General features: G+C 34.4%; 2 protein-coding genes and 1 long non-coding RNA gene across 5 annotated transcripts; 2 read left to right on the top strand and 1 right to left on the bottom strand.

Annotated features, from left to right (window-relative positions):
- Positions 1 to 15,642: 15,642 nt before the first annotated feature.
- Positions 15,643 to 20,207, top strand: LOC107894026 (uncharacterized). 3 transcript variants are annotated; one of them, XR_005907469.1, is made up of 6 exons: positions 15,643 to 15,934; positions 16,359 to 16,457; positions 16,567 to 16,704; positions 17,318 to 17,438; positions 17,511 to 17,657; positions 19,563 to 20,207. It is a non-coding gene; the product is annotated as an uncharacterized lncRNA (long non-coding RNA). The 3 variants fall into 3 exon arrangements; XR_005907468.1 differs by having other exon boundaries at positions 19,351 to 20,207; XR_005907470.1 differs by having other exon boundaries at positions 16,564 to 16,704.
- Positions 20,208 to 25,533: 5,326 nt separating this feature from the next.
- On the top strand, positions 25,534 to 34,081 carry LOC121212274 (uncharacterized). The gene is made up of 4 exons (XM_041084720.1): positions 25,534 to 25,798; positions 25,879 to 26,079; positions 26,148 to 26,234; positions 33,998 to 34,081. The coding sequence occupies exons 1-4, from the start codon at positions 25,724 to 25,726 to the stop codon at positions 34,079 to 34,081; spliced, it is 447 nt and encodes a 148-aa protein (XP_040940654.1). The 5' UTR covers positions 25,534 to 25,723.
- Positions 34,082 to 51,366: 17,285 nt separating this feature from the next.
- Positions 51,367 to 54,795, bottom strand: LOC107894642 (uncharacterized). Its single transcript, XM_016819897.1, has 7 exons — positions 54,678 to 54,795; positions 54,133 to 54,282; positions 53,382 to 53,482; positions 53,142 to 53,276; positions 52,720 to 52,781; positions 52,461 to 52,641; positions 51,367 to 51,903 (listed from the first exon to the last, which is right to left on the bottom strand). The coding sequence occupies exons 1-7, from the start codon at positions 54,793 to 54,795 to the stop codon at positions 51,367 to 51,369; spliced, it is 1,284 nt and encodes a 427-aa protein (XP_016675386.1).
- Between the last annotated feature and the right edge of the window lie 7,422 nt (positions 54,796 to 62,217).

The raw sequence follows: 62,217 nt of genomic DNA, 5'->3' as shown, positions 1-62,217 counted from the left end.
AATCTTCAGCCTGTTCCCTTCCTACCTCAGAGAGATAAGGCTAGTGGCTAAAATCTGCTCCCCTGCTACCTCGGGAAGATAAGATTTTCCATCTTCGATCTGCCCCACTGCTATCTCGAGGAGACAAAATCTATAATCTTTAGTCTGCTTCCTTGCTACCTCAGGAAGATAAGACTACAATCTTCGGCCTGCTCCCTTGCTACCTCAGGAAGATAAGGCTAGTGGCTTAAATTTGCTCCCCTACTACCTCGGGAAGATAAGATTCGCATCTTTGATCTGCTACACTACTATCTCAGGGAGATGAGATCTACAATCTTCAGCCTTCTCCCTTGCTACCTCAGGAAGATAAGCCTAGTGGCTTAAATCTGCTCCTCTGTTACCTCGAGAAGATAAGATTCATTGTCTTTGATCTGTTCCACTGCTATCTCAGAGAGACAAGAAATGTGAATATTCAGCCTGCTCCCTTGCTACCCTAAGAAGATAAGGCTAGTGGCTTAAATCTGCTCCCTTGCTACCTCGGAAAGATAAGATTCGCCGTCTTTGATCTGCTCCACTGCTATCTCAGGAACTTGTCTTATAGAATTGGTTTTATGTGCTTATGCTTATGAAAATGATTAGGATGCTATGGTCGGAATGAATCAAATGCTCCTAACTGAATGTGTTATGAATGATATATGCATGAATGCAAAATGTCATGAGAATGATCTTTTTTAATATTTAGGGCATCATTACTGGTTGCTCATCAGGGCTCTATCACTGACGTAGGACACTACCTTCTTGCTCAGCTGGTATTTTAACAAGAAACTTGAATAAACAATCATATTCTGCTCAAGATGTTTTGCCCCACTATAACTTCTGGGTCCCATTCTATTGTACCTCTAGGACATAAAGCTTGTACCATCTTCAAACCCTCTATTACCACTTAGGGTTGTAAGATCTAAATCTTCTTCCATCATTTTGGTTTATTACACCATTCCTCGGGTGTCATGAACAAATATGTATGCTTGATATTTATATGAATGCAGAATACCATTTTTATTTTCTCGAAAATAGTCTCCTTTTACACTTAGGTTGACATTGCTCCTTCTTCATTAGGATTATAACACCATGTAATTTGTTTTTTTTCAACCAATACCTTTGACATAAAATCCAATGAGATAATCTCAATTTGGGCTCAAATATTTCCAACCCTTAATCTTGGTGAGTTTTAAACAATAGTCCTATTTCAAGTTCTTGTATTATTTAGAAGCTTCCAAAGTAATATGCGAAACTCATTTTATGAAAGTATTATTAGTCCACTAATCATTATTTCAATGCAAAATGCTTGAAAAAGATCATAACAATGGACAAGAAGGAAATAAATGGAGAGCATGGCTCGAAATAAATAAGTTAATCAATGATAGCAAATGCAATTAAAAAAGGAAATTTATTGGAAGCGTATTTTGAAATGAATAAAGTAGTCAAAAATAGAAAATTCAAAATGGGTAGGATGAAAACTAAGTGCCCCAAATATCGCAGCCTGAGCTTCTCTGTACAAACTTCTTGAGGACCATTTTGAGCTCAATATGTGTTTAGGGCATCTGGAGTACTTTGTCGATGCCCCAAGATGTAGCATACTTCTTCATTGTCAATTCAGGCACAGCAAGACTACTACCCTACTTTGACCAAAATTTGAGCCACCCTTTTTGGGTTTTCAACTCAAATCTCCTTTGGTCTCAAGGCGCCCTTTGCGGGTTTTCGCCCTGGCCTCTCATTTTTCTTTCTTTATTTTTATTTTTATTATTTTTATTATTTTTTAAATTTTTTTGATTTTTTTTTATTTTTTTGATTTTTTTGATTTTTTGATCTTTTTTATCTCATATCATCCGTTTTCTGATGCATTACCACAATAGATGACTTTCGACCTTCTTTTTGAACTCAACTGATCATAACAAGATTGGATTTGGTTCTGACAAGACTCGGAGAAAACGAATCTCGACTTCAATGGGTAAAACCACTTCCACTCCTAAACCAATGAGAAAGGTGTTGCCCTCACGAAGGTCCTCACATAGGTCCTGGCCAATGTTTGATAAGCATAGAGGGTAAATGTAACTTCTTTATGTCAATCTTTACAAGTCTCGATTATCTTCCCATGATCCTGTTTTTGTTGTTTTTATTTTTCTTTCTCTCTTTTTACTTTTATTTTTTCTTTTTGGCTGCCTTTGTTGCACTGTGATATGGCGTTGATCTGCAAGTTTTTGACATTGTGCAGTTGTATATTGTTAGACATGATCCTTTCTGGCATTCTTTATCGACATCTTTTTTTTTTTATGACTGCTGACTTTGTAATATTGGCATATGAAGCGAGTTTCACCCTCCTAGTGAAGTAATCGACGACCATTAAGATGAATCGATGTATACTAGAAATTTTTGATGAGATTGGTCTGATAACATCCCCGCCCTACATTGAGAAAACCAGTGAAGAAATGAATGAGTCACATGAATCTTGTCTCCCTAAATACGGCATAACTGATGTAATCCCCTTCTATGATGGACCGGTAGTACCCAAACCTTATGATTAGCTTGGCTATTGTAAAACCATTAGCATGTGTCCTTCTGACATCCTCTTTTAAGATTGCAGCATACCCACATCTCAGTATCCCAGGCATGTCATGATATGATCATGCGAAAACATTTTTGAATTCTTGGAATGACTCAATAACGATTCGCTTTGTCTTTGTGGTGATACAGGCTCCGATCTTTGCCTATTGCTCACAATGTCCATTGACCTTTTGTAAGGTAGGATCTGTTTTCATCTTGTTCTACCATCTTTAAAAAATCAGAAGATAGGTTACAATCTCTATTATCTTCCAAGTCTTGAGATCCCTCAAGACACATATCTCGCTCAAAATGAGATTCTGAGTCAGTAGCAGTGTCGCTTATGTCATTGATATCTGAGGACCTGTTGTATGTACAAAGGCAGATTCCAAAGAATGAATGATTTTAAGGATGATTATTTGTATGATATGATTATGAATGAAAAATAAAGAATATTTGAAAGAAATTCCAAAGAATAAAAGAATCTATAAATATAAAGAATAAAAGAATATTTGCTCAAAAAGATGCATTTTATTGAAATAAAGATTTTAGACACAAGCCTATTTCACAAAAAGGATTCTTATTACCTCTAGGCTTAAAGCAACAAGCGTGTTTTGAATATTACTCTAAATTAGCTCTAAAAATATAGGGATCTCTTCCACAATCCCATTGTTCAAAACACTCCCAAGTATATAAGGGTTTGGAAACTTTTATTCCCCGATTCCCCCTTCGGATATGTCATTTAGATTCCCCAATATTCCTTCCAGGCTTTTGACTTGTTCAAGGCATCGCAACTATTTTTCCCCCACTCTCAAATATCGCATTTACTGCATTGTCAAAGCGATTAGGTTCTGAGGAATCGTCAAACTTCACAATCCCCATTTCAAAGAACCTTTCGACCAACTTTTTAAATATAGTGCAATTTTCGATTGAGTGTCCGTTATTCTCGTGTGGTACTCGCATTAAGCATTATCATTATACCATTTTGGGAATAGAGGTTGCACGGGTTCCGAGTAGAACAGAGACACCACATGCACATTAAAAAAATTCTGATACAACTCCTTATATGACATCGGGACGGGTGTAAACTGGAGCCTTTCTGTATTTGGCCCCAAGTTGGATTCTTTTCTTGAAGAGCCTTGATAGCTAGTGGTTACAGCCATCGGCTGGCCTACGTTGACCAATTTGGAAGGCATGCTCACGATGTTTACTTCATTTTCCTTGTTTCTCGAGATTGACCTTTTAGCACTTTCTCCTGCCTCTATCTTCGCACTTCTTACCACATTTTCAATCATCTCACTGGACATTACTATATCCGAAAAGCTCAGAGTAGCGCTTCCCAACATATGGTTAATGAATGGGGCTTTCAGAGTATTGATGAAAAGTATCGTGGTCTCATTTTTCAGGAGAGGTGGATGGACTTGTGTTGCTACCTCTCTCCATCTTTGAGCATATTGCCTGAAGCTCTCATTTTGCTTCTTTTCCATATTTTGAAAGGTAATTCTATCGGGTGCCATGTCTGTTACATGGCCATACTGCTTCATAAAAGCTTGTGCTAAGTCTTTCCATGAATTGATTTTAGCACTACTCAATTGATTGTACCATTTAGCTGCTGACCCGATCAAACTGTCTTGGAAGCAGTGGATTAATAGTTGGTCGTTATTAACATATCCTGTCATCCTTCGACAGAATATTGTGATGTGGGCTTTAGGACAACTAGTCCCATTGTACTTTTCAAACTCTAGAGTCTTAAATTTTGGCGGGACTACTAAATCGGGAACCAAACTCAGATCATTGGCGTCAATCCCAAAATAGTAGTCAACATTCTCCATTGCCTTAAAATTTTCCTCCAACCACTTATACCGATCCTCGAGTTGTCTTGACAATTTTTCTTTTTCCATTTCATCCAGATCAGGAACTACAGAAGTAGTTGGATTGCCCCCTAGATTGGGGCATGAGCCAATAGGGTAATCCACTGGTGCCGAGGTACCGGCCTGATATTGTTGGGATCTGATAGTAATAGGTACACCTTGCGGACATGTCTGAGCATTTGTCAGGGTGAAACCTGGACGATAGAGAGGATCCTCATTGCCTTCCCCAGCATTGACCCTAGGGCTTTTTCCTTTATCCATTCCCTCAGCCAACAATTGGGTCAACTGAGTCATCATGTTTCTTTGAGACTCTAGCATTTCGTCCATCATGTCTTGTTGGACCTTGCCAGCTGCTCTTGCATTTGCATTTGTAGCTTGTCTTGCATCTCTCTCTGAAGTTGTTCGAGTCTTTCCAACCTTTGATCCATATCTTTAATCTTTTTCCGTGTATCGTAAAGATGCTTAGTCGTTTGAATTTTGTCGGTTCCTAGGTTAATTGAAATAATTTTACCTAATTAGGGTCCTTTTGTGAAAGTTTGATGAAAATGATGCAATGCAATGCAGATGCAAGGGATGAATGCAAAGAAAGAGAGACGTTGATTCTAAATTCAATTCTATTAGAACAATTTTTCTAGAAAACAGATTTCTTTACATAAAACGGATTGCATATACGGCATTGCCCTCATTGTCTAGGTAAAAACACTGCTCTTTTATTCATATTTGGATGTCATGGTCGAGTCTTGCGAATTTTCCAAAAGATGTCCAAATTCTCCTTTTTGCTTGATCCAGGCTGCGACCCATTGCTCACTTATATCGTAATGCTCCTTAGCTCCTTTAAGAAAGTTGACGTGACGGCACTCGAACAATCCTTGTTGGCCTAAAATCTCAGACAAAGTTTTGTATTCCTCCGTGGACAACCAGCCTTCTTTCGTCATGTTTATTTAGACCATATTCAGACAACCATATTGTAATCCACTTTATCAAGAAATCTGTTTTCCCATGACAAGCTCTTCTATTTAGCAATCGAATATGAATCAACACCTTCTTTTTATGATGATGTAATGCAATGTAGTCATAGACAAAACAAAACACGTTAGTGGTTGAGAAAAAAACAATATAGAACACTTAACCGAGTGACGTAGGATTTGGCATGGCTTTACCTAGGATACGCTGTAACATCTCGAAATAGGGCCTAAATGGAATAGTGGTTGCAAAACCAAAAATATGAGATAGAAAAGCTTATTTCGATTAATTTTTATGATTTATCAAGTGATTAGATGCATGTGTTAGACTATTGATAAGAAATTTTATAGATTGCATGTTTAATTTGCCTGTTAGGGCTTATTTGCAGAAGTTGCTGTAACAGCCCGATTTAGGGCCTAAACGGAACGATGGTTTTAGAACCAAGAATTTGAAGTTGAAAAATTTATTCTGATTAAGTTTTAAGGTTTATTTATTGATTAAAATATTGTGTAAAAATATCGTTAAGAAATTTTACTGATAAAGTGCTTAATTGGACTTTTAGGACTAAATTGCAAAAGTTGCAAAATATGTGTTCTAATTCATAAGTACTTGATTGAAATGGGGTTTTAAAGAAAAGGTCCTTAAATTATAATTACATCATTATATTTCATTTGGACAAAAATGGGCATGAATAGGACAAAATTTTAAAGAAAGACCTTAAGGGCATTTTAGTCATTTGGTAATTAAAAGAAATAAAAAGGGAAAATAAAGCCAAAATTGACTCATCTTTTTCATGGAGGCAAAAATTAGCATGGGGGAAGCCATGGCTAGGGTTTTCAAGCTTCCAAGCTCAATAGTAAGTCCGTTCTAGCCCCGTTTTTCAAGTTCTTTACGTTTTTAGAATCCCGGTAACTTGATTAAGCTTATTCTAGCAATAATTTAAGCTAGGGTTCATATTTGGAAAAATACCCATAGGTTAAATGTGTTTATTTTGATATTTTATGGTAGAATATGAAGGCCGAAATTATGTTAAACAACTTTTGCTAAGCGATTTTAAGCAAAAATAAGTAAAATGGCTTAATCGGTAAAAGTTGTTATTGTTCATAACTATATGTTAGAGTGAGAATTTGATGTTGCCATAGAAGGGAAAAATGATCAGCGTGTCATAAAACATAATAATAAGGGATGAAGTTAATTCCCGAGCCTAGGGGAAAAAGTGTAAATATGCAAAAGTTTAGGGGCAAAATTGTAATTTTTCCAAAGTTTGAGTTAAGGACTGTTTTGAATAGTAATTAATTAAATAAGTAAAATATGATGTTTTAGATCCCGGAAAATGAGATTTGAACCTAGAATGGGAGAAAAATCGAAAATCGGGAAAGTTGGTAAAATAATCGTTTTAGGATCGAGGTAAGTTCATATATATAATAAGCATTAATTTATGCATGTTTCAATGTAAAATTGATATATTTACTATGATTGCCGAGGTGTTGAAAGTAAGTATAATTATGATTTTTAAATGTTCAATATTAATTCGACATAGAAATGAGAAAGTATGTAAATTTGTATGTAAATAATACATTATTTTTATTACCTTTTTATATTTCAACATATTTTATGTATTGTAGCTGATTTTTGAATCATAATTGACTATTGGAAGAATGGAATAAAGGATTAGAAAGTGAGATACTTCCCGTTTGAACCTTCGGAATCGAAAGATACAGATGGTATGTAGCTAGGTCACATGTGTAATACGGGATGTATACCATGTGTACAAGAGAGCTACGAGACATTATGAGTTAGCTAGGTCGCATGGGTGATACTATGTGTACACCATGTAGACAAGAGAGCTACGAGATAAATGTAGCTAGGTTGCATGTGTGGTTCCAGATGAAGTACACCATGTAAACAAGAGAGCTACGAGATAAAGTGGCTAGGTCTCATGGGTGGTACTAAGTGTTCACCATGTGTACAAGAGAGCCAAAATTATGTGTACAATCGAGCTAGGTCACATGAGTGGTGCAAAGTGAAGGCCACTATGTGTACAAGAGAGCTTCGATTTTAAAAGTGGGCTGTGTGCGATACCATCGCGTATCTGTTATTATTCCGAAGCGTTCAACTAGGAAATTGATTAAATGAAATTGTGTATGACTTTGTGATGATAAGTGTAAGTATATACGTATGTAACTTATGAGCAATATGCTCGATATGTGATTGAAAATTGGAAAGATTGTTATAGGTAAGTGATGAATACAATTGAAGTATGAAAAATCAAAATTGACAATAAAACTGTTCTAGATAGTTGCAGTGACGTGAATCTAAAAATTTACCAAAAATAGTATAAATTGAATCAGGGACTGAATGAGATATCAAATTAAAGCTTAATGAGTATATTTTCATATAACAGAAACAGAGCAAGAAAATGAATTCTATATTCAGAGATATTTAAGTTTCTATGAGACTGGTTCAGAATGACTACATGATCCCATGTTTTGACTTTGAAAAATCATTAAAAATTGTAAAAAAATAATTATGGGATATAATTTATATGTTTGAAATCCTTAATGAGTCTAGGTTCAAATAAAATAAATGATAACATCATATGAGTTCTGTACGAAGAGAAAATTTATTTGTAGTGAAGAGTGGTTAGGGCAGTTGAGCAGTGAAATAGGGGTAACTTCAATGAATAAACTGAACTAATTTGCTAGACCAAATATTCTGAAAATTTTATGGTAAGAATATACATGAATCTAGTTTCAAGTAAAATTAACGGTTTGTAATTTGGAGTTCTGTAGCTCTATAAATAAATAATTTAGCTTCTGGTATTATGCTAGACAGCTTATTTTGAACCTGTTTATAATTGTAATAGTAAAAGTATGTATCTTTGTGATGGTAATAATCCGGGAACATATTGTGACTTTGTTTAATATATGATAATGTATTGTTTATTAATATTTACATATTTACTTACTAAGCTATAATGCTTACTCCCTTCCTTTCTCTTTCCTATAGTGTCGTAGATGTTAGCTCGAGTTGGAGGTCGCCGGAGGTTAAATCACACTATCAAACTATTGATCGATATATAAAGGTTTTAAAGTATTTTTAAGTCTTTTGCATGTATGGGGACTCGTTTGATTGTTATTAAGTTGCTAGGAGTTGGCCTAAAATACTGACCTATGTTATTTGAAGGTCTCTATTGTATAAAGTCATTTAATGTAGATAGTCTTGATTATGTTATTAATTAAATGATGCAATTTATGAATGTGCATGCTTGCCTATGTGTGTGGTTGAATTAAAGCATGATATGGGCCTTGTGAGCTCTTTTTAAGGGACAGGTTGATTATGTTTGAAAAGTTTAAAATTTGATGAAATTTATGTCTCGATTTTAAATGATTACAAGTACTAAAGTCCGGTAATACCTCGTACCCTGTTCCGAAATCAGATACGGGTAAGGGGTGTTACATAGACTCCTAGGTCTCTCTATATATGATTCGGTTCTAACGAAGGGGTACCTGAACCAACAGATCCCTCAACCCTCACCAATTATAGGCTCATATGGATCGAGTTTGATTCAGGGGAATACATTTTCCTATGGTCATACAGAGATGAAAATCTCACGAAGACATAGGTACGGATGTATCCCAGAAGTAGACCACTAGCCCATACGGAGGTGAAGACCTCACGAAGGCGAAGACCTCACGAAAGCATAGTTTCCCACTCCCACTTAAAAGGTGTAACCACAACGGTCATGCAATGCAATGCAAAAGTATTCTATGGGACTCGAACCAAAACGTGTACAGTAAACGAATCGTAATTTTTCAAATGAAATTTTCAATTTTCAACAAAAGGACAAAAATTAACCAATTTGTGGCCTGACTCTCTAATGTCCCCAGTGGAGTCACTAAGCTATCAAACTATTTTTTATTTTGGAAAACGAGGATCGACTTTAAAATGAAATATGGAGTAGCCACCAATCCTTTTTGTTTGGGTGTGATCGGATCACCTAATAAAATATTTTATTTTATTAAAATATTGATTTTGACCTATGAAATTCAAAAATAGGGTTCGGGAGTCAGTTACGTACGAGGAAGGATTAGCACCCTCGTAACATCCAAAATCGGTACCTAATTGATTAATTAATGTCCTAATGTTGAAAATTTGAAAAGATTTTACAATCCCATTTTAAAATGTTTGTATCACTCGAGATGAAATTTAAGATTCACTCGTTCCGAAGGAATAAAATATCATATCCAGTACGTTAGGAGACAACATTTTAAACCCTCAAAATAGAGATCATCTTATGATTTCTAAAACATGCAATTAAAAGGATATTTGGCTATTTGGTCAAATGAAAAATCAAAACCCAGCATGCTAGGGCACGATTTGTAACACCCCCAACCCGGCCTAGAAGTCTAGACCGAATTCAGAATGCTACATTGATCACCGAAGTGATCGTAGGAAAGAAAAATTTGCAAAACAGTTTATCTTATCAAACCAAATCATTTAAAACGTTTATTAACAAATCAGTACAAATCTTAAAATAAAGTTCAATGTAAAACTAGTTCAAATTATACGATTATAAACACAACTCAAAATTCTACCACAGCACTATTAATCCTTACAGTTTAAACTTTATTCGAATAATGAATAAAATTGAACTTAAAAAAAAACCATAATTTATCCACCAAGACTGTCCGAGACCTCCGAGTTCTGAGTCCAGTGTCCAGAATCCAAAACTGTACCTGAAAGGAGAAACAGGAGAGGGGGTGAGCTACTCGAGCTCAGTGTGAGATCAAACAGATATTCAATAGTGAGAAAAACCAGAAAGCTAGAAACAGTTCGAAAATAGAACATACTTACAAATCGACTAAATCAAATGCAGGCCATATGTAACTTTACAGTCATATGGCTCTGTCAAACATAGTAATAGTAGTTTTCAACAGTCACAATCTAGGCTTACGCCCTTTTCAGAATCGGTATCAATCTCAGTTTGGGGCTTTAGCCCAACTTAGTACAGTAACAGTCAAACACATAAATTACTATCAGGCACGTGTGCCTCTCAAGAGAATAGTCAAATACATTCTATCACACATGTGTTCAGTCAATTAGATCAACCAGACATTGCAGTCACACAGTAACAGTAACATTTAATCAAACAAATTCAGTCAGATGCATATGAGTGTGAATGAGTTATAAAACAACCCACCCATCCAACCAACACACCATCTCCGTCCAACCTTACACCTCATGTAGGGATATAATCGACCACCCATCCCTGTACTCCAATTAGGACCTCGAAAAGCCAATCCAACCTTATACCCCCTATGGGGATTTAATCAACCCATCTATACGATGTCATCCCAGATTTCCCAGCAATGATGATCATCTACATTGTCCACGACCCTCAGGGAATTGGGACCGCCCTCGACCCTCTGGGAATTAGGGCTATCAGAACGCAGATAGATTGCTAGTCACATATATTACGCAGCAAAGCTAGCATATCAGTTGTACCGTGCAATACAGTGAACCACGGTACAGTCGTGTAGTATGTTCTGCCAGATCAGATAAAGGTATTAGCGTAGCTAATGTACATGCAGTACAGTGCAATACGGTAAACCGCTATACCGATCGGTTGCAGTAAAACTGCCAAATCAAATAATAACAATATGCAACGATGCTGACGTATCTGCTGTACAGTGCAGTTCAGAAATCCATCATCCACGACCCTCTGGGAATTGGGACTGTAAAATGCAGTTAAACTGCCAAATCGTAAAACTCCCTTCTCTTCAAAATCCCACCCAAAAAGGTTTATGTAGATGAATGTATGCAAATGTATGGATGCTGATGCACCAGTTCAGAACATAATCTCAGACAGACATTCAGAAAGAATCGCTTGCAATCAATCATCAGTTACAGAAACATGCATACTTGTGCACTCAGATTCCATACCTAACATGTCACACCTCAATCACAAAAAATACATAAATCAAGGTCAGAACAGAGTCGTAATCACCCTAAGTAATCGTAGTCGAGAGGTTGGAACAAATTGATTTGCATTTTAGATCATGTTGACATGAATATAGTATTTGGCGAGTTAGGGCCACACGCTCATGTGCTCTGGCCGTGCGGAGTAGTCCAGGCCGTGTGGAGGTCCAAACACTCATGTAAGGAGTAGTACACGGCCGTGTAACGTAGGCACACGCCAATGTAGTACAGAGGCACGGCAGTGGGAGTAGGCCGTGTAACTCACTGTCCAAATCCACTAATTTCAGAAGCAGAGCAGACACGACTGTAATGGGCCAGATTTGCCCGGCCCATTAACCTCAACCAAATAATAAAAACCCAATAATTAGTTAAATGTCCAAAGTCCAGATTACATGACCCAAGATCCATTTACAAATTAAAGCCCAACTACTTCGGCCCAAGAGCAAAAAATTAGGGCAGAAACCCTAGCGCCGCAACCAAGCCCCCCAGCGCCGTACGCTCCGTACCACCCCTGCACGCCTCTGTACGCCACCCTCATGCCTCCACGTCGCCCCGTACCTGTAAACAAAAACAAGCAAACGACAGCAGGACAACAACAAATAGGAAAAATGAAGAAAAATTGTATTTTGATTTATTCTTTTTCGGTTTTGACTATAAAAGCAAGAACAGAGCGATTGTAAGGGGCTCTCTTTCTCTTTTTTTTACACATATATGCATATTGAATAGAAGAGCAATCAAAAAATTGAAAGGTGATTTTAAACACCTTATATTTCTGTGTTTCGAATCTTTTTCATTTTTTTCTTTTTGTTTTGTTTTTTTAGTATAACGAAATAAAATAGTAATCTCACCTTGCGAATAAGCCGCTGGTTATCTTTTGCTTCATTCAAATCGAAGTCAAGAAAGGATTTTCAGGTTGAAAATAGATTCACCGGAGCCCCCAAAACCACCGGTCACCGTTCTTGGTGGTGGATCAGTGATGGGGTTAAAAAATGGGGCTAGGGTCTGCTGGTAAAGATGGAAGGAGGCTAGGGTTCGGTAGAATGGGCTAAATTGGAGCTTTTATAAGCAACATAGAACGGCGCCGTATAGGGAGTAAGGGAACCAGCGCGACGACCCGACCCGTAGTCGGATCCGCGCCCTTTTGCTCAAAAGGGAAATTTGCGTGATCCACCCTTCCTTTTTGTGCCACGTCTCATTGGACTCGGATTGGCCTCCTATCCTTTTTTTAATTTTTTCCAAAAGCTTATGCGCTATTGCATTATAGTCCTCGTTTGTGCACTGCGTTTTAGGGGTCTGGTATATTTCTAGTTTAAGTCCCTCTGCATTCGCGCGCACTGCACTTCGGTCCTTATTTCGTTTTCAACGACTTGTTTTATTTATTAATTAATCCTTTCAGTTTGTATTTAGCTCACTTGAGTTTGTTTATTTTAGTTATGTAATTTTTCGTTTTTTTTATTCTTATTTTTCATTTCATTTTTTTAACCTTTCTAACATATGGTTTTAAACTGTGTTATCAAATTTACTTTATGTTCGTATGTTATTTTTATACTTACGTTTGGATATATGCTTTATTTGTTTTATTATATGTCTATTTATTCTAAAGTTCTCTTCCATCCTCCGTTGTTAAATTTTTTTATGTTATTCATCTAAATACTCTTATACATTAGTATTCTTATATATATTATTTACGTTAAACTATTTTTTTAATCTATGTGTATTATTTATTTAAACTAATGTATAGTATTTCGTATATGCTTACTCTAATCTTCTTCTTTTGATATTTATTTTAAAAATCTATTTTTTACATTACTAATTTGTATACTGTTTATTTTAGCTATTTCATCTTTTTGGTTTATCTCAAACTTTCATGCATATTACTTATTTTAAAATTATATAAATTAATCTTAAATTATTTTATTTTATTTTTTTATGTGTATATTGTTTCATTATTTATTGATTTGTTATTCTATCATGTATATCGTTTATTCTTTATTTTTATCATATCTTCATTATATATTGTTTTCATGGTTTTTATTATTGTATGCATATTATCACCTTTAAGTAAATATATTTTGTTTTTAAAAAATATTGTTGTATGTTATTTGCTCCAAATCACTTCTTTCACAATGTTTATTTCAATATTATTTATTAGTGTTATTTTTATATATATGCAAATCATTTCAAACCCTTTTATATGTTGCTCATTTGTAATTTTTCATATTAAATAGTTTTCAAATTGTTTCCATATTGTTTTGTATATTATTTATATTATTTTGTTATAAATTTGTTTTCATACTTATATATACGTAAATGTTTCCTATATTATCAGCTTTGAATGGTTGAACATTATGTTTTTACATGCATTGTTGATCTTCTATTGTTTTATATATTTTCCTTTAAATTTATTTCATTGTATATTTCTTTTTAAATCAATTTTTCATATATATATATATGTACACATATATATATTTAAAAAAAATCTATTATGTATATAGTTCACTACATAAGAACATATTAAACACTACAAGAAAATAGGGCTATAGCGGCATTTTTAGTGGCGTTTGGCCAAAAAATGCCACACAGATTATGCATTAGCGGCGTTTGCACAAAAACGCCGCTAAAAAACTGAGTAATAGTGGCGTTTGGAGCAAAAACGCCGCTAAAAAACTGAGTAATAGCGGCCTTTTTGGTCCAAACGCCTCTAAAAACATAGAAATAGCGGCGTTTTTAGTCCAAACGCCACTAAAACTGAGTAATAGCGGCGTTTTTTAAGAAAACGCCACAAATAGTTGATATATAGCACCATTTTTTATCCAAAAGCCATAAAAAGTTGAGCAGCCATTTTTGAGTACGATAACCGACACTCATTCCAATTTGATCCGATTTACTTTTCATATTATTTTCTTAATTTTGTTTTGAATTCGATTTTTTTTTTATATTTGAAACTAACTTTATAAAAAATATAAACTACACACCATTTACTTAGCTATGAGAAAGTTTCATTTTAGTTACTTAACTATGAAAAGTTACAAATTGATTACTAAACTATTTAGAAATTTTTATTTAAGTTATCAAGCTGTTAAAATCGACGCTGTGAGATCTAAACCCCAAAACCTTAACAAATTAAACCCTAAATTGTAAAAACATATATATATAAACCCTAAACAATACTAATTATCTATAGACCCCAAACTCTAAATCCCAAAAAAATATTCACACATGGATGTTGATGTGTATATACATAGATATTAATGTAAAAGAGCTTATATTGAATTATAATAAATTGTGGAAGTAATACATACTTAGTATTGATTAAATTTATTTTTCGGTTTAGGGTTGAATATGTAAGGTTTAAAGTTTACGTACGATTTAGATTTTTTATGGTTTAGGGTTTACTGGTCATCATGTTAAGTTTATGGTTTGTTATTTTAGATTTGGGGTTTAGTAATTTAAATTTTGTTGTTTGTGTGGTTTACCATTTAGGGTTTAAGGTCTTAGTACATGTTTAGAGTATTATATATGGTTTTAGGGTAAGGAGTATTGATAAAAATGAGAAAAAATCAAATTATTTTAGGGTTTAAACAAGTAGTAAAAATCTTGACGTTTATGGTTTACGAATTTAGGGTATATATGGAATTAGGGTTTAGGGTATTTGAGTTTATGGTTTAGTTTATAAGGTATTCGGGGGTTTACAAATTAAATATATTGTTAGAAGCAAAACAAAAATTAATTTAAAGTAAATTAATAAATAATTAAACTATAAATATTTATTACTATTTAAGGTATTAGCGGCGTTTTAGACAAAAACGCCGCAAACAATCATATTACTTAAAACAAAATGGCACCATTTGTTTAGAGGGATTAACGGCACTAATATGAAAAACGCCGCAATAGAGTAACATTAGCGGCGTTTACTTGAAAACGCCACAAAAATCATATTTTCATTAATCGAAACGACGTCGTTTTACAATGCATCTTTAGTGGCGCAAGGGTACCAAACGCCGGAATAGATTAGCATTGGCGGCGTTTCTACTAAAACACCACAAGAATTAATGGTAAACTTTAGCGGCGTTTTTCAAAAACGTCACAAAAACAATGTACATTGACTGAAACAGTGCCGTTTTCTAGATGCATTTAGCGGCGCTAATATGGAAACGCCACAATAGATTAGAATTAGCAGCGTTTTTCTTGAAAACGCCGCAAAAAATAATTTAGAATAGTTAAAATGTCACCATTTTAGTGTGCAGTTAAGTGGGTTTAGCGGCAGTTTTTGGAAACGCCACAAAAGGTCCAATTTTTTTAGCAAAACGCCGTTGTTTTCCTCTCTTTCATTTTATCCTATTACTTGCCCGATACTTGGCCATTCCCTCCTTCCAAAACAGATTTCCCCCAATTCCACAGATTTCCTAATCCCTAAAATTTCCCCAAAATCCATAGCCATCTCCTGCTGAAGACGCCGACCGGACCACCTGCTCAGCGCTGTCCGTTCTACTCTCTGCTGTGTCACCATAGCAGTCGCCCTCCTCTGCCGTAAGCAATCGGTAAATTTAGATTTCTTTTCGTTGTTATCTCAACTGATTAAATATTGTTGGCCACTCTTTCAGTTAAAGGAAAGAGTAGGATGAAGAGGTATATTGTTCTTGTTATGCACTCAGAAGGTTTTTTGTCCTTCTTTTCTTGTATATATTTGAGGTTATGAGGATTTGAAGTTTTGAACCCCGACTACTGGAACTAAGTCGAACACTCTACCTTCGTAGTGCTTTTCTGACAACAATCAAGTACTTGCAATTTGTAACTAGTTCTTTCTTAAGTTTACACCTTAATAGGCTTTAGTTTGTTTTTCTTGAGTGATTTCTGTTCAAGTACTTGGAACTTGTGGTTGATTTGAAAAGAAAGTCCACTCATTGACTGCAATTTTGTTTACAATTTGCCAATTGATTATTGATTTATGTTTATGATTTTCAGTTCCAGAGCCACAACTAGACACATTTGTTGTTGCCAAATGCGAGAGAGCAACAAGGCCTTTGTACCTTGATGGTAGCAGGCAATCTGCAAGCTTTGATAGTAGGCAATTAGCTATTCTCACTTGTTTATAGCTTCTGCTCTAAGAATTAGTAAATGCCATTCCTTTCCAGTTTACTTGATAACAAAACTATTACCATTCATCTAGCAGGAATGAACAATTTCAAATGGTGCTTGGAGATCTATGCATTTTGCGTTACAAGCCATTTCAAGAGGAACTGATGAGTGGAAATATCAGTTTAGTTTAAGAGCCTACCTAATTTGTAGCAATAGCAGCAATATAAAGACGGTATAAAAAACTGATTCTGACTTTTACAATTTGTAAATATGAATTTGTTCTGCATCTAAGATTTCTGGGTACTTGGTAGTTGGTAGTTAGGCAAGCTGTTGAAACATGGTGATGAGGGTTCTTTGAAATATAAGCTTCCATGTCTATGCATTTAGATGTTGTTATGTTTATTTTTTGGTCTGATAAAAGTTTAAGGTTGATAGCAATACCTTGTTAAATTTTGCATTTAAATGTCTATGCATTTAGATGTTGCCTGGTTATTTTTTGGTCTATCCATACTTCTTTTTAAATTTTGAGCAATTTACCTTATTTATTTCCTTTTCAAGGTTGATAGCAATGCCTTGTTATTTTCTCATTATCCATGTTTTTAAGTACAAGTTAAGTCTGGGTGTGGGAAGGAATCATTTTGTGACACTGCACATCTTATCCAAACAATAAATTTAAATGCCAAATGTTAGAGTAACTTAAATAATTAACCATCAAAACATGCAAGTTTTAAAATTAATAATAAAAAAAGGTTTATAGATTTGCTATTTGCTTTTTACGTTTATAAGTAACAGTTGCTTTTTGCTTTTTGCTTTTTGCTTTTTTAATCTGCTTTTTTTAATAACAGATTTGCCAACTGCTTCAAACTGGATGAGAAAGGTGTGGAGAATGATATAGATGTAGATGACAGCACTTCAGTAGAGGAAGTCTGAATCAATTTGGTCGCTGTACTAAAAGATTATCTTCAGGTCAGCTTCTTCTTCTTCATTTGGATAGCTATATGCTGAATAATTAATCATGTTTGTAATAATTGTAATCAGTTGGAATTGTTGGCTTGGGCAAGATCGGATCAGCAATAGCAAAAAGAGCCGAAGCTTTCAACTGCTCTATCAGTTACCACTCGAGATCTAAGAAACCAAATACAAAGTACAAATACTACTCAAATACAAAGCCTAGATAACCAAAAGGTTAGCTACTCTTTTATTTTCTTTTATTTTCGTTTTTTTAAATTACCATTCTTGTTTATCGTAAGATTAGGTTTTAATGGATAATTAATGGATCATGTTTTTAACTTATTCAAGTCTGTCCTTTGATTATTTTTTTAATTTGCTTATGCTGTTTACCCTTAGAGACTTGTTATGCTGCCTTTAATTTTTTTAATTTGCTTATTCTGCTTATCTTTGGGATCTCTTTGCTACTGGTTGCAATCCGTATGTTTCTACTTACAATGGTACTATAAAATGGATCATTTCTGCTCAATTTCCAACCTTTTAATAATATTATACCTTTCGACATGTATGCTAGCCACGTTAATTTTTTCTACCATATTTTCGTAATTTGTGATTTAATATTTCTATATTTCTATCACGATTTTTAATAAATTTATTTATTGATATAATATGTCTCATCTAATATAAAAATATTTCTATCATGATTTTTGATAAATTTATTTGTTAATATAATATGTCCCATCTAATATACAAATATTTAATAAAATATTTTATATAGTTTTTAACTTCAATTTAAATTATTATTGAAATATTCTCTTCCGTTTTATCACAAATGTTATTGTCCGTTTTATCACAAATATTATCGTTCATTTTATCATTTAAGTTAAACTTTTTATTCAAAATAAATCATACCTTTTTAAGTTCTATCGAGCTTATTTACTATTGAATATTTATTACCATGTAGCTTGCTTGTGCATTAAAATTACAACAATAGCTGACCTTCTCTCCAACCTTTTTTTTAAATATTTTAAAGATTCAAAGTATATAGACTAGAAACCTGACGGGTTGCCTTATATCGAGCTGTAAGATATAATGGATCCTCCCAAGGTGTAACAACGCCACGTATGATGAATCTTAAAAAAATAAAAAAGACTTGAAAAAAGTTCTATCGAGCTCATTTACTATTGAATATTTATTACCATGTAGCTTGCTTGTGCATTAAAATTACAACAATAGCTGACCTTCTCTCCAACCTTTTTTAATTATTTTAAAGATTCAAAGTATATAGGCTGGAAACCTGACGGGTTGCCTTATATCGAGCTGTAAGATATAATGGATCCTCCCTAGGTGTAATAACGCCACGTATGATGAATCTTAAAAAATTCAAAAAGACTTGAAAAAAGTTCTATCGAGCTCATTTACTATTGAATATTTATTATCATGTAGCTTGCTGGTGCATTAAAATTACAACAATAGCTGACCTTCTCTCCAACCTTTTTTTAAATATTTTAAAGATTCAAAGTGTATAGGCTGGAAACCTGACGGGTTGCCTTATATCGAGCTGTAAGATATAATGGATCCTCCCTAGGTGTAACAACGCCACGTATGATGAATCTTAAAAAATTCAAAAAGACTTGAAAAAAGTTTTATCGAGCTCATTTACTATTGAATATTCATTACCATGTAGCTTGCTTGTCCATTAAAATTACAACAATAGCTGACCTTCTCTCCAACCTTTTTTTAATTATTTTAAAGATTCAAAGTATATAGGCTGGAAACCTGACGGGTTGCCTTATATCGAGCTGTAAGATATAATAGATCAAATTTCATAACTTACATAATCTACATAACTTACATAAAACATAAAAATATATCATATCAAGACTTACATAATAAACAACTTACCTGTGTAATTTATTGTCAACTTTAGAATTCAAGAACTACGAAATGGATAGGAGTTGGATGAAATTGTCAAGGGTAAGCAACGCCTATCGAAATGGAGTACAAACTTTTCTAAATTTTGCATTTCAAAATGCAAGCCAAGAGAATATGATTCTTTGCCCGTATAAGAAGTGTGGCAACATCAATTGGCATACTCGTGAAGTTGTCTACGAACATCTAATTGTTGATGGCTTTATTCAGGGGTATAAAAAATGGATTTTTCATGGGGAGTGTACATCTAGTGGAACTTCTTCAACGATTAATCCGACTTATCCTGATACTGATTACCATCAGTATGTTAGACAAGATGACATGGAAGGTATGTTGCGGGATGCATTTAATTTGCACAGTCATGGTGAGCAATCGTTTCCACCTGATTTTATTGCATCCGATGATTGTAATATTGGTGGAAATGTTTTTGGCGAAACGGGAACAAGTGCACCTTATGAGGAGCCAAATGAAGAAGCGGCGAAGTTCTACAATTTACTTAATGAAATGAACGAAGAACTTTACGAGGGATCAAAATATTCAAAATTGTCCTTCTGCATTCGTTTATTTCACTTAAAATGTTTGGGAGGGTGGACTGGAAATTCTTTTACAATGCTGCTAGAGTTTCTGAGAGAGATGTTTCCTTTTGCAAAAATCCCCCAATCTTGTCAATATATGAAGAGATTAATAAAAGATTTGGGCCTTGGGTACGATAAAATTCATAGTTGCCCAAATGACTGCATGCTGTACTGGGGTGATCAGAAGAACCAACAGTGTTGTAATGTGTAACGCCCCCACGCCCGAAACTGTCACCGGAGTCGAGCTTGAGGAGTTACCGAACATAATTTATCAAAATAAGAACTTCAAATCTTTTGTTTCTACATTCACAGCTTTCTAGCTACTCGCGTCGCAGTTACAAGAAAAATCATATCTCGAGTTACGAAACTCGAAATCAATATCCGTAAATTTTCCATAAATCTAGACTCATATATATATTTACTAATTTTTTTCTAGAATTTTTTTGTTGGGCCAATTAGTACAGTTTATTAGTTAAAGTCTCCCCTGTTTCAGGGTTCGACTACTCTGACATCTGTGTATTACGAATCAGATATCTCTCTATACAGAATTTCAATGACTACGAGGTTTGTTTCTATTAAAACTAGACTCAATAAGGAATCTGTACATATAAATAATGACTTATAATTATTTTTTTAAAATTTATTATGAATTTTTAAAGTCAGAACAGAGGATCCAGAAATCACTCTGGCCCTATTTCACAAGGTTTCAAATATCTCATAAAGTATAATTTATATGCCTGTTTTTTTTATCCATATGAAAATAGACTCATTAAGCTTAAATTCCATAGCTTTCTCATCATTTAATTCCATTTATACTATTTTTAGTGATTTTTCAAATTCATGCCATTGCTACAGCAATATTCTGTTTTAAGGCAAATTTCATCTTTTCATGAGTTGTTATGAACTAGATAACCTATTAAACTTCCATGATATCAAACATGATCTAAATTTAACCATCACCATGACTTATCAATATCAAACATTTTCTCAACCAATCATGGCCATATCATAAAATTATTTACACAAAATAAATATATTGCTATACATGCCATACTTAAGTTTTACAAGCCATTTACCCAGATGAAAGTCCTTTGGATAGTGTGATTGAACCTTCGACCCGTCCCGATTCCCGAGCTGGCTTGTTCAAAACTACAATAAATAAAGAGGAGGGAGTAAGCATAAATGCTTAGTAAGTTCATATGTAAATAACAAGTAACATAACAATACAAATATACCAAACAACTTTAGCATGGTATCACCAAAACATATATCATATTTCTAAACATCATTCATCATCTTACTACCTTATCGTTTTTGTATCTATTATCAACCCGAGGGTTAAGAACATACCTGTCCAAAGTGTCCATTTCACAACACTTACCAAAACGTCGCTTGCATCTTAAGTGTTCTTCATTTCACTAGAAATTTCACCCGTTGAACACATCGGAATACAACTCGGATACACGGATAATTTGCACATAAGTGCCTCATATGTAATCAAGAAATCATGTAACTCGCCCCTAAGTGAACTCGGACTCAACTCAACGAGCTCGGGCGTTCGCATCTATAAGTGAACTCGGACTCAACTCAACGAGTTCGGATGCCTAGTTACATTTCACGAACTCGGACTCAACTCAACGAGTTCGGACATTCGCATCCATAAGTGAACTCGGACTCAACTCAACGAGTTCTGATGCTCAGCCATCCTAGTGACATGTCACTTGTATCCTAATCTATTCCTAAGACTCAAACGGGCTTTTTTCCTCGATCTCACATTGTCGTCTTCCATGGAATATCGGAACCGATACTCGGTAGCAATTCATATTTATCAAGTAGTAAACATAATTTGCATATTACTCAACATTAACCACAAAGCATAATATTTCACGATAAAAAAATCAGCATATCATATAATTAACATCAATAACTTAAAAATAACAATTATGCTACATTATTTACACATGAACTTACCTCGTATGCGAAAATGGCTACTTTTACCATTTCGTCCACAACTTGGTATTTTTCTATTTTAGCCCGAATTTCAATTTTCCTTGCTAATCGAGCTTGGAAGCTTGAAAAACCCTAGCCATGGTTTCTCCTTGCTATATTCGGCCATGGGTTTGAAGATGAGCAAAATTGGCTTTTAATTTTGTATTTTAATTCATTTTACCCCTAAATGACCAAAATACCCTTACTACTAAACTTTCCAAAAATTCCATCCATGTCCAATTTTGTCCATAGACTTAGAAATTGGTAAAATTGCTATTTAAGACCTCCTAATTAATATTTCAAAACAATTTCATACTAGAAACTTCCAGAATGCAAGTTTTACAAATTATTCGATTTAGTCCCTAATTTCAATTTAAGCACTTTATGCATAAAATTTCTTCATGAAATTTTCACAAAATCATGCAATCATATCATAGACCTCAAAATAATCATAAAATAATTATTTCTATCTCAGATTTTGTGGTCACGAAACCGCTATTCCGACTAGGCCCAAAATCAGGATATTACATAATGTTTGCGGCAAGTCTCGTTGGATGAATGGGAATACAGAAGATGTGAATGCAGATGAAGGTGGGGCACAGTTAAGAAAGAAGCCAGTCAAGGTTTTGCGATACTTTCCCCTAATACCAAGACTTCAAAGGCTTTTCATGTCGTCGAAGACGGCCGAATCTATAAGGTGGCATAATGATCAACGGACCAATGATGGATTATTAAGACATCCTGCGGATTCTTTAGCTTGGAAATCATTTGACATGAAATTTTCAAGCTTTGCAAGTGATCCTCGAAATGTGAGGCTTGGGCTAGCAGCTGACAGCTTTAATCCATTTAAAATCATAAGTACTTCGTACAGTACTTGGCCTGTGGTGCTTGTTCCTTACAATTTGCCTCCATGGATTTGTATGAAGCAATCTTCGTTTATTTTATCAATGATTATTCCTGGAGAGAAAGGTCCCGGAAATGATATTGACATCTATTTGCAGCCACTTATTGAAGAGTTAAAACAATTATGGTCGGGTGTTGAGACATATGATGTATTAAAAAAAGAGAACTTTTATTTACGTGCAGCTTTATTGTGGACAATTAATAATTTCCCGGCTTATGCTAATTTATCAGGTTGGAGTACTAAAGGACATTATGATTGTCCTTGTTGTGCTGTGCAAACTTTTTCGAAGTGGTTGTACAATGGGAAGAAGTTCTCTTACATGGGCCATCGTCTGTGGTTAGATGAAAATCATAAATTTAGATTTCAGAGGACTCTATTTGACGGTGCTGAAGAGTACAGAGGAGCTCCTCAACAGACCGTTGGATCTGAAATCTTGTTTATGTTAAAAGATATCAACTTCAGTTATGGGAAGATGAATCAACCACCTAACACGCAATCAAAGAGAAGATCAAGGGATGAATCCGATGATGAATCTGACGAAGAGGATGATCCTAATGAGGCAGACTTGTGGAAAAAAAGAAGTATTTTTTTTAGTTGCCTTATTGGGAGCATAATATTTTACGCCACAATCTTGATGTCATGCATATTGAGAAGAATGTCTACGAGAACATAATTGGGACAATTTTAAATGTTGATGGAAAATCAAAAGACAATCTTCAGAGTCGACTTGATTTAGTTGATATGAGAATTCGGCATGATCTTCATCCTCAAGTACTTCTGAATGGGAAATATCGGTTGCCGCATTCTATTTTTTCAATGTCAAAGGAAGAGAAAGAAGTCTTTTGTATGGTGTTGAAGGATATAAAGGTCCCAGATGCGTATGCGTCAAATATACCTCGATGTGTGAGTCTTAAAGATCAAAGATTATATTCATTAAAATCACATGATTACCACATCTTGATGCAAGATTTACTCCCAGTTGCTTTACGGTGCTGCATGTAAAAAAATGTGACGTCCTGTATAATTGAACTATCCAATATAATGAAAGCTATTTGTGGCAAAATTTTGGATGTTGAAGAACTTAAGAAAGTATAGGATCGAGCTGCTTTGACTTTATGCAATTTGGAGAAGATCTTTCCACCTTCTTTCTTCACTATTATGGTGCACTTGGTAATCCTTCTCCCTCACGAAGCAATACTTGGTGGACCGATTTTTTATCGATGGATGTATCCAATAGAAAGGTGCTAATTTATTTGTCAAGTATTTATTTATTCGCGTCTATACGTATTTATTTATTCGCGTCTATACATTTAGTTACAACTTTTGATAAATATTGTATATCGTGTTTAGGTTCTTAAGCAAATTGAAATCTTATTGTCGTAATAAGCGTTATCCAGAAGGATCAATTACTGAAAGCTACTTGGCAGAGGAGTGCATGACATTCTGTTCTAGATATTTAGAAGATGTTGAAACACGATTGAATAGACCAAATAGAAATGCTGGGCTCAATGATCATAACTTGGCCGAAACTTATTTATTCCAAAGTTATGGAGAACCAATCGGCAAAGTTGAAATTGCAGAATTAGATGATATATCGTGGATACAAGCACATCGATATGTACTTTTTCACCACGATTTAGTTGAACCGTTACGCAAGTAAGTTCTAAAATTTCCTCACATATTCGTCGTTTTGATTTGTTTATCTTCTAACCAATTATACTTGTTTTTAACATAGTGAGTACAAACAAATTTTGAGATCTCATGCACACTCTCGAAGATTGCAACATCGAGAGATTAATAAGTTATTCACAGAATCTTTTCATGAATGGTTAAGTCAAACGGTATGTAACTAAAGTTAATAAGTTACATATAATCCTGAAATTTAGTTAATTATTCAATTTACTTTCAATTCATTAGGTTTGGAGTGGAAAGGACGTCAATGACGAAGTTAAATGGCTTTCCCAAGGTCCGAACAGAATAATAAAAAGATATAGTGCCTTCCTCATCAATGGATACAGATTTCATACAAAGTATCGTGAGAGAATGAGGAGAACTCAAAATTGTGGAGTTGTTGTTAATTCTTCAATTACAAGTTATGCTAGTGCTAGGGACAGTAATGCGGTTGAGGGTAATGTGGAGTATTACGGACTTCTTACCAACATTATTGAGTTGGATTACTATGGCAGATGGAAAGTTGTCTTATTTCAGTGTGATTGGGCTGATGTTAATACTGCTCGAGGAATTAAAGAAGATCAATTTGGTTTTACAATGTTGAATTTCTCTCGCTTGATTCACACTGGACAACAATTGATGGACGAGCCATATGTATTTTCCTCTCAAGTGAAACAAGTTTTTTATTCGAAAGATCCAACAGATGAGGGTTGGTATGTTGTACTCCGGAACACCCCTAGAGACTTGTTTGAAATGGGTAATGGAAGTAGAGATGACATCGTCGAAAGATCAGAAACATTACCTTTTCCAGAACAAAACTTAGATGAAAATATCCCTAGTACTAATACACAACATCAATGGGTTCGACATGATGTGGATGAAGATATTTACGAATAATGATGTAGTAAGATTTTACAATTTTTTAATTATATGTAATATTATAATTTTAATCTTTGTCATGTTATATAATTTAACTATTTTATATGTACTACTATTGTTGTAATTTGTTACTAAAACTTTAACTATTTTATGTGTATTGCAGGAAAAATGCTTAGAAGAAGATTACGAGATTTAAGTATTGTCCAAAATACTCCAAATTCCAAAGAAGGAAATAGTGAACAGCAGACAGTTGTTGGATCTTTGAATGTGCCAGAGACACTCATGGTCAGCCTGTTGGATCTGAAGCTCGACTTTTAGCAGGCTATTTGGGCATTTTAGCATGAAATGCAAATATGTTTCCCATCAACTACGAATCATGGCATCACATGCCTGATAGCAACAAAAATCAGGCTCTCGCTAATATTAAGGTAACAAAATGTGAATGCAATTTATAATACTTTGGTTTAAGTTTCATTTATATTTACATTCTAAACTTATGTTTTTTTAGGAGAGATTTGCTTTAGAAGTCTCCGATGATTATATCAAGAAGGCATTAGGTAAAAGATGGAGAGACAATAAAAGCACTTTAAAGAAACAATATTTTAAGAAAGACATAAGCCTCGAGGAAAAACTGAGAAATGTTCCGCCAAGAATGCTGAGGTATCAATGGGAAGATGCGGTTAGATTTTGGAATTCAAAGAAAGGAGAGGTATTGCGTATTTCCAAACTCTAATATATAGTGTTTACTATATACGTAATAATAATTTTATTATGTAGGTCCGTGAGCGAGTTGGAACAAGCAGCAGGCAAAAACAAAAATTCACGCACACGGCAGGGTCGAGAAGTTTTGCTTCTGTAGCTGAGGCCGAGGTATTATGAATTTATTAATTCTTTCAAATATTAATAACTTTCTATTATTAAATAATATTCTTACTACTATATTGTAGGAAGTCAAATCCGGACAAAAGTTGGACGCCTTCAGCTTTTTGAGATTACGCATAGGAAGAAAGATGGATCTCCTATGACATCCGAAGCTGGAGAAATTATGGTATATTTACTTAATAATATTTGATTTATTCTAAATATTTATAATCTTTAATTATAATTGTTTAATTCAATTCTTCATTAGTAGTTTTAAATAATGTTAAGTTATGTTGCATTCCTTTTTACTATATATTTAGTTTCTAACTCTTTAATTGATTTTTTAGGAGAAACTAAAGGAGAATAAGGCGGAATATGAAGCGATTGCTTCGAGTGATAGTTCTGTTAATCTTGAGAACATTGATAACAGAATTATCACTGAAGTTTTGGGTCCTGAAAGGTACGGTCGGGTTCGATTTCAAGGATCTGGTGTTACCCCGACCCAATATTTTGGATCCGGCTCCCAGCAATACATGCCTTCCAGAAGTCAAGCTCAAGCTAAAGTTCAGAGGTTAAGAGACCAGATAGCTCAGATGCAAGCGAACACGGTTGAGCAAATTACCAAGGTTCAACGAAAATATGAAGAACTCCAGCAACAACTTAGAGCGGAGTCAGCAGAGAGGGAGGCAGCGGCTGCAGCGAGAGAGGCAGAGGCACTAACGATGGTAGCAGAACAGAGCAAAAAGTACGATGACCTCCAACTACAGCTTCAGCAGATGATGCATATGTTTCAGCAATCGCAAAAGCCGCCATCTTAGACATTAGTTTTCTTATTGTAAGAATGTTTTTAAATTTTGTCACGTTTAACATTATTGTAAAAATATTTTAAATTATACTTTATTTATGAATTATATCATATATCTTTAGTTAAATTTGAAGTATCATTTAGAATTAATGTTTTTGGTTGTATTTTTTATGCTAAATTTGTTGTTTTTGGCTGCATTTTATATTATATTTGTTGTATTTGGTTGGATTTTAATGCAGGAAGGGCTGGATATTGGTGAAAAAAAATATTGCAAATCTGCCAAAATTAGCGGCGTTTGTAGAAAAAGCACCGCTAAAAGCCTTGACTTTTAGCGGCGCTTTCCCCACAAACGCCACTAAAAGTCAAGGCTTTTAGCGGCGCTTTTTTCAATAAATGCCACAAATTTTTGCGGCGTTACCTATAGCGGCGTTTTAGAAAGCGCCGCGAAAGGCTAAAAAAAGTGCCGCTAAAAGTCAATTTTCCTGTAGTGATTTTATTATATATTCTTTTGTTATTTAAGAACCTTTCATGTTTTGTATATTATTTAAGTTTTCTTTCATTTTGTATGTATATTTTTTATTTAAAATAGATGTATTATTTTGCATTCTATTCGATTCAAAATCATTTTTTTAATAATTATTTATACAGTATTCTTATCCATGTAAATTATTTCAAATTCGAGCATGTAATATCGTTCATCGATTCATCATCTTTTTAATTGTTTTGTATCATATTGGTTTTATTTTGTTTGGTACACTATGTGGTAATTGTTTCATATTATTTCATGTATATTGGTTGCACATCATTAATTCGCCTTCTTATGTATTAGTATATCAATCGTTGTTTACCCATGCTTGTAAATTTTGTTGTTTTAAATTAGTTGTTTGTTTGATTTGATTGGTTAAATAAGATTATGTTGTCTTCATTTACCAAGTGTCATATCTTATGTGTATATTATCCCATATCATTGTTTTCCACTTGGTTTGCGAAATGTGGTTTTATAAGGTCCAAATCTTTAAGATCAATTTCGTTTTATTTTAAGTCGCATTAACTCGTTTTAAGCTACTTTTACAATTATTCATTTAAAAATTCTTTAAAACAAAGGCAATACTCGATGTTTGGAAATTCGGGAATCGTGCCCTATCGTGCTGGGTTACGATTTTCCATTTGTTCAAAACAATCGAATACTCCTTTGGAATTTTGCTTATGTCTTTAAAAATTCTTCAAAACGAAGGTAATGTTTGATGTTTGGCAATTCGGAGAATTGTGCCCTATCGTGCTGGGTTCGATTTCCTGTTTGTTCAAAACAATCGAATATTCCTTTAGAATTCCACTCATGCTCTCTAAATTCTAAAACAAGACAATGTCCGATGTTTGGAAATTTGAGGAATCGTGCCCTACTGTGCTGGGTTTCGATTTTTCGTTGGACTAAATAATTGGGCATCCTTTTGTAAATCTCAAATTATAAACTTTTGAAAGTCAAAATTTATCGTGGTTCCGAGGGTATAAAGGATCGTGTCCTATCGTGCTGGATGTGATGCTATATTCCTCTGAAACAAGATGACTTTGATGACCAGCTCGGGTTATTCAAATGTTATTAAAAGGAACCACATTTCAAAAACATTTTTAAATTTCAGACACAAGGATAATATTTAATCGATTTGGTACCAATTTTGGGCGTAATGAGGGTGCTAATCCTTTCTCATACGTAATCGACTCCCGAACCCATTTTCTCATATTTACGTAGGCCAAAATCGTTGTTTTAGTAAAAAGAAATATTTTATTAAAATAACCAAATCAGTGTGTCCCGAAACAAATTCCCGTGTGAGAACCCTAAAATCCTCAAATCAGTTACATGGCCGTGTGGCCAGGCCGTGTGACCATAAAACTCAGAATCCTTAATTACCGAACCCACACACCCATGTGCCCATGAGACATGCCCGTGTGGTTTCTGACAAAAATCCCAAATCAGCCACACAGTCGTGTAGCCAGGCCATGTGGCACCCAATTTGGTCTGGAACCCTAATTTCCCAAATCCATACGGCCATGTGCCTCGGCACACGCCCTTGTGGTCATCGAGGGGGCCACGAAACCTCGAGTCAGCCTTGTTTTTGCTGTTTTTGCCACCAAAACTATCCCAAAACCTCACTCTATCGAAAATGGATGCTTTCTCAGCACTCCTATCATCTAGAGGCTCAGAAACGAAGGATTAATGCAAAAAGGCCGTAGGGAAAGGGACTCGCGAATCAAGATACAATCGATTGAAGTAGGAAAGGAAATAAAAACTGAAAGTAGAAGATCAACTTTGAATCTCACACCAGATTATTGCGATCTAAGATGGCGACAGAGGAGCAAAAATCCTAAAACCCCAAGTCAGAACCGAATAGCAGAAAAGAACGTCCAAAAATAACCAAAATAGCAATAAAAAATAAAAATAATAACAAAAATCTCATTTCTTAACACAAAATTCTCTAAAACGCGTACCCCATGACTTGAACCCAGAGCCTCAAGGTACACTAACACTCCATTTATCCACCAAACCAGCAGGCCCATTCTATCATTAAAGCACACAACTAATCACTTAAGTGCCACCACCTCACTGCCCCTATGCTCAAAACCCAAAATTTCTAGGCTCAAAATTCGGGGCGTTACACAATTTCTTGAGTTTCCAAACACAAAATATTGCCTTTTTTTTTTGTGAAGCTTTCAAATAGGAGCGATTATAAAAATGGACTTGAAATACATTTATTTGGTTTGTTTGAAGTAAAGAAAATGAAATGTTCAATTTTAGGCAAATAAATTAGCAATCTCAATCATAATACAATTCACGGAAATGAAAAACAAAGTAACAAATATGGAAAATATACATGGATAACATTTTATACAAATTATCGACAATAATATAAAGATACGAATATGTAGTCAAAATACACCCAATGGTAATAATCTTACAACATACATTATTTAACATTTCTAAATAAAGACTAATGAATAAAAAAACTATTCAAACAATGAAACAAAAAACTTTTCAAAGGTAATGAGCAGTGTTAAAACAAATAATGAAAAGGAAGATAAATTCAAAATCGACAATGAAAAAGATGATTTAAAGGCAAATTATATGTATATAAACAACTAATACATGCAAAAATTTGAAATAAATCATAAAATAAATAAAAATAAAAATAATTAATACATAAAATTTAAAGTTTAACATATAAATGAATTTCAAAATAAGTATTATAAGAAGAAATTTAAAATTTGTGCTATACAAAACAATTTAAAACCAAAATTTATAAATAAAAATATAATATAAACTATGTACATAAAAAAATAATGTATGCCCATATAAAACTTTAAAACGAATAATGTACATAAAGTTTTAACATAAATAAACTATATAAATACAACCATATAAAAATATACAAAAGAATATACGAATAACAATCTATATAATATGAAACCAATGATCATACAAAATAATTTGAAACAAGATTTATTCATCAACAATAATTAGCATACATAAAGTGAAAAACTTAATATAAATAATGTATATATAAAAGGATAATAATATAAGAAAGTGTTAAAAAAAATATATATTTAGTAAAATAGATCTTTAAAAGAAATAAATTATATATAAATAGATTTAAAAGAAAATATAAATATATATATAAAGGGGAATCCAAAAATAACAACTAAAATAATGTGAACATAATATATACAATATAATTCAAGCAATATAGATATTACAACAAATAATAAATTTTATCAAGAATTATTTGAAATGAATAAAATAAAATAAAAAGAAACTAAAATTAAAAAAAGACTCGATTGAAATAAAAATGACATCAAAAGGATAATTTATAAACAAATAAAACTATTAAAATAGAATTAAGGATCGAAATAGAATACACACAAATGAACGAGAATTAAAAATGAAAATATTCCCAGTCACCAAAACGCAGCGTTTCGATATGCGCATTTAAATGGCTCAAGGACCAGGTCAAAATAACGAATAAATGTAACGCCCCAAATTTCTGTAATTTCGGCTTTTGTGATTGTTGAGCATGGAAATTTTGGGACTTTTGTTTTGAGTCATTTTGGCATAAAGTATATGTGGTTTAAGAGGTTATGTGCTCTGGGGTGTGTTTGGGAGGTCCCAAGTTCGAGCCTTAGCTTTGGCTAAATTTAAGTTTTTATTTGATTAAAGCTTGACTTTTGGTTAATAGGCTTATAAGAATTTATTGGTAGGACCTTAACAGAATGGGTTTGCTGGTCTAGTGGTTATATGCCTGAGATCCCAAGTTCGAGTCGTGAGTGGGGCATCATTTTACTAATAAGCTGTACGGACGTTTGAGTTGGATTAAAACACTAAAAGGGGGTAGGGTTTATCAAATGTTTGCCTAACCTGTTTTCCTTTTTCTTTTTGCTCTCTCTGTCGTTTTTTTCTTTTCCCAAACCCCCTGCTGTCGAAATTTTATTTCTTTTACCCCTCTCCTCCGTTTTTCTTTCTTTCGATTATTTTGCGTATTGGTAGTTGTTCCGCCGGCTCGGTAAATATGGTTTTGTTAAATTGTGTGGTTTTTTTAAATTGTGTGGTTTCTTTTGGAGATTGTTTAAGAGGGATTTAATTTGTTGTTTAGGGGACAATCAAGGTTATGTAGATCACTAATCGGGGTTCTAAATAGCGAGTAATCGCCGTTTTTTGTTGAAGATAAGTAGATCTCTCATTTCAGGATTTATCTATTCTGAATTATTTGAATCAAGAGACTAAACATTTGGCTTACGATTGTCAATAATAGGTTCTGGAGTATTCGGGATTGCGTTAGGCTTCGATCGAAACTAGGTGTGTACTCCAGCTGATCTGAAATCGCGTTTTGGAAAAAGCCGAAAAGACTACTATCGACGCCACACGAGTGTGTGGACTATCCGTGTGGAGGTCGTATGCTGAGACACAGCCGTGTGGTCGATGAAGTAGGCCTTTCGTGTGCCACACGGGCACGACAGACACGGGCATGTGAGGTTGTCGAGACCGTGTGCGAGGCACGGGCTTGACCAATTGGGTCGTGTGGGCTACACTGGTGAACCACACTGGCGTGTGGGATCTTGGGCCAGGTCGTGTGATCCACACGGACAAGGCCAATTTGAACTATGTGGGCCACACGGGAGTGTGGGCCCACACGAGCAGGGCACATAGGCATTTCAGCCCGATTTGTTTGAAATATTCTACAAGGTTGCACGGTTCGTCCAAGTCGAATGTGACCTGATTGTAGGGTTGGTAAGCGTTACTTAGACCCTTATACTCTGATCTGATACTAAGATGTATATAAAAGTAAAATAATTAAAGCATGTGTATTTGTTCTGATTTGAGGATGATGTTATGATCTGATATCTGCACATGATCATACCATATTATTTATGTTGCATTGCATTGGGTTGGGTTTGTTGTTGAAGAGAAGAAAGACTGAAAGGCTATTAGCCTGTCATCTAGCAGCTATACTGCATATATCTAATACGTATCGTATACGGTACCACTTGGTGGGTAGGGCTGGATGGGTTGATTTTATCCCCATACTTGGTGTGTAGGGTTAGGTGGGTCGATTTATCCTCACATGGTGTGTGGGGTTGGACGGAGATGGTGTGCAGGGTTGGTGGGCATTACTGTTCTGATTGATATGCATGTATGTCTGTATGGGCTAAGGCCCGAATGTATCTGATACTGTTCTGAGTGGGCTAAGGCCTACACTGATTTTGTTAAGAGCTCAGGCTCGATTATGACTGTTTGACTGCTATCCGTTTACAAGCATGCTTTACTGTGGGGATGTACAGACTGAGCTTGCAAAAACTCTCCCCTTATTTTATTTGTCTATCAGGTAATCCCCAGCAATAGGTGGATCAGTGTAGCGGAGGGCTCTACGGTGACCACTACTACATACACTCTGGTTTTAAAGGTTTTTAATGCTTTTATTATTTTAATTACCATAGTTGGAAGTGATTATGTAATTCATGGTTTCATACTGTTTGGTTTAAGTTCGGAATTTTGGAATACTGTTTATGGGTTTTGGAACTGCAACTTTATTTGCTCTTAAGCTTCTGCGAACTAAGGAATGTTTTCAAGCAAATTAATCAATATATGTTTTCTGAGTTTAGTAAAAGGTGGTAATTGGAACGATTTTTGGGTAAACACGATTTTAAAAACATTTTCATGTGTCTTCGCCAGATTTGGCTATAACGTATAGGTCGCGTTTGGGGTGTTATAATAAATTTTTGGGCCAAATTAAAAAATAAAAGAAAACATAAATGAGACGAGATTGCATAGCAATGAAAATGCGGAATGACCTAGGGAGCAAATTGCCCCTTTAATAAAAACACGCGGATCCTCCCCAGGTCGGGTCACTCGTGTGGATCTCCCTTTAAACTACATCGTTTTGCGTATTAAAAACTTAAGTAAAATGACACTATTTCATGAAGGCTATTTAAGCCACTTTTGTTTCAAAAAAAATCATTTTATTCTTCAAAAATAACAAAAAAAACAAAAACTCTTTCTCCCTTTCCCCAACCCAAGCGATTTCTGGCCTAGCTCCGGTACAGTCCACTGTCGCGCGCGCCGTCGTCGATGCCACCGTATACAGCGGCCGGATGGCCAAAAACCTCTATTTTTAGGCAAATCGAAAGGTAAACCCCTTTTCTTTCTTTTTCTTTTTTTATTTTCGGATATAAAAAATAAAAGAAAATCAAAATAAAAGAAAACTAGATGAAAAATAAAACAAATAGAAATCACCTTTAATCTTTTCTGAGTATATTTCTTTTTTTGTATGTATGTGTGCGCGTAAAAACTTACATAGCGTTTTTGTTTTGCTTTTATAGCCAAATCTAATAAAATAAAGAAAGGGGAAAAATCAAATCTATTTTATTTTCCAGCTATATTGCTACTAGATTCTGTTATTACTATTCCTTCTCGTAGGTTCTAACGCTGACGTGGAAGTGTACGAAGGTGTACAGTAGTGATGAGGCCGTGCGTGGGAGCTGCGGTGCAAAGGTGACCTAGGGATTCCTAGGTTGGCTGATTGTTTAGGTTTTTGGGCCATGGGTATTAGGCTTGACAATCGGGCTTGGAATTTGGGACTATAGCATTGTGGGTTATATAATTTGGACCATAAATTTATCTGTAATTGGAATTTGATGATGGACTCAATTATTTATTAGTTTGGTTTATTGTTGTTTTGTATTTTGGTTTTGGTGTGGGTCCGGGCAGAAATTGGGTCTTACAGGTTTTAAGTTAAAATATATAACCATATATTTTTATTTTTATTTTCTTTGAACGTTCTCCTCTTTTTTTTCTTTTTGTTTCTTTTCTTTTTTGAAAAGGGTGGTGTTTTGGTTTTCGAATAGCTTCAATTTTTTGGTCATCGAGTTGAGTTCTGGACGTCTCTGATCGCGAATCAGGTGTGAGTTTCGAACCTTTTAAATTTTTGATAACGAATTGTGGCTTATTTTTGTGAAATTGGAAATTGTTGTGTGCTTGTGGAATTGATCTTTCGAAAGGGGCGATTATCATGGAATAGCTTAGAGTTGGGTGTGATTTTGATATATTTCTAAGTAATTAAGGATGGGGGAATGTTTCGGCAACAAAGGCACGATTGGTAGCTAATTTCTGTATGGTTTTGTGACCACACGGGTGGACACACAGGCGTGTGCCCCCACACGGGCGATCCGCACGGTTGTGTGTACTAGGGTTTCTGGGCAAAATTTGGTGCCATATGGTCTGGCCACACAGCCGTGTTGTCTTTTTGGGGATTTTTTTCGATTTCCAGAGGGCTATATCCTCTGGGCACATGGGCGTGGGTGTTTGGGAATTAGTGATTTAGTGATTTGGTGCCGCACGGCCTGACTACGCGGCTATGTGGCTAATTTGAGGATTTAAGGATCCCACACGGGCATGTGTTTTGGACACATGGCTGTGTCTGGTGGGCACACGGGCTTGTGAGAACCTCACACGGCCGTGTCTGCCCTGTACTCTCTTTTAGCACAAATAGACAGAGAGTTACATGACCTGTTCATACGGCCATGTCCCTGGCCTACAAAGGCGTGTGCCTTATCCACACGGCCATATACCTCCTCCTACACGGGCATGTTGATCCCCCATACTGGCGTGTTGACCCCCCACTTGGTCTAGGCATTTCCAAACGGCAAGAGCACATGGCCGTATGGTCCTAGATCACCAATTTTAGTTCTGTGTATGTTTTTTATTTGAAAATTTGTCTGTGTGTTCCGACCTTGGCTAAGATTTAGTGAGGGTAGTTAAGACTCTGATCTGGGCTTCGACTTATGTGTTATTTGTGACTTTTCTGTGAGATGTCTGATCCTAAACCCGGTTAGCTGGGTGCGTGTGCATATTTGTTTTTGTCTGATTGTCTGTTAATTTGTTCATTATTTCTGTGAGGTTGTAAGCATACATGCACTTACATAAAGGAATTTTAGGGTTGGCTGTGAGGAGGAAGATGATTGATTCTGATATGATCTAGTAGTCTACTGCAACATATTTGTAGAGCGGTTTACCACACTATACCGCAAGTACGTCAGCTTTGCTGCGTACTATTATCTGATCTGGCAGTTTAAACCGTAATATGATTGTACAGCGGTTTACCGAATTTGTACTGTATTACGTGTATGCCAGCCCTGCTGCATATATGCGCTAACCCTGCTGCATATTAATATCTGAGTAGCTTAGTCCACATACATAGTGTATAGGGTTGGATGGGCCTTTCGAGGTCCTATGTGGTGTGTTTGGTTGGATGATCTTAAACAGCTCTTTTGGGGTGTGATCAGGGGAAGAAGAGGTGTTTTGGCTGGATAGATGGGTTTTTATTATCTGATTGCATCCATAGGCATCTGTTTGAGTGTTCTGAGTGTAAGATTATCTGGCTGTTTTCAGTTTGATTGAATAACATTTGTGACTGAGTGTCTGTGCGTGACTTGGTGTGCTTGAGTTGTTTTGTTCTATTGAGACATTGGTTCCAAGGTTACTTTCTGACTCTGTGTATATAAGTGAGTATGTTTCGCTATTGAATTAAGTTCCGTAATTCTGTTATTAGTCTCGTATAGAACTCACACTAAGTTCGTGTAGCTCACCTCCTTAGTGTTTCCCCTTTCAGGTACACTTCAGTTTTCTGTAGCTTAGACTCAGCATGTCGGAGGTCTCGGAAGCATCATTTTTTTTAAACTGGTTAATAAAGTGTTTTCTATAAATCTAAGTTTTTTGTGTAACCGATTTTTGGGCTGTAAGTTCTGTTTTTAATACTGTGGTATAGAACTTTGTGTTAACTGTAAGTAGACATTATTTGGTTTGAACAACTGTATTTTGGAATATTGAGATTTGTTAACTGAAAATTTTTATGTAACCAAAATATTGTTTGTTTTCTCACGTGTTGAACCAAAATTTTCCTACGATCACTTCGATGATCAATGTAACCTTTGAAATTTGGTCTAAACTTTTAGGCTGGGTTTTGGGGAGTTTCAATTATTGGAGAAGATAACTATGGAGACCTAATGATTAAGGATTAAAATTGGTGGCAAAACATGATTAGAGGGTCAAAGTATAAACAATTAATTTGAAAGATATTTTGATTAGATTTTTATATAAAAATGTGTAGAAAAATTGAGAAAAAGATCGAAAAGGCCATAAAAAGCCATCATTCACCATTTTCATTCACGTTACCTCCATCCACCACCATTTCCAACTTTTTTCTTTTCTTTCAATTAAGTCCTTTTCACTAATACCAAGCCAATTAAACTAATTTCTTCCAAGTTCCTTCATATTTGTGAGTGAAATCAATAAAGAAAGTAGTGGCTACATAAATTTATATGATAAGCATCCATGGTTGCCTTAGAGGAGAGTAAAGTAAAGATCAAGTGGAGAAATAAGCAAGAGAGGAGTCAAAGGAAAAAGAAAGCTTAATTTCTAGCCTTGAATTCTAAGTACAACTAGAACCTTACTTATTTAAATTGTGTTGCTAATTGTAAGGATGAATATAAGTTTAATATGATGTTTAATTACAAGCTTATATGTTCAATAAATGTAGAATAAGACATGGTAATGATCAAATATAAGTAAATAATAAATTGATTGTGTTTACTAAATATTATGTGATGGAGAAAAAGAAAGAAAAGTGAGAAAGAAATTAAAATTGATAAAATGATTAAATTGTAAAAAATAAAAAAGTTGATATAATTGCAATTATTATAAGTAAATGATTATGTGAAGTAAAACATATATACATGAGTGATGTGTAGAATGATATAGTGTTACGGAAGAATAGGATGAAAAATGGGAAATACAAGGACTAATATGTTAAAAGTGAAGTGTAAAAGTAATATGTGAAAGAAATGATAAGGAATAGTATTGAATTATGGCAATTTTTTTAATTGGTAAAATATGTTACATGTATTAAAAAAGTATTTGTTGATTTGATGTTCCAAGGACTAAATTGTAAGATAAATAAAATAATATGTGAATGTGATAATAAGAATTTGTGGTGAAATATGGAAATTAAACTAAGAAACCAAATATGATATATGTGTTATTGAAAGTGAAAGATATAGTTACATGAAATGTTGGGATGATAACTAAATTGCAAAGTATATAAAAATTATATGTGAAATGTATGAGAAGAATTATTAGTGAATTATGAAAATTTATTAAATATGGAGACAAGTTACATGTGTTAAATAAAGACCGCATTTTTTAGTGGATCACTAACCTTGTGTTTGGATTGTGTGGGATGTTTCTACCCTGGTGTAATTTTGGTTATTACTTTAATAAAAGTTAATGCAAATATATATGTTGTAGAATATTTTAGATTAATTTTTTAAAATAAATATGATTGAAATCGGAGTAATTAAAGATGTTATAAAAAAAAAGGATAAAATGTTGTGGAAACTCTCGGGTTCGGGTTAAGATTGAAAAAGAATGTTAATTGTTAAATTTCAATTTTGGCATTTAAGATAAAACTACATACACTCAATTTTAAATTTTCGAAAAGTATAACATGTGATATATCTAGTGGTGGAGCCAAGGACTGGCAGGGGCTTTGGCTCGCTAAAATAGGAAACTTATCATTTAGACCTTTTATAATTTATAAAATTTTGAATTAGAAATAGTAAAATTATACTTTGATCCCTCAAAAATGATAAATATTTAATTTAGTCTTTTAAAAATTATAAAGATATAAACTATTAAAATAGTGAAATTATATATTTATTATTATAAAAATATATAATTTCATTTCGACCCAAATTTTTTTTTTAACTTCTCCACCGATATATCTAATATATATAGCTAGGATTGTAAGCAAATATATTTTAGTTTGCTAGCTTGGTAATTTCGTTAATAATTGGCAATACACACGTGCACTTTGTTTAACTAAAATAAATGATAATTGCAAAATTGAACACTTCTTTCTTTAATAGAAATCAATGGCAAAATGCCAATCACTTTTGTTTTTCTTTAACATTTGAATATTATGCTATACAAACGAAATCAGTGTCCATAATGGTGCAGAAAATTAATATTATTTTTGCATTTGCTAGTTTAATATTCGCAAATATTTTATTTTAGAAAAAAAAAAGTGGTTCGTATAATATATTTTTAGAGAGAATAATTAGGTACCAGATATATTAGTTAAAATGATTTTTGTGAATGAGGGAAGTTATGCTTATTTAATGTCTCGTTTTTGGAGATTTAAGAAATTTTAGAAGAAGATATTGTAAGAGATATTATATCGCTCGATTTTGTATTGTAAATTTTTGATATTTTAATCTGTTTTTTACACAAAAAAATATTCCCAAATATTTAAATTTATATAAATTCACATTAAGATTTATTTTTTAAACTCTTATAATCTACTTTATTATTTTGTAATAATAAAATTTATATTCACCACTCAAAAGTAGCTATTAATATAAGCTTTACATATTATTTTGTAACAATTTTGTTTTTGTTTATTATTATAATATATTTGTTCAATTTTATTAACTTTGTATTTGTTCCTCTAATTTAAGTGTTTTACCTTACATTATTATTATCATGTATTTCTTTTTCTACTTCCTTACCTTTATTTTTGTTTTGCCAATTTCAGTATTTTAAAAGGAAATCCTTCTAAAATCTTATAGCAAATTATTAATATATATTTAAGAGTTACTAATTTTAAAAAATATAAATGATATATTTACATTAGGGACTAAATTGAAATATGTACAAAAGTTTAATTGTGAATATAAGTGAATTTAATTGTAGAATCTGAATAATTTTGCTTGATGAAATAACCCAAATTAATTTTTTCTTTGATTTTCTAAACATTAAACAGTAAAATGGTATCAATACCAAATAAAAGTATCAATACTTTAAAAAAGGTATTGATTCTTTAAGGAATGTATCAATACTTTAAGCCAAGTACATATTATTGATACTTTAGACAAATATATGCATCAAAACAGTTTTAGATAGCAGTAGTGGTTCAACTTTGAAAATTCACCTAAAATTGTAGAGATTGATTTAGAGGTTGAATTAAATATGAATTGAAGCTTATTGAGTCTATTTTTTTATAAAAGCAATGGTGTAAGCAATAGAAATTGTAGATTATGTGGTATAATAATTTTTATAAGACAATCAAAATTTTAGATGATTAAATTTATATGCCAAAAATTTTAATAAGTATATTTTCAAGGAAAACAAACGACAACATATTAAGTGACATGAACTCGGTTACGAGTTGATTCACGATTTAATGTGCCTTATCATCTAAATAGGTACTTGCAAAAATTTAATTTGGGTGAATTATGAAGAAAGGATAAAACTAAGGATAAGTTTTGGATATAACTTACGAATAATAAATGAACCATAAATGAACCGACATTATATGAGAATGCTACCCAATTTCTATAAGGTAAATGATGGTGGCAGCTCATTAAAGTGTTGGAACAAATTCATGCATTCTTTAAGGATGAAACAATCTTCAAAAGTCTTCTTCTTCCCCCCTTGGTGAACAGTGGCTTAAATGTGCATGGAAATAGCAAAAGACTACTCCTAGAAGATGCTCATACATTACCTTGACCGAATGGTCACTTTCCATGCCAAACCGAACAGACATTAAGGTGAGAACGTCCTAGATCCTTCATCAGCCTTTAAACATTCTTAAAGACACATTTAACATGCATGCATTAGACACATTAGACCAACTCATGATGCTGTAATAAAAAGGACAGATTTAAAGCAACCTTTTTAGGATACATTAACACACCTAAGACACATTTAAAAGAAATAATAATAATGACGCAAATTAAACACACATATTAAATATGTAATAAAACAAGAGCCATTAAGACTGTGCAATGACAAACACATATTAAAGATGCACTAATAAACTTAATTCGAAAAAAGGATGTAGAATTAAAATTATTAAATTAAAATGAATAAAAGGCCTCCAACGTCCACATGCAAAATTTTGCATAAAATTAAATGATCTTATCTTGCATTTAGTCCCTTCGAACTGTGTTTAATCTCGGGTTCTTTTGACCAAATCAAATGACATGATCGATATCACGTCATTAACAGATTTGTATTGAAAGATATTTAATTATTAATTAAGAAGGGTCAGAGCTGGCTAGCAATAGAACACGGGAAGATTTGAAGAAAAAATTGTATTAATTGATTTAAGTAAAAATTCTGAAATTTTTATGTTCATGAATTGCTATACGTAATAGATTTTGTTATATATTTGAGTGGAGACGATAGAATCGGAGACTTATATGGAAATAAACAATACACTTCAAGGCGTGGATGACGCTTTTCAAAGAGAACAATTTACCCCCACACAAAGTTGCTAGAGGGTTAAGACAAAGGTCCTCCCGAGATACAACAAAGTTTTGAAATTTCCTTTGATTAGCAAAATCGAGGAATTTCCTAACACTTACTTTAGTTTTTGAAAATAAGATTGATTGTAATTGTATATTTTGTGAGCACCATAATGCCTATATTTATATGCACTAAATGAATACAATTTTGAAGAGCCACAACTTTTCATATTGAACATACTTCTTGAGAGAAACATGTCCCATGGAAATGTATCCATTGGATGATAAATTATCACTTTTAATTTGAATAGTGCTTATGAATAATTAAATTTGTAAGATGATAAATCATCATTTTTAATTTGAATAGTGTTCATGAATAATTAATTTGCAATCTATAATTTTCAACAAATTTGCTAACACATCATAATAGTATAAATGCTTTGTTGAAATATTAAATTAAATAATATGATATAGTGATTAAATTACAAATAGGTCCTACATGTCCTATAAACGATTGAAAGAGCTACTCAAACCTCAATAAAAACTTGGAATGAAAACAGAAATTTTGTATTAACTATAAATTGTTTTGTTAACTTAACTTGAAAGAATATTTGAATTAAATTTCTCTGAAATTGCTTTGGTAACAAATGTAAAATCTCTATATATTGACCCAACAATCTGGTCGGGTATAAGGGTGTTACATCGTATATTTGGAATTCAATTTTCATACTTTTATTTTTAAAAAAATTAGTCTGTCTACTTTTTAAATTTAAAAATTTAGATCCATTTGTTAACACTTTTATAATTCTTTTGTTAAATTTGCTAGCGTGACATTTTGAAATTAAAAAAATACTTACTTGATATTCATATAATAAAAAAATGACACTATTATGGACCTAAATTTATTAGAAAATTTTAACGGTGACAAAAATCTTTAAAAAATCATATAAGTATTTTAATCAGAAAAAAAATATTTAGACTAACTAATGACTTTATAAGAATCGATGTGTCAAAATTAAAGTATAGAAACTCGATTTCAAATTTGAATGAAATTTAGAGATCAAAATTGAAATTTAACTTTTCTTGTATATAATCTTTTCATATAATAGAAAAGGAAAAAGGATAGTTGTCTTGAATGGAAGGCTTTAGGACCTCCTTTTACATAAACTTGAACAGATTATAATTTTTAAAACAAAATATTGAAATTTAATAAATTTTAAAGTTTTTTTTATTTTTTTTATAAAATTTGAAATTTAACCCTTAATTTTTTTTAAAAGGATATCATGGTATTTTAAAATATTTACATAATTATAATTTTTATAATTTCAAAAAAAAGAATAATTTTTTATTTTAAAGAACTTTTTAATATTTTATAATTTATTCAGAATTATGTTAAAAAAGTGACCACAATGGATTGTTTTTTTCACTTCAATTTTTAATGCTTTTACCTTAAATAATTAAAATGAAAATATCTTAAAAGTTAAATAATAAAATTATAAGAATTACATTTTAAGTAATCAAAATGAAAAAATGAAAGTTCCTTAAAAGTTAAGTGATAAAACGCGAAAATTACCCTAAATTTGATGAATAACGTAAGCCATGATCTAAGGCCCCCATCCTTCTAGAACTAGTCAATTAGTGTAGTTTAAAGACGACAACTTTGACATTCGTGATTTGGTATAATAGCTATAGTATTTTTAATAAGGGAATAATTGTAGTATTTTTGTTATTAAAATAAAATGTCTACTCCACTATGCATATTTTTACACATTTTTAAAATAAGAATTATTATCTATCATTTACAATCCTTCAAAACATTTTACAATACCCAAAATCCTTCTTATAATTCAGATTTTCAGTTTTAATACAAATTTTAGTTATTTTTTAATTATGTCAAATTTTACTATTTCTCCACCTACTATATATAATAGAATTAGTCCCATAATTTTATCTCTTACATATATATTAATTTTAAAATTTTAATCTTGACTTAAATTATAACAATTAATTCTGTTAATTTTAACTTTATTATTAGTTTTTGTTATCTAATTTCATTATTTTTTTAGTTTTTGTTTATATTTTATCAAAATTTAAAATTTCAATCATAATTCAAACGACAATCATTAAAATTCATTAACTAAAATAATCTGACTCTTTGTAATTATTATGTGGAAATAGCAAACTTTCATAGTACTACACGTGATAATTTGTTAACAACATAATATTATAAAAAAAAAGTAGAGTTTTGACAATTCTAATGGCTATTGTTTGGGTCAAGATTGAAATTTTAAAATTTAAAAGTGTGAATACTAAAAATTACCTAATTAAAATATAAGTACTAAATTAGCAACTTACACATATTATATGGACTAATAACAAAATTTGATCTTCTAATTAAATATTGCTAAAATGTTTGTTATTCCCGGGTATAGATTTGTAAATAAGTCGAGCTTGAATGAACGAGTCTTTGATCATTTTCATTTATTTATTTTTAAAATTGTTCATGTTCATTTAGAATTTCGAAATTTTGTTTGTGTATGCTTTTTCTTCTTCTTTTTCTGGGTGAATATAAAACAAAACAAAGTGTCCACAAGGACTTAAACTAAAACACCTAGAGGAGGTTGTTCAAACAAAAGTAAAATGTTTTCATTACTGTGATTCCTTTTTGCGAGAAAATCCACAATTTTATTATCTTCTTCAGGCATATATTAGATACGCCATTATATTGTCCTTCCCAACAATTGATGTATACATCTAACCAAAGTTGAATTTGAGTTTCTTGAATTGTTGTCTTAAATAATCTGAGCTACTTCCATGCTATCTGTACTAATCAATACTTTATCAAATCCTTACTTCAACAAAATAGATAAGCCCTCAAAAATACCCCATAATTGAGCCTTCAAAACTAATTTTATTCATATTCATATTATGTATATTCATATTCATATTTATTAAACTTATTCAAAATTGAACTTAGTCTACAAATCTCTGGTTTAAAATTAATATTCATATATTTTTCGACAAGTACATAGTGATATGGTCAGTATCGATAGGAGTTTGCACCGGAATGGAACCTAGAATCAATTGTTCTGGAGCTTGAATTTAATATTATTGAATGCAAGAACAATTTAGAAAAATGCTCTCTAATTCGCAACTTTTCGAAAATGATGGGGATGGTGATCCTTACTCTGAAAGAGATCGGACTACTAAAAAAGTGAGATTTAAAGACAATTTAGTTGAAGAAGACATCACTATGGATGGAGATCCAGATCCAAAACTGACTTTGTCGTTGAAAGATAAACTTTTGGGGGGCTTTACTGTTGAATCTGGCTCGGATCGTATTGTTCCTATTGAGGGGAGCGATAATGATTTTGAGTTGCTTGAAGGATATGTGAATACGACCACTATTGATGGTGTCCCAGCTATCACTTTCTCAGATTGTATAAAGAATATTTTGTTTAGAGAAATGGAATTGATGGTCATCGTTAAACTACTAGGGCGTAACATTGGTTATAACGCCCTGTATAATCGCATTCTTTCTCTTTGGAAACCAGTGAATTCTATTCTTATAATGGATACTACTAACAGCTATATTTTGGTTAAATTTCAGGTTTGTTGAGGACTACAACAGAGTATTGTCACAAGGACCCTGGATTGTCTATGGCCAATACCTGACTATTCAACCGTGGACTAAACATTTTAGCCCCTTACAACCTTACCCTAGTGTGGTGCTCGCCTGAATCCATTTGCCAAATCTTCCGGAACACCTATATAAAAGAAAAATAATAGAAGCCATTGGGGGTCTCATCGGGAAGGTGGTCAAACTTGATGTACAGACTGGCAACCAGACCAGAGGGAGATTTGCTCGTTTGGCCGTTTATATTAACTTGGAAAAGCCTTTGATTTCACAGGTTTTTGTTGATGGAGCTGTTCAATACGTCGAATACGAGGCCTTTCCGACCGTCAGCTTCGCCTGTGATAAGTATAGGCACGTTAAAAAAATGTGCCCAACGGCTGTAACAGAGTAAAATCTGGCGATGCCTTTTGGTAAACCATCGATCGGGGTAGATGATTCAAATGGAGGCAAATCAGGCGATCATTCAACAGTTTCTAGAAGCAGAGAGACGGAAACGGAGTTTAGGCCATGGATACTGGTGGAAAAGAGATATTCACAGCAGGGGAAGAGGGATTTCTCGGTTAAGGTTATGGGGAAACAAAAAAAAACAGCCGTTAGGGGCTAGATTCCCTGCGTTGATGGGGGAGGAGGATTTTAATGGCGAAGAGAATCGACTAATGGAGGATTTTTAGGGGAAAATGGAAATAGAAAGGTGGTTGCTAGTTTAAACGGTTTTAAACCTAGGGTTAGTAAAAATGTTAGGGGGTTTCTTTTAACAAGGCTAGTCATGGGATTGATGAGGGGTTGGGCTTACCTAGTGGGTTTAAAAAATAGGTCGAATACCCAAAAATATTTTGCATAAATCTTTGGGGAAAAGGCCAATGGGTTTAGACGACTTGGTTAATAATATTGGGGACTCTTCGGCTAAATTACCCGTTTCAATTTATTCTAACTCTGCTTCAATAGTTTTAAATTTTGCAGATTCACAAAATGATAGCCATTTTGATGTTGCAGGTGCCCAAGGTCTTTTGACTTCTAAAAACCAGACCAATATAGACGCTGAAGACTTGGAAAAAAAATTAAAGCACATTATAATCCTGTGTTTGATGAGTTTGAAGGCTTTATTGTCCCTATATCCGACAATACTCTTGATCCAGGTAAGCATTCAACAGTTATTTAAAAAAAAATTCCTTCTAACCAATAGCTTAAATTGGATTCACGGTCTATGGAGCTCCTGGATTTGGCCTCAGGTCCTATTTTAAATGGCTTCAAAGATAGAAGAAGCGGCGGTAGTTGAAGTAATTGTAAGACCTCTTTTTCTCTACAGGGTAGAGGGAATCGATTTAAAACTTCTGGGAACACGCACATTCCTTTAGCTGAGTCTATGGAGGCAATGGCGGAACTTTTATCTCCTCAAATTCTTAGTAAGAATTCGAGTGCTAAGCTAGATGGAGTTGGCTCTAATTTGGAGGGCAATAATGACCTTAAAAGCTAGGTTTGATCTCCTTTCTTTATTATTATTATTTTTTTAATGACTATTACAGTCTTGTTGTGGAACTGTCAAGGTTGTGCTAATGTTAAATTTTCTAGAATTTTTTAGGAGTATAATATGGAATACAATTCTGATATTGTTAGTCTCCTTGAACCAATAGTAAGTAGGGCCAAGGTTGACAAAATTATTGCTAAGCTAGGGTTTTAATTTTCACATAATGTGGAGGTGATTGGTTTTTCTGGGGATATTTAGCTAGGATGGAAAGATTCCATTCGTCTTGAGGTGGTTCATAGTCATCCGTGATTTATTTTGACTTGGGTTTGGCAGATGCCTTCACCATATCCTATTATTATTTCTTTTGTTTATGGTAGTCCCAACAAGCAAACGCGTTATCTTCTTTGGAATGATTTGAGGAATACAAATATGCTTGGGCATATTCCTTGGATGGCTATTGGTGATTTCAACACGATCCCTCTAAGAAATTTGGAGGTCTCACTAAAGGTAGGCGATGGCCACATTTTGGTGATTTTGTTGACTTGATAAGCTGTGTGATTTAGGGTTTAGAGGGCCACCCTTCACTTGGCATAGGGGTTCTTTGTTCGAGAGATTAGACCGTGCCTTGGGTAATGAGGCTTGGATACGTAATTTTCCTAATTGCATAATTACCCATCTCCCAAAAATTAAGTCAAATCATTGGCTTCTTCTTTTGGTTTTGAATCTAAGTATTTCTCTCCTCCAGGGAAGACCTTTTAGATTTTAAGCTGGATTGATTGAACATTCAGATTTTGATTTTTTTGAAGAAAAATTGGGAATGCTCCAGTAATTTTTCTGATTCTCTTGGTAAGCTCACTCTAAACTCAAGAAATGGAATAAACAAGTTCATGGTAATATTACCACTCACAAGAGGGATCTTATCAAAATAATTTCTAGTATTCAAAGGAGAAGTGATCACTATGGATCTCACCACTTAAATCAGGTGGATTTGTTTCTTCGCCATGAACTTGAGAATGTGCTACATCATGAAGAACCACTTTGGAAGCAAAAAGCGAGGTGTGACTGGTTGAAATTAAGGGACAGGAATACAAAATTTTTCCATACTTGAACTTTGCAAAGGAGGAAAAGTAATTGTATTTATGCTATTCGCAATTCCGATGGTAATTGGATTTATGACCCTGAGGTCATCAAAGGAGAAGCAAACGAGTTTTTTCAAAGACTGTATAGAGAAATTCCTGCGCCTTTGGGTGTTTTACCTCCTAGCAGTTTTCCTCAACTTGACCCTGTGGATATTAGTTTTTTGGGGAAACTAGTCTCTAATGAAGAGATTAAGGTGGCCTTCTTTGACATGGCCCCGCTTAAAGCTCCAGACAGTGATGGTTTTCATGCCCTTTTCTTCCAAAAGTAGTGGGGCATTATTAGGGGAGTGGTTTGTGATTGGGTTAGGAAGATTTTTGATGGAAACCTATTGAGCCTGATCTGAATAATACCTTAATTGTTCTTATCCCAAAGGTTCAGAATCTGGAAGCGTTTGGTCAATTTCGGCTAATAAGTCTCTGTTCGGTCCTCTACAAGTTGACGATGAAGGTAATCGCTAATCGCTTTAAGCATATTTTTCCTAAAATTATTGCACAAGAACAGACTGGCTTTATTGCAGAAAGGAATATCAACGAGAACATCATTTTAGCTCAAGAGGTAATTCATTCCATGAGATGTCAGAAAAAGAGGAAATGGATGGCGATTAAAATTAATTTGGAGAAAGCTTATGATAGAGTAAGTTAGGACTTCATTGATGCTTTTCTCTGAGCGGCAGGTATCCCCGAGTATCTCGTGAATGTTATTATGTCCTCTATTTCTAATTCTATTATGCAGGTTATGTGGAATGGAGTTCCGTTATCTAAATTCAGTCTTGTTAGAGGTATTCGTCAAGGGTGTCCTCTTTCTCCTTACCTTTTTGTGCTTTGTATGGAATGGCTTGGTCATTTGATTCAGGCTACTATCTCAGAAGCAAAATGGAACCCTATTCGGCTTTCTAGAGATGTGCCCGATATCTCGCATTTATTTTTTGTTGATGATTTGGTTATCTTTAGTAAAGTAGATTCGAAGTATTACAGAATTTTGAAAGATATTTTGGATAGATTTTTGAGCTTTTCGGACATAAAATCAATGCTAGAAAGACCAACGTTTTCTTTTCTAAAGAAGTGGATGAGGGTTTAGTGGATACGATTAGCACTATGTTTGGGTTTCAATGAGTTCATAATCTTGGTCACTACCTAGGAGTCCCTCTCTTTCACAAAAGGGTTACTAGTGGCACTCTTCAATTCATGGTGGAAAAAGTGCGTGGTAAGCTTGAAAGTTGGGAAGCCAAAAAACTCTCTTTAGCTAGGCGAATCACTTTAGCTCAGTCAGTTCTCTTATCTATTCCTAGTTATTTCATGCAGTCGATGATGATACCTAGGAAAACTCGTGATGAAATTGAAAGGTTAGTTAAACAGTTTATTTGAGGATCATCCAAAAGGAAAAAGAAGATGGCTCTAGTCGGATGGGACTCCATATTTCAACCAAAGATGTGTGGTGTTTGAGAAACCTTTGAGACCAGAATATTTTTTTTGATGAAATTAAGGTTTAAATTGGTATTTGATAAGGAAGCCTTTTGGGTTCGTGTGCTTAGATCGAAATATTGATTGAAGGAAGAATTACCAGTTTGTATTGATGGAGACAGAAGCTCCTTTCTTTGGAAGTCTCTTTCCAAAATTTGGTCTTTATTTTGTGAAAACTTACATTGGTCTGTTAGAGATGGTCACAAAATTCAGTGCTGGCAAGACAATTGGATTCCTGATATTGGACCTCTGTTTAGACACATTCCTCCTGATGTTTATATGAATTATGAATGCCTACTGCACAAGATGGTTACTGAGGATGGCTCGTGGAACTTAGATCTCTTTCGAGTTTGGTTATCAGATGAGGTGATTCAGGCTATTAAGGGTATTCCTTCTCCACATCCTTTAGAAGGTCCTGATAGGATTTCTTGGAATCACATTTTTCTCTAGTGCTTTTTCTGTTAAATCTGCTTATAAGGCTATCAAAGGAGGAGACGGGAATCCAAATGATGAAAAATGGAAGATGGCTTGGAAATTTCCTGGTCCTCAATGGATTCGTACATTTATTTGGACGATTTTTTAGGGAAGAGTTCTTAGTAATGTTAAAAGAGTTAGGAGAGGTATCTCGAATGATCCTTCGTGCCTCATTTGTGGTTTTCACTCAGAAGATATTTTTCACATCTTACGTGATTGTCCGGCAGCCAAGGATGTTTGGGCCTAGGTTAATCCAGGTAAGTATATTCTAATTTTTTTTCCTTTCTTTTTCAAGACTGATTTCTTTTTAATTTGCAGGGGAATAGGTTGATTCATGGAAGGGAGCTAGTTGGGATTTTTTTTTTTGGATTGCTTATTTGGCGTATATAGAAAAATTGAAATTTTTACATCTTTCAAGGCAAACCTTGGAGCTCAAAAGAAATAGCTCAAGGATCCTATAGTTAGGCGTTGCAGTTCTTCTCTTCCTCTCAAGAGGTCCCTTTCTGGATGTCTTGATCAATCTGTTAAAGTTCATACCTCTGAAGAAGAGGTTCATCTTTATACTAATAGGGCAGTGCAATTGGATTCTAGACTTGCTACAGTTGGGGGAGTTGTTTGTGATAAGAAGGGACATTGAGTCATTGGCTTTCACCGGTTTCTTGGAAAATGTTCAGTTTTTAATACGGAATTATGGGGTATTCTTGAGGGCCTTAAACTTATTCAACGTTGGGGCTATGATCACATTATCATTCATTAGGATAGCTTGAAAGTTGTTAAAGGAATTCTCAGAAGCTCTTCAACTGTCTCAAATTCCGCATTAATTAGGCAAATCCATAATATTATGTATCAAGAAAATCAATGGTTTCTGCAGTATATTCTGAGGGACCAAAATCAGGTTGCGGATTGTGTAGCTAAACTAGCTTTGATCGAGAAAGGAAATCTGCAAGTTCTCGACTTCCCATCTGAGATGGCTCGTGTGTTAATTGATAGGGATAAGTACTTTTCAGGCGGTTCTTTTGATTAAGTGCTTTTCTTGTAATATTTTTGTGTTATTTTCTCACCAAAAAAAAATAATATTCATATTCATTAATTTAAATTGAATTAAATTATTTTTAAACATTTGATTAAACATATTGAGAACCAATTAAAAATATATTTATAAATAACAAACAAACAGATCATAAACTGCTACTTACTTATTTTTACATATAAAAGAATCACGCATACATTTTACTAATTAAATTATTACAAATAAAATAAACACATAAACAGGGGCGAAGCCAGAAAAATTTGTTAGGGGGAGCCGGATGAAATTTTAATTTTCTATAGTTTATATCTTTATAATTTGTAAAGGATTAAATCAAATTTTTATAATTTTAAGAGGGCCAAAATAAAATTTTACCTTTACTAATTTAAAATTTTTAAAAAATTTAAAAAGCCAAAAATATAATTTACATTTTAGGGGGCGGGGCCATGCGAGCCCCTAGCTACGCCCCTGCACATAAACAATACTATATTTAATTATATACTAGTCAAATAATAAATAGTAAAGGAGTTTGGACGAATATAAGCTGCTGCTAAATTTGGTGGATTCATCAGTGAAGATAAGAAAATAGAGACCATGGGAAATCTTCTAATCCTTTTTACAGCTTCTTTGTGCCTCTGCCTCTTCGTAGCTTTGCTCTATGTTTTGTACAAGTATTGGTGGGTACCTCATAATGTACAGTTCATCATGAATTCACAGGGGATCAGAGGACCTCCTTTTGAATTTATCCATGGAAACAACAAAGAAGCTCTTCAAATGCAGAATGAAGCATCTAGCAAACCTATGGCCTTGACACACGATATATTTCCCAGAGTAATGCCACATGATTACTCCTGCATCAAGAAATACGGTGAGAATTTGTTGCTTTGGTAGTATTTTCGGATTTCCATGAAGAGATTTTAATTAAATCACTTTTTTAGGGAAGAATTATCTTAGTTGGAATGGAGTTCGAGCACAACTGGTAATAACAGACCCAGAACTGGTGAAAGACGTGCTGAAAAACAGTGAAAAAGCTTTTTCAAAGCCGAAGACTTCATATTTCTTTAAGAAGCTACTAGGTGACAGCATTCCTACAATCAAAAGTGAGAAATGGGCAAGGCATAGGAAATTGGCCAATCATGCCTTCCATGGGGAGAGCTTTTTCAAAGTCCATGCTCAACCATCACAAAAGCCAAAACTATAAAAATTTGGGGCGTTACAACTCTACCCCCTCAAAGAAAATTCGTCTTTGAATTTTACCTAATCAGAAAATGTGAGGATACTACTGCCGCATCGAATCCTCTGACTCCCAAGTAACCTCCTCAGTGCTATGATTCCAGCACAGCACATTCACCAAGGGAATAGACTTCCTATGTAAGACTTTAACGTCACGATCTAGAATCTGAATAGGCTCCTCTTCGAACGTCAGATCTAGTCTCATCTCAATCTCCTCCACGAGCACAATGAGCCTAGGATTAGAGTGGTAACGTCTCAACATCGAGACATACACGTCATGTATGCGATCTAACTCTGAAGGTAGCTCCAACTGATATGCGACTGGCCCTACTCGCTTCAGAATCCGGTACGGCCCAATAAACCGAGGGCTTAGCTTTCCCTTGCGACCGAACCTTAGAACCTTTTTCCATGGTAAGACCCTAAGGAAAACCATATCCCCTACAGAATACTCGATGTCCTTCTTCTTTAGATCAGCATAGGACTTCTGTCTACCAGAAGCCGCTTTTAGACGTTCTCGAATCAAACGGACCTTATCCTTTGTTTCTGATACCAAATTTAGACCCAAAACACGTCGCTCTCCCAACTCAGTTCAGCACAAGGGAGTGCAACACTTACGACCATAAAGTGCTTCATATGGTGCCATCTGTATACTAGACTGATAACTGTTGTTGTAAGCGAACTCCACTAGAGGCAAGTACTCCTCCCAACTACCTCGAAAATCGATAGCACATCCCCTCAACATATCCTCCAGTACCTGAATCACCCTCTCCGACTAACCATCTGTTTGAGGATGAAATGCAGTACTGAAGTCAAGTCGTGAACCCAAAGCCTCATGAAGCTTTCCCCAAAATCGAGACGTAAAACTAGGATCCTTATCGGAAATGATTGAAACAGGAACCCCAGGCAACCTCACTATCTTGAAAATGTACAACCTAGCCAGCTTTTTTAGGGAGAAGTCTGTCTTAACGGAATGAAATGTGCCGACTTGGTCAATTGATCCACGACGACCCAAACAGAATTCTTCTTAGTGGGTGTCAAAGGCAACCCACTAACGAAGTCCATCGTTACTCGTTCCTATTTCCACATTAGTATCTTTACTGGCTATAGCAAGCCTGAAGGTAACTGGTGCTCAGCCTTAACCTGCTGACAAGTCAAACAAAGAGCAATATAGTCTGTCACTTCACGTTTCAACCTTGGCCACCAGTACAATTCTTGGAGATCCTTATACATCTTGTTCCCACCAGAATGCATAGCGTAAGGGCTACTATGTACCTCCTTCAAAATCGACAGTCTCAAATCCTCATCATTAGGTACACAGATCCTACCTCAGAAACACAGTACCCCATCACTATTAATCTCGAAGTCAGTAGTAGTCCCAGTCTCAACTTGACGAAATCACAACTGAAGAGACTCATCTCCTAACTGCTTATCCTTTATCTGACCCAGCAACGTCGGCCTAATCTACAACTCAGCCAGGAGACTCCCATCGTCATAAAGACTCAGTTTAGTGAACAATGCTTTCAAATTAGCCACAACCCTATGGCTTAATGCATCGGCCACCACATTGGCCTTTCTAGGGTGATACTCAATACTGCACTCATAGTCCTTAAGCAGCTCGACCCACCGACGCTACCTAAGTTTTAACTCCTTCTGAGTGAAGAGATACTTGATGCTCTTGTGATCAGTGTAAATGTTACATTTCTCTCTATACAGATAATGCCTCCAAATCTTTAATGCAAAGACCACTACAGCCAACTCCAAATCATGTGTCAGATAATTAGCCTCATGAGTCTTAAGTTGTCGAGACGCATAGGCAACTACCTTACCATCTTGAATCAAGAAGCAACCCAAACCCATATGTGACACATCACTGTAAACCACGAAGTCCCTACCAGGCTCAGGCTGTATCAGAACTGGAGCCTGAGTCAAAATTTTCTCGAGCTTTGCGAAGCTCTCCTACTGCGTATCAGCACAAATGAAAGGAACCCCTTTATGCAACAACTAAGTCAACGGCACTGCGATCATCGAGAACCCCTCTATGAAATGTCGGTAATATCCTACCAGTTCTAGAAAACTGCAGATTTTTGACACACTCTTCAGCTGTTTCCAATTCAACATAGCCTCAATCTTACGAGGATCTACTTGAATCCCCTCAGCAAAAACTACATGACCCAGAAACGTCACTTCCCGAAGCCAGAACTCACACTTGCTGAACTTCGCATACAACTGTTTCTCACGAAGGATCTACAAAACCACTCTTAAATGCTCGTCGTGCTCGTCCTCCAACTTAGAATACACCAAAATGTCATCGATGAACACCATCGTAAACTGATCCAAGTAGGGCTAAAACACACGGTTCATCAAGTCCATGAATGCTGCTGGTGTATTAGTCAACTCAAAAGGTATGACTAGAAACTCGTAATGCCCATAACGAGTCCTAAATGTCGTCTTATACACATCGGCCTCCTTCACCCTCAACTGATGATAACCTAACCGCAGGTCGATTTTAGAAAACACTAAAGCCCCTTTAAACTGATCGAATAAGTAGTCTATCCTCGGAAGTGGCTACTTATTCTTAATCGTCAACTTGTTCAATTGACGGTAGTCGATATACGTCCTCATTGTACCGTCCTTCTTCTTTACGAACAGAACAGGTGCTCCCCACGGAGATACATTGGGATGAATAAACCACGATCCAATAGCTCTTGAATTTGAGCCTTAAGTTCCGTTAGCTCTTTCGGTGCCATTCGGTAAGGGGCAATCGACATCGGAGCTGTGCCCAGAAACAACTCAATCCCGAATTCTACCTCACGATTCAGAGGTAATCCTGGTAGTTCCTCTGGAAATACATCTGGAAAGTCCCTCACCGTTTGGATGTTCTTAATCAAAGAGTTCTTAGAATCAGCCACACTGATATATGCCAAGTACGCCTCGCATTCCCTCCTTACCAACTTTTCTGCCACTAATGCAGATATCACATTAGTCAGATAATCTCGTCGTTCCCCAATCACGACTATCTCATTATCTTTTTCGGTCCTCAGAATAACCCTTTTTTCTAGCACAATCCAGACTTACTCGATGCTTCACCAACTAGTCTATGCCCAGAATTAAGTCGAACTCCACAAACAAAAGTTCTATCAGATCAACCAGAAATATCGTCCCTTGGACTTCCAACAGAACGTCTCTCAACAGTTTACTAACCCTAATAAACTGCCCCAACGGACTCATCACTGAAATCTCACTAGAAGTGCTCTCATATGGTATTCCCAAAGTCTCAAACACAGAACATACAACGTAAGAATGTATAGAGTTATGTCTATAAATGTAACTAAAGTACATTAAGGATTAAGAATGTACTTGTGATGATGTCTGGAGCATCTCCATCCTCACGATGACGTGTAGCATACACAAGCACAGGCTGCCTCACCTCAGTCAACCTAGCACCTCGGCCCGATGCTCTCTGTCCTTGGCCCATACTATTACCACCCCTAGCCTACCTCGGCCCTAGGTGGCTACTAAACTACCCTCGGCAGTTGTGCAGTCTTAGTAGCCAGAGCTTGCATCTGATTAGTCCTCAATGAGCAGTACTTAACATGATGCTCAAAAGATTTACATCTAAAACAAGCTCCAGTAGACCTCCAACACTCGTCCGGATGGCGTTTATTACAAAGCTGACAAATCGCCACGCAGGTGCAACAATAGGCCCAACTCTCACGGGCCCATCAGATCTGGCTTTTTTCGTAGGCCTCACCCTAGCATTCGAAGACTCTATATCCCTCTTAGCCTTTTCTCTGTCACGATCCTGGCGCTTAACGCGCTTAACCTCCTTCGTGATCTTAGCCTTTTCGACCAACACGGAAAACTCGCGCTCCCTCTGTGGAGCCATCAAGACCCTCAAGTTATCCCTGAGGCCGTCCTCAAAACGAACACAGCGCTCATACTCAGTTGCCACCATGCCTCGTGCATAACGGCTCAGCCTCAGAAAGTCAGCCTCATACTCGACCACCGAACAGTCTCCCTGAGTAAGATTTAAGAACTCACGCCTCCTAGTGTTGATATAACTGGACCCCATATATTTGCTCTGAAAAGCCGTCCTAAACAAATCCCACGTCAGACTATCAGGCTGAGTGTCATCCCTAACTTCAGCCACCACTAATATGCTTCATCGCGAAGCAATGAAACAACTCTCTTGAGCTTTTGCTCAGCACTAAAATCCAGATCATCCATAATACACTCTGTGGCCACCATCCAGTACTCAGCCACATTAGGAGCAACTCCAGTGATGCCCTTGAATACCTCAGCCCCATTGGACCGAAGTCGTTCCGTAACCGACCCACGGCCTCCAGATCTAGCATTAGCCCCAGCGACCCTCTCCAAAATTCGCAGCATGGCCTGGGACAATGCATCATCTCCAGCTTTACTGTCCTGAGACTCAGCACCAGTCTCAGTAACAGGTAACACTGGCGTCTCGCTAGTGTCCAGATTAGGGATCGTATCAGAGGTGAATGACTCAGCTCGAATCTCTTTACGGCCTCTACCTCGACCTCTAGTACCCCGTCCATGAGTACCACGTGTGCTCATCGTAACTATTGAATTAATCTGTTATTTAGAAGTTTTATGCACATTAGTTTACAGTTTCGATAATTATTAACAGATATTTTATGCAGAACAGCATTAGAGTTTCAGAGTCAATTATTGCGAGTAACAAGCTCATTACGGTTTTCAGTTTACACTACCTAGAGTGTTTCATAATGCATACATAGTACTTCTGACAGATATAGACAAAAATTTCAGTATAAGCATGCTTTCAGACAATACATATCAGAGTTTCAGAGAACTTACAGGAATAGTGCTGGACACTCGATGTACCACATACTTAATCAGAGTATTTGAAAACATTTGAAAGTGTTTCTCTAAAACCAAATTTTGGAACCCAAAATTCACAGCTGAGTTTTGAACCTGGCTCTGAACCACTAAATGTAACACCCCAAACCTGGCCCAGACGCTATGACCGAATCTAGCGGTGTCACATGTGAGTGCTTTTAGAAAAACTTAGCAAGTAAAAAAAATGTTCAGTTTGTTATCCATACTTAAGTCATGAAATCTCTATTCCAAATATTAAGTGAAAACATTTTAATAACACGAAAGCTAAAACATCATTAATTTATGAATCCACAATTTAACAATTTAAAAATCCCAAAACATATATCTAGATAAAATAGACAAAATAAAGTGTTACTCAAAAATCTGTGTATGTCTACCAGTGGTCACCATCGAGCCCTCTGTCACACTGATCCAGCTACTGCTGAGGATTACCTGACAATCAAAATAAACAAAGGGGTGAGTTTTTGCAAACTCAGTGTGTACATCCCCACAAACATCATGCATACAAACAGATAACAAAATATAGTTATTCGGCCTTAGCCATATAGATATCGCATGCATAACAGATCAAAAATCAGAAATATCATGCCTACCAACCTTGCACACCATCTCCGTCCAACCCATCACACTATTTGGGGATAAAATCGACCCACCCATCCCTGCACACCATATATGAGGATATAATCGACCCATCCAACCCTACACACCATAAGGTACTGCATCGCGACTCATATCATAAATATGCAGCTTAACCGCCAAATAACGTACTTATGAAGCCCTTCAGATACTCCCTTCACTTCGTCAAACCCACCTCGATGCAATGCATCATACAAATATGACATGTTATAATGTAGACAAACAGATCGTACCTTTATTTATAGAATAGATCAGATAATCATGCTAAATAAATCATGCGAGCACATACATCACAGAATTAGAAGTCTAGATAAGGCTTACCGACCCTACTACAGGCCATAGTCGACTTGGGCGACCCGTGCAACCTTACAGAACATTTCAGATTAAAAGGGCTCACACGCCCGTGTGCCTTGCCCATATGGGCCCACATGCCAGTGTGGGTCACACGGCCCAAATTGGCCTTGCCCGTGTGGATCACACAGCCTAGCTCAGATTTTTACATGCTCGTGTGGTTCACCCATGTAGGCCACACGCCCGTGTCTATCGTGCCCGTGTGGCACGCACACGGCCTGGCTCGTCAGTGACACGCTCGTGTCTCACGACGCAGGCTACCACACAGGCAGACCACTCGCCTGTGTTTCGTCGACAGGCCACTTTTTGGCTTTTGCCAAAACTCATTTTTTGGGTAATCGGAGTACACACCTGGTTCGTTTTCACTGCTAATCCAACCACGAGCACTCTAAAGCCTAAAATCAACAAAACTGAGTCCAATATCAATTACTTAAATCGACTCCCTTAAGAACTGCCAAATCCTGAGAGAGTGATCTACTTACCTTCAATGAATACAGTGATTCCTTGTTGTTTAGAACCCGATTAGCGATCCACAAAAATTTTATAATCTCCTAAATAGCAAATAAAATTCCCTCTTAAACAATTTCTAAAAGAAATTACACAATTTAATAAAACCATACTTACCGAATCGACAGAACCGTTAGTAATACGCCTAAGCTTATCAAAAAAGAAGAAAAATAAAGGAAAGGGGGAAAAAGAGAAGAGAATTTTCAGCAGCAAGGGTTTGGGAGAAGAAAACGGTAGAGGAAAAAGCTTTTGTTAAAAAAAAAAGAAAATAAGGACATATCGCAAACCTCTAATTTTCAGTAAGCCCTAAACTCAAATTTTGATAAAGCCCAAAATTTAGCAAAAACTTGCAGCAAAAATAATCCCAAAGCCACTGCAGAGATTTGAACTCAGGACTCTGAGCAGACTAGCACTCTACTTAACCACCAGACCAATAGGCCCATTCTGTTAAGTTTTTACCAACAACTCCTTATACGCCCACTGACCTAAAGTCAAGCTCTATTCAAATAAAAACCCAAAATTTAGCCCAAGTTAATGCTTGAACTTGGGACCTCCCAAACACATCCCAAAGTACATAACCACTTAAGCCAGCACATTTAAATCCCAAAATAACACAAACCCAATTGTTCAGATATTTCTATGCTCAACCATCACTAAAGTAGAAACTATAGAAATTTGGGGAGTTACAACAAGGGCTAAAACTGGTATAATATGAATGATTAAGCTGGTAAATAGACCTTAGATTCCTAAAAATGAAAAAACCTTAATTGGAAATTGATACTATGGGCAAAGTATTGATTTTTAAGTGGGAGTATCGATACCTTGACTAAGGTATAGGTACCTTAGGTATTTTTTTTCTTAAATCTTTCAACTTCGAAGTTCAAAATGGTATTAATACAACATAGGATATCAACACCTAAGCTCAAGTATCGATACCTTAGTGGTAGTTCCATACATGTACCCTGTTTTGTGTAAAACGAGACCCTAAAATAAACTTTTACAAAAAAATTTTAGCCGGGTTGGTCTGATACGGTTGTATTATGAAAATAACGCAATCATAAGTTTTAAAATATGACCAAAAAAGGGTTCAGATAAAATGATTTAGTCAAGAATTTTTTGGCACTCAAATGTAGCATTTCTATATCTAACTTGGTAGTCGAGTCAGGTATAAGGGTGTTACATTTAATGATATCAGAGCTTAAAGGGACATGTCATTTTGATACACTGATGTGATGAGATGTGATATTTGTTTAAGAATAAGTTAAAATGTTGGAAAAAAAATTATGTTTGAAAACGGTTTTCTTGCACAACATAAAATTAAAATTTTGAAAACCTACCCGATTTGTGATATTTATAGAAATAAACCTAAACCGAATTCGTGCCTGTGTTTTTAGATAAGCGGATCCTTAATGTTTTCTAGCTTTCAACCATGAACTACTTTGAGTGTGAGTTCATCAATGCTCGGCTTCCAATCAAGCTTATTTGGGAATATCCAAGAAGGTTTAGATCAATTTTATTGCGGGCTGAATTTTATTTGTTAGAAAAAAAAGGAAAGGAATAATCTACACGATTCTGTAAAAGTTTGGATACGAAAAAAATTGATTTTGAATATAAATAATTCAATTTATGTTTAGATTTGATTAAGGATATGGTTTTTTTATACAGATTAGTTAGATCCAATTTTAGTTTCAAAATTAGGTTATATTAAAATCGAGATGTGATTAAGAATGATTGATATTTGGTTATGATTGAAATTTAATTTAGGAATCATGTGAGAAAAACAAGGATTTAATTTATTTGGTGGGCAAAGATTATGTTTTTGTGGTGAAGAATATGCGAAGAGAGATAAATAAAAGGAAAAAAGAAAAGGAAAATAAAGAAAAAAAATCAAATTGTTCAGAAACATAGTATGGGGACTAGTTTTAACAAATGCAAAACATAGAAAAAACTACGTTAAAATAAATGGAGAAGGGAGGAAAACAGAGGGGGAAGGAGAGAGAATGGAAAAAAAGAAAAAAAATGAAAGATTAAATTACTCAAAACGAAAAAATATAAGGACCAATTGTATAATTTAACCTAAATTTTTGTTTGAAATGATGATTTAACATGTCACGTTAGCTTACCGTTACAACATTAACAATAATTAACGCTCAGTGACTAAAATATTACAACACGATAACATAAATGACTAAAATGTAACATTTCAAATATAATTGACTAAAATGTAAGCTAAGACAAAAAAAAAGTGACTATTTTAATAGTTTACCCAAAATTTAATTGTCTATATTTAAAATTTTTATATATAATATTATTTAATATTAAATTAAAATAATTTAATCTATTTTTTAAAAATATATATAAATGTATATAAAATAAATTTAAATTAACTATTTACAAATAGAAATGAATTGCATTAAAGTGTAAAACTCATATTTTAAACTTAGCGAAGTTTGGGCAAAAACATATCGGATTAATACTATCCAAAAGTTTAATACAAATCTAACCTCACCAGGTCTGTTAACATAATAAATTAATGAAATAAAGACCACATTTTTCAATGGATCACCATCTTTGTGTTTGGATTGTGTGGGATGTTTCTACCTTCGCGTAATTTTGGTTGTTATTTTAATAAAAGTTAAAGCAAAGATATGTTTTAGAACATTTTAGATTGATTTTTTAAAACAAATATGATTAGAATTGGAGTAATTAAAAATATTATCAAAATAAGGATAATTGTGGTGGAAACTCTCAAGCTCGGGTTAGATTGAAAAAAAATGTTAATAGTGTTAGCAATTCTATTTAAAATTTAAAATTTAAAATAAAAATATAAAGATTAAATTTAAATTTTTTAAAAGATGCGACATCTAATATATTTAATATATAAATAGGCTTTTAAGTAAATATGGTTATTTTAGTTTGTTAGCTTGGTTCTTCCTTTAACAATTGACACCACAAATCATCGACACGGGTACTTTGTTTAACTGAAATAAATGGTAATTGCAAAATTGAACACTATATTAGTTAAAATGACCTTCGCGAATGAGGGAGAGTTATGTTTATTTGATGTCTTGTCTTTAGAGATCTAAGAAATTTTAGAAGAAGATATCGTAAGGGGTACTCTATCCTCCGATTTTGTATTGTTAACTTTCGGTATTTTTAGTTTTTTTTTTTTAAAAAATATTCCCAAATATTTAAATTTATATAAATTTACATTAGGAATTATTTTTTTACTCTCATAAGCTACTTTATTATTTTGTAATAATAAAATTTATATTCACCACTCAAAAGTAGCTATTAATATAAGTTTTACATATTTTAAGCTTTACATATTATTTTGTAACAATTTTTTGGTTGTTTATTATTATTCTATATTTGTTCACTTTTATTAACTTTGTATTTGTTCCTCTAATTTAAGTATTTTCGCTTACATTATTAGTATCATGTCTTTTTTTTAATCTACTTCATTATATTTATTTTTGTTTTGTCAATTTTAGTATTTTGAAAGGAAAACCTTCTAAAATCTTATAGTGAATCATTAATATATATTTAAAAGTTATTAATTTTAAATTTTTATTTATAATGTCGAAACCATTTTTGATTTTAAAAAACGGGGATCGACTTTTTGAACACAAAGCGTGGAGTCGCCACCAATCTTTTGTTTAGGTGCGATTGGCTCACCTGATGAAACCTTTTATTCCATTTAAATCAATTTTTGGCCTACGTAAATTTGAGAAAACGGGTTCGGGAGCCAGTTACGTATGAGGAAGGATTCACACCCTCACTACGCCCAAAATTGGTACCAAATTGATTAAGTACCGTCCTTACGTCTGAGATTTGAAGCTATTTTCGAAGTATGGTTCCTTTGAAAACATTTGAATAGCTGAATTTGGTCGTCAAAATTCTCTTGTTTCAAAGGAATGCAGCACCATATCCAACACGATAGGACACGATCCTTTATTCCCTCGAGAACACGATAAATCTTTCACTTCCAAAAATTTATACATTGAAAATTACAAAATGATGCCCAATTATTTAGTCCAACAAAAAAACTGAAACCTAGCACGGTAAGGCACGATTCTTCGAACTTCCAAACATTGAACATTGCTTTGTTTTAGAATTTAAAGAATACAAACGAAATTCTAAAAGAATATTCGATTATTTTGAACAAACGAGAAATCGAAATCCAACACGATAAGGCACGATTCCCCGAATTTCCAAACCTTGAGCATTGCCTTGTTTTAGAATTTGAAAAACACGTGTGAAATTCTAAAGGAATATTCGATTGTTTTGAACAAACAGGAAATCGAAACCCAGCACGGTAGGGCACGATTTCCCGAATTTCCAAACATCAAACACTACCTTCATTTTAAGGAATTTTCAAACGAATAATTATAAAACCAACTTGAAATGCATTAATTTGACTTGAAATAAGGTGGAATCATTAATCTTAGATTAATAAGTTGAAAACTACAATGCGACAATTGCGAATGAAAGGCGAATAAACATGGAATGATATTCA

The sequence above is a fragment of the Gossypium hirsutum genome, chromosome A13, assembly GCF_007990345.1.
Source record: "Gossypium hirsutum isolate 1008001.06 chromosome A13, Gossypium_hirsutum_v2.1, whole genome shotgun sequence".
Classification (NCBI taxonomy): Eukaryota; Viridiplantae; Streptophyta; class Magnoliopsida; order Malvales; family Malvaceae; genus Gossypium; species Gossypium hirsutum.
This window is presented reverse-complemented; position numbering and strand designations above follow the sequence as displayed.

Coding starts and splice junctions, on each gene's coding strand:
- LOC107894642 (XM_016819897.1), bottom strand. CDS start 54,795: ATGGGCCAAGGACAGAGAGCATCGGGCCGAGGTGCTAGGTTGACTGAG. Junction 52,782..53,141: donor TCTTGATTCAAGATGGTAAG/GTAGTTGCCTAT, acceptor GCTGAGTTGTAG/ATTAGGCCGACGTTGCTGGG. Junction 52,642..52,719: donor GGAGATGAGTCTCTTCAGTT/GTGATTTCGTCA, acceptor TTTCTGAGGTAG/GATCTGTGTACCTAATGATG.
- LOC121212274 (XM_041084720.1), top strand. CDS start 25,724: ATGTTTCCCATCAACTACGAATCATGGCATCACATGCCTGATAGCAAC. Junction 26,080..26,147: donor GGAATTCAAAGAAAGGAGAG/GTATTGCGTATT, acceptor TTTATTATGTAG/GTCCGTGAGCGAGTTGGAAC. Junction 26,235..33,997: donor GTTTTGCTTCTGTAGCTGAG/GCCGAGGTATTA, acceptor TCCTTCTCGTAG/GTTCTAACGCTGACGTGGAA.